Here is a 52,226-nt window from a genome sequence, read left to right on the forward strand (position 1 = left end):
TCCCGGCAGGGGCCTGAGGCTGCATGGCAAGACTCAGTGAAGGGGCAACCCTGGGTAGTTTGGAAAGGAAAGACTAAGGAAGGGGGCAGAAGAGAGGAACGCGTGACACGCGCGGGACAGAGTGGGATCACACCTGAGGACAGAGTGGGATCACACCTGAGGACAGAGTGGGATCACACCTGAGGTGGAGGGTGTGGGGCAGGGATGAATTACAATGGGGTACTTCTGAGGTGGAAGGGGCATTGTGAGGAGCCATGGGGGCACAGTGGGAGCATAGGAGGGGTTGATATAGGATGTTTTGGGGGTGCGTATGGTTAAGCGACATTTTTGATGAGACAGGGAACAGTGGGAGGAGGGCATCTGAAGTAGGAGGAGAGAGCATGGGACAACTTAGGGGTGGGTACAATGAGCAAATGTCTCAGAGGAAGGGGACAGTGGAGGAGGGAAACATCAGTGGGGACAGGAACTGAAGAGGACCCAGGGAAGGGGAGTCTCTGGACTCTTCTGTGAGGTCAGAGCGCCCAGGCCCTGCCCCTGATGGAACGGACACTGTTGGAATGCTGCAGGAAACCCTCCCGAGGAAAGGACGTGAGCCAGGCTGAGGCAACAGGAGCATTTAATAATTGTTAAGCACCTTGCAGAGTGAAGGTAACGTGCTTCTGCTATAAATTATAAATAATGAAAAAATAAGTATTTAGAAAAAGAAGTGCTGGCCACACAGTAGCGGCCAGGGGAGTCTTTGGTTGAGCAGTGGGCAAGGCCTGGGGTCTGGGTCCATCAGAGCCCCCCGAAGTCATCTGCTAGGAAAGCCAGCAGGTAGCGACTGACGTGTCTGTCGATGATGACGGGCGAGAAACCGAGGATGCGCCGGGCCCCCGGCAGCACTTTGGGGTCTGCAAGACGAGAGAGAGATGCGCCAACCCAAGGACCGACAGCCAGGGGGAGCGAGGCTGTGGGAAGCTGAAGGAGCTTGTGGGGGGGTGCATCTCCCCACTTACACATGATTTCAGGGTTTGGATCGAAAGACAAGAACTAGGGCCGAGCCCGGAGTCCATGCACTGCCTGAATGACCCTTAGGACTTCAGCACACAGGACTGTGTGATCACGTGGCCACCCTCATAGGCCTTCCAGATGACAAACTCAGGTGTCACGGGATTGCGGGGGGGGGGGGGGGGGAGGGGCAGGTCATGGAGTGGGCGCGATTGACTGCAAGATGCAGGCCTTCCTGGGTTTGGGCTTGGGCTTGGGACACCACAGGTGGAGAGACCCACACTCAGGGAAGGTGACCCAAGGTGATAAGGGTGGAGGGCTCTCTACCTCAAGCCCCTCAGCAGCCACCCCCCACCAGCTGTCCCCCTCCCCTGAAAGTTGTCACTGTCTAATTCCAATTGCAAGGGACAATGGGATTCTACATTATTCCCACAAGCCCTATATCACTACCCCGTGGGATAGGTGAGGAAACTGAGGCACAGAGAGCCCAAGGATCCTGAGGTGTACAGGACTGGCCCCTCTCTCTGGGTAGAAACCCAATCTGCCTGGGGAGTGTTGGGGTAAAGCCTGCACCTACCTGGGGGGCAGCAGTAGAGGAGGAGGGCCAGGCCCGCTGCCAGACCTAGACCCGCCAGGAAGCCCATGGGTCCTGAGGAGAGAGAAAGGGAGTGGCTGGTGTCAGCCACTGGTCACCACGGGGGCGGGGGGGGGGGGGCAGTCCCCCAGAAGAAAGCCAGGAGTGGAACCCAATGTGGAATGGAAAAGCCCCTGGGACAGAGATAGAGCCCTGAGGGAGGGAGAGAGGGAGAGAAAGAGAGAGAGAGAGAGAGGGAGGGAGGGAGGAGGCAGCGAGGGCTTTACCCCTGTCTCTCAGCTCGCGGCTCTGGCTGCTCCAGTCAAGCTCTGTACAATCTGAGTTCTCTGGAAACAAAATCACAGTGCAGGATTAGTCGAGTGCCAAGCCAAGAGCAGGGGTCGTCCCCACAGGAAACCCAAGGCCACTTCCACCTCCTGAGGCCGCACACGTCCGTGCACACAGTTTGAGGTCAGCCCTTCGGGAACCTTGCGCAGTTTCACATCTCCTTAGTCCGGCGCCTATGATGTCACGGATATGGGAAGAGGCCACCAGGTCCCGTTGGCCACAAGACATCAGACGCAGCACGTATACTTGCTGCCGAGCGCCCAGCTGCTGTCGTTGTGATAGCTGTCTTGCCAAGTACAGTAAGCTAGGGACTTTCTCCCCGTGGGGCCTCTGCAGGCAGCTGACCTGCTGGACAGGCCCTGGGGCAACTGAGAGCCACACAAAGTGCTTTATCTCCAGCAGGGATGGTGACCCAAGGTGACAAGTATGCGGGGCTCTTTACCTCAAGCCACAACTGGGTTCTGGAGGACCTGAGGAAGCACTTTTAGCTGGGGTCTGGGGAGGCCTGCCTGTGTTGGGATCAAACACTTCAGCCCAGAGTCTCAGCTGAGGGCTGGGGCTGGGTCACTTCACCCATCTGACTGGAGGCAGCAGCACCTTCTCCCAGGACCCTAGGCACAGAGCCTTGGAACAGAACCACAGAAAGCCCGTGGGTGCAAACTGGCCATGGCGAAAGGGTCCTTGGGATCCACTGTGCTGCTATGGCCTAGGATCACCACATAGCAGCGAGGGCAAGGTCACAACGAGCTCAGGAATAGGGGTAGGAAAGAAGGAAGACTGGATGTGTGGACACTGGCTTCTGAAAACAGAGAGAGAGAGAGAGAGACAGAATGGAAGAGAGACAGAGGGAGCATCTGCTGGGGAGAAACAGACATAGGGAGAGAGGACAAATAGAGACTGACAGGGATCCTGTGGTGTTTTGATTCAGGTGTTCCCCAAAAACTTAGGTGTTCTGAATGCTAGGTTCCCAGGTGATGGAGATTTGGGAATTAATGCCTCCTGGAGGCAGTGTTTTATTGGGGGTGGGCTTATGGGTGTTATAGCCAGTTTCCCCTTGCCAGTGTTTGGCACACTCTGCTGTTGCTGTTGTCCACCTTATATGGGTCAGAGGGTGATGTCCACCCTCTGCTCATGCCTTCGTTTTCCCCTGCCATTGTGGAGCTTCCCCTCGAGCCTGTAAGCCAAAATAAGTCTCATTTTCCCAGAAGCTGCTCGTGGTTGGGTGATTTCTACCAGCAATGTGAACCTGACTGCAACAGATCCCCACTCAGGACCTTGGGCTTCACCTAGTGAACCACGTCCCCAACCCCAAACAGGTCCCTCTTACTCCCAAGTCTGAGTGGCCGAGGCTCTGAGCAGCCATGACGTCCACAGCTCAAGAGATCCTCTAGCCTGGGGTGCCGTTGGCTGGCTGGGCAGTGCTCATGACTTTCTTCTTTTTCAGGGCCTCGAGTGACACAGCTCAGAGAGAGAGAGGGAGTGTGTGTGTGTGAGAGAGAGAGAGCTCGATTGATCTCGATAACGAGAGATGGAAAGACAGGCAGAGAAAGGGAGGGAGAAGCTGATGGAGAGAGATGGAAAGAGAAACAGGGATAGAGATGCAGGCGGGGAGGGAGGGAGGATGCGGGGAAAAGAGGGACAGGGAGAGAGGAGAGAGACAGATGTGCCTAGCTTGCACTGTTCTTCCATGGATGGTCTCTGGGAGAGGACCAGGGGATGTCTGTGCTGTGTTGATGCAGAGGACGGACGTCCACACCGTCACGGCTGGCCAGGTGCCCCCCGGCCCGGCGTGGAATGCTGCAGCGGGGCACGGCGCTTACGCAGGGTGTGGCGGCTGGGCAGGCAGCTGTGCAGGGGCTGCGCGTGGATGTACAGGGCGCGGTAGAACTCCTGGCAGTGTCGCTCGCCGCTCCGCTGCAGGTGGCTCAGGAGGTCACAGAGCCGCACGCGCAGGGAGGCCTTGGGGTTCCGGAACTGGGGGGCAGAAGGGAGAGCAGGCTAGAGGAGACAGCCGTGAGTCAGGGCAGGCACTGGGCTCGGCGTCACAGCCCCAGTGCCACGGGGTTCGGAGGCCCTGGACATCTCGCCCCACCCACGTGACCCCCCAACACTGCTGCAGTCACAGGCGCCCCACCTAATCCTCCCTCCCTTGAAGCGGGGGGGAAGTGGGAAACAGGCTGAGAGAGGTCATGGAGGGAGGCATGCCCTCCTGACGACTCAGTGGGCATTCCGTGTGACCTCACAAAGTCACTCCAGCCCTCTAGGTATTGGTTTCTTCGCTAGCAAAAGGGAAATAAACCCTCATTTGTAGGTTCCCTCCAAAGAATTAATGAAATGATAGCATTTATGCTACTATGTCGTAACCTCTATTTAAAAAGTCAGTGGAAAGCTGGGCGTGGTGGCGCACGCCTTTAATCCCAGCACTTGGGAAGCAGAGGTAGGAGGATCGCCATGAGTTCAAGGCCACCCTGAGACTACAGAGTTAATTCCAGGTCAGCCTGGACCAGAGTGAGACCCTACCTCAAAATAAATAAATAAATAAATAAATAAAAAGTCAGTGGAGCTGGGCGTGGTGGCGCACGCCTTTAATCCCAGTACTTGGGAGGCAGAGGTAGGAGAATCACTGTGAGTTCGAGGTCACCCTTAGACTACATAATGAATTCCAGGTCAGCCTGGGCTAGAGTGAAACCCTGCCTTGAAAAAACAAACAAACGAACGAACAAACAAAAGTCAGCTGAGGGGGGTGGAAAGATGGTTCAGTGGTTAAGGTATTTGCCTATAAAATCTAAGGACCTGAGTTTGATTCCCTAGTACCCACATAAAGCAAGATGCACAAGGTGGTGCATGCATCTGGAGTTTGTTCGCAGTGGCCAGAGGTCCTGGCACACCCATTCTCTCTCTATCTGCCTCTTTGTCATTCTCTCTCAAATAAATGAATGAAGAAATACATTTTTTTAAGTTGAGAGGCTGGGGAGATGACTCAGCTGGTAAGAGCTCTTGTCGTGTAAGCATAAAGACCTGAGTTCAAGTCCCAGCACCCATGAAAGAACTAAATGTCAAGGAAATAACACAGAATGATAGACAAGGACGCCCCTCTGGTCACTGCATCTGTGTGAATGAGGCACACGCATCTGCACACACTTGTACACATATACACACGACACACGTAACAAACATTTGAAAATTTTAGTTTTTTTTTAAATTTTTTGCTTGTGTGTTTGTGCACTGCATGCATGTATGTGCGCTTTTGTGGCACCCCATAATGCTCATCTGCAGCGGTGGTCGCTTGCCTGGAGTGGTGGGAGTGGAACGTACTGGTCTTTTTCTTTTGAGGTAGGGTCTTGCTCTAGCCCAGGCTGACCTGGAATGCGCTACGTACTGTCAGGGTGGCCTCAAACTCACGACGATTCTCCTACCTCTGCCTCCCAAGTGTGGGGATTAAAGGCGCGCGCCACCAAGCCCAGCTATGCTGCTCTTTTTTGAGGTGCAGTCCCTGCTCCATCAATTCTGATCCCCTGCAGACTGGGGTTACAAGCACATGGGGCCACACTCAGCTGTTTTACATGAGATCTGGAGATTTGGACTCAGACACTCTTAGGCTCCCTTAGGCCCTCATGCGGGAAGTAATCCTAACCTCTAATCATCTCTCCAGTCCAAAAAAAAATGTTTTTTAAAAATATTTTATTTTCATGTATTTATTAGAGACAGAGAGAGGGAGAGAGAGAAAGAGAGAGAGCAAGGGAGAATGAAAGCACCAGGGCCTCTAGCCACTGCAAACGAACTCCAGACACATGCGCTACCTTGTGTATCTGGCTTACATGGGACCTGGAGAATCAAACCTGGGTCCTTAGGCTTCACAGGCATGAGCCTTAACTGCTAGGTCATCTCTCCAGCCCCCCAAAAATGGTTTTTTAGTCAGTCAAGAGTTAGGCATGGTGGCTCACACCTGTAATCCTAGTACTTGGGAAGCTGAGGTAAGAGGATTGCCGTGGGTTTGAACCCAGCCTACAGGCTACACAGTAAGTTTCAGGTCAGCCTAGATTCAAGTGAGAATTAGAAAAAAAAAAAAAGTCAGGAAATAACTGATTCTTGTGATACACTTGTGTGGTTGTATAGGTTAGTGGACAGGGCACTTGGTGTTGATCCCAGGACCGTGAAGCTATGGTGTGGTGCTTCCCTCTAGTGGCCGTACACAACACTACATCTGGAAACATTGGGCTCCAGGATCTTGAGGAAGTATGTGTGGAGTAGTTTCTTGTTTTTGTGTAAACACCCAAAACCTTTATGCATTGGACTTATAGTTACAATAGTGAGATGAATTTGAGTCTGGCTGTTCAAATTACCGTGAGATTCAGTGTAAGCAGTGTCTGAGTCAGTAGTAGACCTGAGTTAATTTTTGTTCTGTCCTGACCAACTTTGCCTATTCCAAGACAGGACCTCTAAAACCTGCAAGCCTGTAGCAACCCCCCCCCCCCCCGCCACCACCACCAAAGTGAGGAAACTGAAGTTGCAAGAGGAGGGGTGGAGAGTTAGCTCAATCGCTGTGGTGGCTTGAATGAGATGTCTCCCATAACCTCATGTGTTTTGAATATTTAGTCTCCAGCTGGTGACAATTTGAGAGACGGAGGCTTACAGAAGGAGGTGCACTGCTGGGTGCTGGCCTTGGGTTTACTAACCCAGCTCCAAGCTCAGCTCTCTGAAACCGCTGCCACCCAAATATGTAACAGGACCCTGCTCTGCATGGTTTCCGGAAGCACTGGCGCTTCCCCCTGAGCCTGTACGCCTGAAATAAACGCCTCCTATAAACTACTTCTTGTTTGGTGTTTTGACCCAGCAATAAAAAGGTAGCTACAATAGTCAGTTAAATATTTGTCTTACAAAAGCACAAGGACCTGAGTTTGACCCAAGAATTCATATTTAAAAAGTCAGGCATGGGCTGGAGTGATGGCCTAACAGTTAAGGCCTAAAAAGCCTAAGGACCCAGGTTCAATTCCCCAGGACCCATGAAAGCCAGAAGCATAAGATGGTGCGTGCGTCTAGAGGTTGTTTGCAGTGGCTGGAGGCCCTGGGGTGCCCATTCTCATTCTCTCTCTCTCTCTCTCTGCCTCTTTCTTAAATAAAATAAATTAAAATTTAAAATTTAAAAAAGCCAAGCATGGTGATGTGTGCTAACATCAGTGCTGGAGAAGCAGAGACAGGAGGATCCCTAGAGCTCAGTGGCCAGCCAGCATAGGCTGCCTGGCAAGTTTCAGGCCATTAAGAAATCCTGTCTCAAAATGGACAGTGCCCGAGGAACTGCAATACCCAAGGTTATCTTCTGGCCTCCACAGACACATGTATACACATGCAAATGGAGCCACCCCCACACACAGATGTTCCCGCACACTCAAACATCAGGTACACGTGCACACATACACACCACACACACACACACACACACACACACACACACACACACAAAGAGGAAGGGACTCCCCCAGCAGGATGACTCTAAAGGCTCAGTGGGTCTCTGGCACCCACTGCCTGGCCCTTCCAGCCTCAGTGACCCCTGCCAGAGAGCAGCTGACTCAGGTAGAGCCTAGTGTCCCTGAACCTGAACCTGGGACTTCTCAGGGTCCCTTCCTCAGCTCTGGAAGGACTGGGAAAGATCAGACTTCTGTACACAAGAACTGCACCTTGAAGGCCATCTCCGGCAGGGCTAGCATGGCCCACCCACAGCTCGAAGAGGCCAAGGCTGGCCTGACCTGCCGAGGTTGTGACTACCCTCCACGCCTCAGCAGTCACCTCTATAAGATAGGGTAATGACCACGGCTACTTGCAAGGCTGTAATGAGAACCAGGATAATCCGAAGAGGAGCATCCTCGTCAGCTGTGGGTCAGCCCACACTCCGGCCTGTGAGCCATTTTGCAGAGGGGAAAGCTGAGGCTCCCGCAGGCTGCGAAGCAAGGCAGGGTGAGAGCTCCCTCCTGCTTGGAGCCCCCACTGCCCCTGCGTGTATCATGGTCTGGGCCTTTCCACCTCACATGCACAAGGAAGAGAACAATGCGGTGTGAAGCACAGCACTGTGGCACCAGGGTCCAGAATCCGGATCCCTCCCCCTCAGCCCGCCCTTGGCTCTTGTGCTGCTTTGTGATGTCACGTGTCTTGTAACATCACCCCCCTGACACACACAAACACACACACACACACACACTCTCTCTCTCTCTCTCTCTCTCTCTCTCTCTCTCTCTCTTCTGGAAGGGAGACTGAGTCACAGGTAGCAGGCCACCTGGTACCACTCAGGGGTCACCGCAAAGACAGTTTTGAGCTCAGGCAGTTCTACTGGCCAAACCTGGGTGTGTCACCTGGGAGCTATCCTGAAATGCCTGACATATCCCCCCCGCCCCCTCCCCCAGAAGACAAGGCAGGGCCAGCGCCAGCTTCCCGGAGCGGCAGAAAGGAAGGAAGACTGAGAGGCACCTTGGGCCCCCCACCCTCACCTCCTCAGCACCTTTTCGGCCTCCTTGTTGGTGAGGATCTGCGGGTAGTAGCGGTTCAGCTGCAGGATGATCCTGTCCACCTGCTGCTCGCTGAGGCGGCCCTGGCCCGTCAGGAAAGGCGTATCCTGCACCAGGCGGTCACAGTAGGTCTGATCTGGAACACATGCGGGGGGCACGGTGGGTGAGTGGGCACACTTCCAAGCAGACTAAAGAAGACGCCATTAGTGCTGACTGCGGGAGGCCCACACCTGCTGGCAAAGCAACGCTCTCCCTGATTTGTTAGAGGGTGCTCCTGTGAGATCACGACATCCCAGCCCATGTGGCAGTCCCTTACAAAAGAGCTGCCTGCCTGCTGACCCTCACGTGGAAGCGGGAAGATGGAGTTCAAGCCAAGAAAGGGCCGCATTCCCTGGTCTCTCTTCTATACCCAAGAGCTTGTCACAGAAAACAAAACCCAGGTGAAGAATGCACTGTCCACAGGAGCACCTGGAAATAGCTGGGGCCCGGGAAAGCCACCAGGAGCTCAGAGATGGCCCCGACAGGCCACGCAGATGCCGGAACTCAGGGCTCAGGGTAGCCGGTACTGGCTTCACTGTATGTTAATTTCAGAATTACCATTAAAGGCCGGGCTTGCTTGGTGGCGCAAGCTTTTAATCCCAGCACTTGGGAGACAGAGGTAGGGGAATCATCATGAGTTTGAGGCCACCCTGAGACTACATAGCGAATTCCAGATAAACCTGGCCTAGAGTAAGACCCTGCTTCCAGAAAAAAAAAATGGGGGGAAAGGAGCCAAACGGATATTTCTCTGAAGAAATTGGCCAACAAGTACATGAGAATATGTTCCTTACCATCATGGGGGAAATGCAGATCAAACCATAATGAGACTCTGCACCCTCATCAGAGTGATTACCTACTGAATCAGGTGTTCAGGAGGCTGTGGAGAACTCTGAACTCTTGTGCACTGCTGGAAGAACTGGGGGAAAAAGCATGGCAGTTTCTCAAAAGCCGACATGATCCTGAGGCAGCTGCCTGGGAGGGAACAAGCCTGGAGAAGCTCAGCTATGAGCAGGGCAGGACATCACTGCGAAAAGGGGCTGAGTGTCAGGGTTAAGAGCCAGGGCTAGGCGCCATTCTACAGTGGCTGCCTGGGAGCAAACCAAGTGGGAGAAGATCAACAGAGGCAGAGAAAACAGAGGGGGAACCACGGGCCATTGATACAGCAAAAAGATAGCCGACTGCCCACCACGAGATGTACCACCTTGACCACATCTGCTGGGGCCCAGGAGAACCTGCAGAGGACACTGTGACACGAACACTGCTCTTACTACTAGCCTGACAACCAGCTCTACGGCGATGGTGACAGACTCAGTCATCAATCAAAACCCATCAAAGCAGAAATCCAGAGGCTACAGAGAACTCAACACTAAGACTGCCAACAGGCCTGCTGTGGCCCAGGGAACATTGCAGAAGAAGAGGCAGAAAGATTGTCAAAGTCACAGTGTGGGTGGAAATACCCTGAGGCATGGTGTCCCCAGTATTCTACGGGGACAGACAGAGGCCTTCATGACCCCACAGTGAATACCATAACCCCACTGAGGAGGGCCTCAGGGAAACGGAAGCAGAGGTGAGCGGATAAAAAAGTATAACCTTTTATAATATATATAAAATAAAATGTATTAAAAACCACATGCTGGAGAGATGGCTTAGCACTTAAGGCACATGCCTGTGAAGCCTAAGGACCCAGGTTCAATTCTCCAGGTCCTACGTAAGACAGATGCACATGGTGGCACATGCATCTGGAGTTCATCTGCAGTGGCTAGAAGCCTTGGTGTGCCCATTATCTCTCTCTCTCTCCCTCTCCGTCTCAAATAAATAAATAAGTAAAAATAAAATATTAAAAAGCAAGCAAACACTGACTTCCTAGGTGATACAGCAATTCTACTTATAACTGTGTTGTTGTCAGATTTGCATTGATGGTAGAAATCACCCAACCAAGAGAAGTTTGTGGGAAAAAAAAGAGGTTTATTTTGGCTTACAGGCTCGAGGGGGAAGCTCCATGATGGCAGGGAAAGCAATGGCATGAGCAGAGGGTAGACATAACCCCCTGGCCAACATCAGGTGGACAACAGGAACAGGAGAGTGTGCCAAACACTGGCAAGGGGACACTGGCTATGACACCCATAAGACCACTCCCAATAATACACTGCCTTCAGGAGGCATTAATTCCCAAATCTCCATCAGCTGGGAACCTAACATTCAGAACACCTAAGTTTATGGGGGACACCTGAATCAAACCAACATTCTGTCCCTGGCCACCATAAACTGATAATTATCCATAATTTAAAATGCAGTGCATTCATCCAACTTTAAAAGTCCCCATGGTTTTTTTTTTAATATTTTTTGTTCATTTTTTATTTATTTATTTGAGAGCTACAGACACAGAGAGAAAGACAGATAGAGGGAGAGAGAGAGAATGGGCGTGCCAGGGCTTCCAGCCACTGCAAACGAACTCCAGACACGTGCGCCCCCTTGTGCATCTGGCTAACATGGGACCTGGGGAACCAAGCCTCGAACCGGGGTCCTTAGGCTTCACAGGCAAGTGCTTAACCGCTAAGCCATCTCTCCAGCCCAAAAGTCCCCATAGTTTTTATCAATCCCAATGATATTCAAACATTCCCACAGTCCAAGGTCTTTTAACTGAACCATAATACCAAAAATATCCCCTCAAACCCCCATAATGGCACAGAATTAATACGCTGCAAAAGATTGCACTGGGCATAGCAAAGAAATATTCAACCAATATAAGATTTAAACAGGGCAAACATCAAACTCTGTAGCTCCAAGTCCAACAACTTTAGTCAGTGACAAATCTCCAAGTCTGATAATTCTAACCAGCAACAAGTCTCTGGAATTCCAATTCCGCCCCTCCAGCTAGGCTACTCACAGTCCTGGAAAACTTCATCCAGGGCCATGAGCTCTCCTTGGCAGCCATCTCGTGGTCCTGGCATCTCCACTGGTTCTTCACTGCAACCCACAGTCCATCTCACGGCTCAATGGGGGCTCCATGCAGGCATCCAGCAAACCTGCTTCACGCTGCCCATGGCCGTTTCCAAAACACAAGACCATGAAGCAAATTCAATGACCTTCTCTTTCCTGCATTTCTTGTACTCCACAATACCAGGTAAGATGCCAACTTGTTAATCCAGGGGGAAATAAAGCAGGCTTTGAAGAACAGGACACTCTTTGAGTACTCAGGCCCCTTCAAAAGAGTCTACATTCTTTCAGTTGCCCAAGTGCTGGTCAGCTGGCCCAATCTCAATGGTTGTAATCTCTCATCTAAGTGTAGATGAACAAGCAGAAGTTTTGGCCCAACAATTTCTTTCTGTGCCATATCCCTCTGCTCACAACAGTCCATTTCTACACAAAGCAACCCTGGCACACGGTCTCAGGACACAGGCATAACAGCAAGCCTCTCACACAAACTATTTTAAGCCCAGTCCAGGCAAAGCTCTTTTTCACCCTCATAAGCCAAACCTCACAGTCCACAGTTCCTACTGCATTCAGGTCTTTCAACTCTGACCAGAATAGTCCATCAAGCTGTACTCACAGAACTGCAAGGCATCTCTTAGGCCAAGGTTTCAAATCCTTCCACAATCCTCTTAAAAATTAGCTCCAAAAGGCCAAAGCCACATAGTCAGATGTCTAGCAGCAAATGACCCCACTCTAGGTACCAACATTACTGTTGTAGTCAGGTTTGCATTGTTGGCAGAAATCACCCAACCAAGATAGCTTGTGGGGGAAAAAAAGAGGTTTATTTTGGCTTACAGGCTCGAGGGGGAAGCTCCATGATGGCAGGGAAAATGATGATGTCATCCCCTGGCCAACATCAGGTGGTCAACAGGATAGTATGCCACACACTGGCAAAGGGACACTGGCAATAAAACCCATAAACCCACTCCCAACAATACACTGCCTCCAGGAGGCATTAATCCCCAAATCTCCATCAGCTGGGAACCTAGCATTCAGAACACTGAACTTATGGGGGACACCTGAATCAAACCACCATAAACGGAAAGCAGAGACTCAATCAGTTGCTTGCACACCATTGTTCATCACAACATATTTAAACAGCCCAAGAGAGAAAAGTCCAAGTGTTTCCCCAATGGATGAATGGATTATCGAATGTGGTATGTGCCTACATACAACGGAATGTCACTCAGCTAGAGAAAGGGGTGAAATTCTGATACATGCGTGTTATGACGTGGATGGACCTTGAAAACATGCTAAGCATGATAAGTCAGACATACAAGGACAAGTAGTAAATGATCCCATTTATATGGGGTGCAGAGAGAAACCAAATCCACAGAGAGAAAGGAAAATAGAGGTCACAAGAAGCTGTGCTGAGGGGGAAAGGAAAGTTATTATTTAGTGAATACAAAATTTCTGTTTGGGATGGAAATATTCTGCAAATATTTAGGGGTGACAGTTGATATGTTTAATATCCCTGAAATAGTTAAAATTCTATTTTATCATAAAAAGGGTAATTAAACCGGTTCATCTATACAAATGAGTATTATTCAGCATAAAAAGAAATGAGCTAGAGTGAGGCAGGAGGATCACAAGTTCAAGGCCTGCCTGGACTACAAAGTGAGTTCAAAGGCAGCCTGGGTAACTTCATGAGACCCTATCTCAAAACAAAAAGTAAAGAGACAGCTGGGGATATAGCTCAGTGGCAAAGTGTTTCCCTAGTATTCATGAGGCCCTGGGTTCCATCTCCAACGCTGCAAAAAAAAAAAAATAATAATAATAAAAGAGCTATAATACCACAAAAAGACATGAAGGAGCCTTAAATGCACATCAGTAAGTGAAGCAGCCTGTCTGGAAAGGCTCCATGTCCTGTGATCCTAATTACATGCCATCGCAGAGAAGGCAATCAGAGGAGACAATAAAATCAGTGGTTGCCAGGCATTGGGAGAGGGAAGGGGTGAGTAAGCAGGGCACAGGGGAATTTTAGACCAAGAAAATTCTTCTGTATGGTGTGGTGACGGCAGACCCGGGCATTGTGCATTTGTCAGATCCCGTAGAACGTAGACCACACAGAGCAAACCCTATAGGAAATTCTGAACTTCAGCTAACAATGCACGAAGACAAAATGCTAATACTGAGGGGAAAGGGAATATATGGGGCCCTCTGCGCTATTCACTTAGTTTTCTATAACTAAAATTGCTCCAAACATAGTCTAGAGCCAATAACAATGGTGTACACCTTGCATCCCCAGCTACTCGGGAGGCTGAGGCAGTCTGGACAATATGGTGAGACAGTGACTCAATAAAAATAAGTAAATAAATAAAATAGGATGGTAGGTAGTTCAGTGGTTAAAAGTGCTTGTTGAGCAAGCCTGACAACTAGAGTTCAGACTTCCAGAACCTACGCAAAGCAGGATGCAAGTAACACAGGTCTGCAATCCCCACACACCATGGCAATGGGAGGCAAGTCAGGAGAGTCCTGAAGCTTAAAGGTTACCTAGTCTGGCATTTGCAGAGGCAAAAGGAAAACAAGGGAGACCCTGTCTCAAACAGGGTAGAAGGCGAGGATCAACATCCCTCTGATCTCCACACCATGGCATGAACATGCTTGCAGACACACATATCACACACAATTAAATAAGAAAGTAAAGTACCCACATAAAACAGATGCACAACGTGGTGCTTGCATCTGGAGTTTGTTTGAAAGGCAAGATGCCCTGGGGTGTCTATTCTCTTTCTTTCTCTCCCCAACTCTCTCTCAAGTAAATAATTTAAAAAAAAAATGCTGGGCATGCTGGAGCACACCTATAATCCCAGCACTCGGGAGGCAGAGGTAGGAGGCTTGCCATGAGTGAGGCCACCCTGAGACTACACAGTGAATTCCAGGTCAGTTTGTGCTAGAATGAGACCATATCTCAAACCCCCCACAAATAATAATAAATGCATAAACAAAAAGAAGAAAGCCAGTTTGAAAATTTCCATTGTTGAACTTTAAAGTAAAAGCAGAAGACAGGCGTGGTAGTTCACGCATTTAATCCCAGCACTTGGGAGGCAGAAGTAGGAGGATCGCCATGAGTTTGAGGCCACCCTGAGACTACATAGTAAATTCCAGGTCAGCCTGAACTACAGTGAGACCCTACCTCAGAAGACCAAAAAATAAAAAAAAAAAAATTAAAAATAAATAAAAACCCAGAAGGCAGAACTTGGGACAGGTTATCTGAGAAGGACCTCTCTAAGAGACAGAAATGTTCTGTCTTGATTGTGCAATAGTCACACAGGTGTAAACCCTTGTCAAAACTTATCAAGCCGTTCACTGAAGACACGTGTATTTGCTTGTAACTGAATTATACCTCTGTAGGACCGACTTGTTAACCAGATCACCATATTGAGACAGATGCGCTGTGGTCCTGATCCTGGGACACAGACTCAAAAGGTTGCTGTCCTTACACGTCTGCTCAGTTGGTCCTTCCGTCGGCTGTTTGCATTCTGCCATCCCTGAAGGTGGGCGTGCTCTGTGGGTCCCTGCCCTGCCCAGTAGGCTACCCTGCCAGCACACTAGCCTTGTGCCAGGACATCATATTGTGACGGTGGGGACTGTGTATCCTTTCCTGGGGCACCTGCCTCCCCCCACCTAGAGAATAGAGGCTAGGGGAGAGATCTGTCCTGATTCCCCTCGGGTAAACACTTTGGAGTATCAGCTACCCCACTTCTGTCTGAGGCCATTTCCATGGCCATACAAGAGACAAGTGTGGACCAGGAACCCTGGCTGAGTCTCCAACAACCTATGTGGAAGATAAACTTACCAGCATCCCAGGGACATTTAGTAGCCTGCCACACAGCCAGGGACATCAGAGAGTCTGGCTCCAGTGCTTGCAGCCTCTCCAGATGAAGAGTTCAACTAAATCCTATCAAACTCATGGAACTGGGCTAGGGAGATGGCTCATCAGGTAAGAGCACTTGCTGTGCAACGTGAGACCTGAGTCTGAACTCTAGGACCTATGTAAAAAGCCAGACATGGCCATGCATGCCTATAACCCCAGTGGCGAGGACAGCAGAGACGGGATATTTGTTGGGGCTACTGGTCAGCCAGTTTAATCAAGAATGGTGAGCTGTGGGTGCTGTGAGAAACTCCATCTTAAGGAAATAAGGTGGAAGATAAAGGAGGACATTTGATGCTCTCCCTCTGACCTCTTCATGTATGTACATAGGACACATGATCTGCACCTTACCCCCCCCACACACACACACACTCAAACAACCTTATGAGCAATCCCATATGCTGGGCATTCTGTGGGCTCTATGCCTACCTATAACCACCATCCTTCCACCAGCTTAGCAACAGCCTTCTCTAAGATATAGAAACTAAGGCACAGCAAGAGACACACCTATTCAAGACCGCCTCTAGCATGGAGGTGACAGACCTGAGGTCAGGGCCCAGGTATAGGCATGCTGGAGAAGCTGCCTCTTGACATCTTTCTTTACCACATCGATCAACTGTGGAAACAGCTACATGGGTCTGGTCCCTGGCAGAGAGGAGCCAGCGGCTCAGGCTACCTGTCCACGTGTTGTCTCCCAGTGAGCCGATGCACACACTGACAAACACAATATAGGCACTTACTAAAAAAAGAGTTCTAGACTGGGGCTGGAGAGATGGCTCGGTCAGTGGTTAAAGGTGCTTGCTTACAAAACCTGACAGCCTGGATCCCTGTAAAGCCAGATGCACTGAGTGGCACATGCATCTGGAGTTAGTTTGCAATGGCAAGAGGCCACTGGTGTGCTCATTCTTATTCTCTCTCCTCTCGTTGCAAATAAATAAAAATATTTTCAGGGCTGGAGAGATGGCTCAGAATTTGCCTGCAAAGCCTAATGGCCCAAGTTCAATTCTCTAGTACCCACATAAAGCCAGATGCACAACATGGCACATGTAACAGGAGTTTGTTTGCAGTGGCTAGATGCCCTGGCACACCCATTTATTCATTCATTCTCTCTCTCTGCTTTATTTATAAGCATTTATATTTAAAAATTTAGCAGGGCGTGGTGGCTCATGCCTTTAATCCCAGCACTTGGGAGGCAGAGGTAGGAGGATTGCCATGAGTTCAAGGCCACCCTGAGATGACAGAGTTAATTCCAGGTCAGCCTGGACCAGAGTGAGACCCTACCTCAAAAAACCAAAATAGGGCTGGAGAGATGGCTTAGAGGTTAAGTGCTTGCCTGTGAAGCCTAAGGACCCCGGTTCGAGGCTCGGTTCCCCAGGTCCCATGTGAGCCAGATGCACAAGGGGGCACACACGTCTGGAATTCGTTTTCAGAGGCTGGAAGCCCTGGCGTGTCCATTCTCTCTCTCTCCCTCTGTCTGTCTTTCTCTCTGTGTCTGTCACTCGCAAATAAATAAATAAATAATAAATTAAAATTAAAAAAAAAAATAAATAAATAAAAATTTAAGTTTAGGGCTGGAGAGATGGCTTAGTGGTTAAGGTGTATGCCCACAAAGCCTAAGGACCCAAGTTTGATTCTCCAGGTCCCACATAATCCCGATGCACATGGTGAAACATGCATCTGGAGTTCATTTGCAGTGGCTAGAGGCCCTGGCATGCCCATTCTCTCCCTCCCTCTCTCTCTCTCTGTCTCAAGTAAATAAATAAAATAGATAGGAAAAATGTTTTTAAAAAGTTAAGTTTAATTTATATTTAACATTTTTTGAAAATTAAAAACAAAGAGTTCTGGAGTGGGTCCCTTGCTCTGCCTGCAGGCCCCAGAGCTGGAAGGCATCCACACCACGTCAAAGAAGAAAGGCCTGAGTGCAGAAGGTAAGTGAACCCGCATGATGGCCATACTGTTTGCACACAGCTACGTTAGTAAAAAGTCATCCTTCAAAGTTAGTTGATGATGACGTGGTTGGCGGAGAGGACCAGAACTTCTAATCATTATTGGGCTTTTCCTAACACAACGCTCTTCACGTGGGAAATGCAGGTGAAATTCTATGTTCTCAATTGTCTGGGGGAAGCCAAAAGTATGCAAACTTACAGAAGAGCCTCAGGAAAGCTAAAATTGGTCAGCAAGAGACAGAAGAGCAAGCCGCGATAGCAAAAGAACTTTCTTGGGCTGGAGAGATGGCTTGGTGGTTAAGGCCCTTGCTTGCCAAGCCAAAGGGCCCAGGACCTGCACAAGGAGGTGCGTACATTTGGAGTTTTTTTTTTTTTTAATTTTTATTTATTTATTTATTTATTTGAGAGCGACAGACACAGAGAGAAAGACAGATAGAGAGAGAGAATGGGCGCGCCAGGGCTTCCAGCCTCTGAAAACGAACTCCAGACGCGTGCGCCCCCTTGTGCATCTGGCTAATGTGGGACCTGGGGAACCGAGCCTCGAACCGGGGTCCTTAGGCTTCACAGGCAAGCGCTTAACCGCTAAGCCATTTCTCCAGCCCGTACATTTGGAGTTTGTTTGCAGTGGCTGGAGGCCCTGGCGCACCTAATCTCTATCTGCCTCTTTCTCCCTCTCAAATAAATAAATAATATTAAATATTAGAAGAAGACCTTTCTTAATTTTGGGACCAAAGGGAAATACTTAAGGTAAAGGAGAAAAACTTAAAGAGGGAGAGACATGTGAAGCAAACAAAATGGCCAAGGAAGCTGCTGACAGACAGACTGAATGCTCTGGCAAACCAGGAAAAAGTAAACCACTATTTTGTATAATAGATTTTCAATATGATCCTGGGCCAGAAGAAAATTTGGGTTTGAAGAGATTCAAATTGATTAAAAAAAATGGAATTTCAAAAGCTTGATGACATAGACTCAAATGAATGATGGTGGTAAAGGATCTATGAGCCTATGAACATACCATTTTTTTTCATGTGAGAGAGAGAATAGAGAATTGGTGTGCCAGGGCCTCTAGCCACCATAATTACACTCCAGATGTATGTTTCACCTTGTGGGCATGTGTGACTTTGGTTTTTTTTTTAATTTTTTAATTTTTATTTATTTATTTGAGAGCAACAGAGAGAGAGAGAGAGAGAACAGGCACACCAGGGCCTCCAGCCACTGTAAACAAACTCCAGACACGTGCACCCCCTTGTGCATCTGGCTAACATAGGTCCTGGGGAATGCAGCCTTGAACCACGGTCCTTAGGCTTCACAGGTAAGCGCTTAACCGCTAAACCATCTCTCCAGCCCTCATGTGTGACTTTGTGCACGCAGTGTCACCTTGTGTGTTTGGCTTATGTGGGTTCTGGGGAAGTTGAACCTGGGTCCTCGGGCTTTGCAGGCAAGCGCCTTAACCACTAAGTCATCTCTCCAGCCCTCAATTTAAAAATATTATCCTACTCATGGTTCTGGCTGAATTTTCATTTATCTATTAAATATTTATCATTTTAAATAAATGAGAAATTAAAAAGAGTTCTGGAATGGATGGGCGCCAGTCCAAGGGAGAGATCTGTTGGACTGTGGCCAGCACCCTATAGCGGCCTCCTCCACCCTTTTAGCCACTAGCCTGGACAGACCTCTGCTGCCCACAAGCCATGAGTCACAGGAGCCCTGAGTCACCTGGCATGAGTAGCGGCACAGTCCAGGGGCTGGGGCCAGCTGTGCCTCTTTGGGGCACAGCACTTCCTGTGTTTCTGGGGTTGTGGTGAGCTATGCATGCAAACCACACACAGGCAACCTAGGATACATAGAAAAGAAACAAGCACAGCTCTGCCTGGTGCCAAGCGCCAGTGAATGAGGCCACGACGCTCTGCACAGGACAAAGGAAGATGGATCACTCTACACAAAACCCACAGGCCTTTGCCCACATCTTCCTGCTCAGTCATGGTCAGGACCATACACCCCCCGCCCCCGCAGTCCCCGCATCACCAGTCCTTTAGCCTAGCATGTGGGGCCGGGGGTCAGCTGGTTCCACCTGTCCTCAGTCTCCTTACCCCCAGGCGCTGGAGCATTCCTGCCTGGAAGTTGCTAGCTGTACTACAGAGACCCAGATCATGGGATGAGAATAGCTGGTTAATTTGTACTCAGCTCCTTACCTGCCTCGCAAGAGTCCCCCAACTCCACACTCCTGGAGTCCAGACATTCAGGCATCAACCTCCCCTCTGACTCTCTCCCTCTTGTCCCATACTTGGTTTGGCTAAGCTTACCCACTCCACAAGACCCAGCAAGGACCCCACCTGCCCTGTGCACGTACTGCCCCCGGTGTTCCGTGGACACGGCTCTCTCACACTAGCTGACAGCAAAGTCCACCAGGCGGGACACTCCCAGTCCGTGCAAGAGTGCAGCAAGCACAGCGCAATGGATCTCGGTCCCCACATCGCCTCCCATCTGACCCTCACAGGCGTCTGCTCTCCAGGTCTCCATCTCCCATGGAAGGGTAGTGACAAGACTCTGGAGACCTGCCAGCCAGCGGACCGCAGGGAGAAAGATGGGTTGTTACCCGCGGTGATAACTCTCGCCTGGCTCTCTCTTTGCAGCTTTAAAGTCCTCCAACCTCCTGCTCCCCTGGAGGTGGGGCTGCCTCGGTCTCCACTGACAGTGTTTCCCTAGGTTTGGCCCCCTGGAGACCAACCCAGCTCTGAAGGTATCTCATCCATCCTAATGCGCTTGCTAAAGGAACTGGGAAGTCAGGGGTTGGGCAAGGCCCGAGACATGAAGCCTCATGCTGCTCCTGCCACTGACCACCAGACTAGCCTGGGGCACCTTCCCAGTCTGAGATTTTGTTTCCCTGTCCTGACACAAATATTTCAGATGTCCCCAAACAGCCATTCTAAACAGGAAGTGCATACTGGGGGGAGAGGGGGGGCTCAAGCAGAGCCCCTTGCATAGCAAGTGGAGAGAAATGTCAGCCCCAACCAAGCATGTGGAGGTATGAAAAATGGGAGAAAGTGGCAGCTGGAGTTCCCAAAGTCCTGGGAGTCACCAGGTTCCAGCCCATGAGACCTCCCTTTTCATATACTATCCACAGGACCCCAGGGAGCACAGACAGGCCTGGGAACTTTTGGGGACACTCACAACCCCCCACCCAGGCCAGCCCAGGCAACTTTTGCCACAAGAGGAAGAAATGTGAGACTCAGGAGGAATGAAATGTGGCATCTGGGAGCCCCCACAATCGCGGGGCACCCTGCCAACGAAGTCCCTCACTGACTGACTCATCCTCATGGGCGGCTCTCGCGGAGCAAACTCCACAAAGCAATGTCACTCTGCTTGGCAGGAGCAGAAAAAGGTGGTCAAGTCCCGAGACCAAAGGGGGACGAGGGTTGGCGCTGCAGCCACCAAGCATAGAGCACGACAGCTTTGGGAGGGGGGAAGGAGGGTTCCAGCCGCTGGCTCTGAGTTCCCCAGGCCCATCTAAGAGAAGGGGGTGCGGTTAGAGTCCCACGGGAGCCCCCCGAGGGGGGGAGGAAGCACTGGAGTCCCACAGGTAGGTACCACACGCTGCTCAGGAACGGAGCGCCCGTCCCGCCTCTTCGTTCGTGCCACAGTCACTCCCGGGAGTTCAGTACCGCTTCCTAACTCTCGATCCAGTGCCGCGCCGGGACGCTTCCCCATCCCGCAGATGCAGCAGCCCGAGCCCCGATCGTGCTCCCTCTGGCACGGCGGGCGAGCTCACCTCCGCCTCCTCGTCCACCCTCCACCCCCGGGCGCCACGGTCCCGCCGTGCCCAGCCCAGGAGACCCCCCGCCCACCGCGCGCGCCCGCGCCCGCGTCACCGCCGCCAGCTGACCGCCAAGGTCACCCGGTGCCCGGCGCCCGCCTGGCCCTGCGCCCACCTGTCATGGCGGCGGGCACGGCACCGCCCCGCCGTCCCCGGCTGTCCGCCGCCAGGCCCCACGGCTCCGGTGACCGCCGCCCGCAGGCAGGGCTCGAAGCCCCGCCTTTCCCCCCTAGGCCCCGCCCACCCGCGGCGGCGACGTCGCCCTGGAGCCCTAAGCCCCGCCCCTCCACCGAAGCCCGTCCCCTTCTGTCCTAGGCGGCGGCTCGGCAAGGAGGTCAAGGCCCCGCCCACCGTAAGCCCCGCCCCTTGACGAGGCCACGCCCCCAGCGCCTCGCCAATAGCCAACAGGTGCCTCTCTCGCGGCGCGCCTAAGTCCCGCCCCTGCTGCTCCTAGAGCGTGGCCTGGGCGCTTCCGGGCTCAGTCCTGTTTTCTCTGCCCGTCCGATCACCGTACCCTACCTCCAGCATGAGGATACTGAGACTCGGAGGGGACGTCGCCCTCAGTCCAGGGGACAGTTTAGACAGCGTGAGATGGACGAGACAGCCTTTTGTCCAGTCCCCCATCTGCAAAAGGGGGAACAATGCCTGCTATTGTGATCCTAACTAGGGAAATCAGTCAACCTGGACGTATAAAATCAGGCACATCTGGCCTGAAGAGATGGTTTAGCTATTAAGGTGCTTGCCTGCAAAGCCAAAGGACTCAAGTTCTGTTCCCCAGAACCCACGTAAGCCAGATGCACAAGGTGGCCCATGTGTCTGGAGCTCCTTTGCAGCTGCTGGATGCCCTGGCACGCCCATTCTCTCTCTCTCCCCCCCCCCTTCCTCTTTCCCTCGCTCATAAATAAATAAATAAACAAATAAATAAAATCAGGCACATTACGGCTGGGGATGTAGATGCTAGATGCGCAAAGCTCTGGGTTGGATTCCCAGCACCACATAGACCTGATGGCACTGTAATATATCACTCTGGCGGTAGAGGCAGGAGAATCAGGTTCAAGACCATCCTTGGCTAAATACTGAGTTCAAGACCAGCCTGAGCTAGAAGAGATCCTGTCTCAGAAAAAAAATAAAAGAAGAATAAAGTCAGGCAAATCTTTCCAAAGTCTGGCCCTTCCAGTCCTGATGCTCACCATGGGAAGCCCAGACCCTCACAGGACAAATGTGCCCTCTAGGCTATGGCATAAACATCTATGCCCATGGAGGAGGCAGGGCCCTTTCAGCCAGCAATGATGCCAGGTGTCTGATTTTTACCATCCTCTCTGTGCTTTAGCCCACTGTAACTTGAGACATTGGAGCCAGATCTGGAATAGAGCCCCAACTCAGGGTTCACTTCTGGGACTGCAAGGAGTCCTCATGGTCCTTGTGCCCTCCATCTCTGCCTTAGTTCTCTCTGGTTCCGTGACTGTGTCTCGCGTGGGGCACACCAGGGTATCTGGAGAATGGCTTGCAGTGCTCACTTGGAAACTCCAAACTGTTGGACCTCTTGGGGGTGGTACACATCCCCTCTTGTCAAACACTAGGGAAGTGTGAGCCTCACTCAGATTCCCCACAGGCAGGGCAGATGGTAGACCAATGCCCCACATGCCAGTGTAGGCAGGAGAAGAACATGGACAGCCCCTGCCCTAGGGCAGGGGACAGATGTGCACTTGCCTATGAGTGTGCCTGGGTGAGTCCAAGCTAGATTCAGACTTTCCATCCTCTAGAAGCCTTGACAGACCCTATGGGGCCCATTCTGGTGCCACATTGGGGCACAGTCTGACCCCAACTATTCCATAGTCATTACACTGTCATGACATCTGGGTGAGGCAGTGGGGACTCCACAGACTGCCCACCTTCAGACAGCCCTAACCCAGGCTCCTCCCGGTAAAGCCAACTTTATACCCACTGCTGTATCTGAGTCCAGTAATTGGCCCTGTGAGGGGTAATGAAATGGGCCCAGGGCAGCATTTATCACCCTAGGTCTAAGCCAGATGCTGCCGCCCAAGTTCAAGCCACCGCTCCTTGGCAGTCCAGGGTTTGCACAGGGTCTGGAGACATGGTTTAGGAGTTAAGGTGCTTGCCTGCTAAGCCTAAGGACCCAGGTTCATTATCTAGTTCCCACGTAAGCCAAATGTACAAGGTGGTACATACATCTGGAGTTTGTTTGCAATGGCTGAAGGCCCTGGCATGCCTAGCCCCCCCCCCATCCAATAAAATATTTAAACTACAAGAGTTTGTATAGCATTTGGTTCAAGGACCCCACCCTAATTTATATCCTAGATCATGTGGACAGACTTTGCAAGCCTACAGGGATAGATGGCCTTGGGTGTGCAAGGGGGTTACAAGCCCCAATGGTCCACACCAGATTATGCAAGAGGCACAGGCATCCTCAGGGTCAAGGGACAGGTCCTGCGTACTCATTCCCCTTCCCTAGGGTGGGGAGGTAGAGGTGGGCACAAGCTGGCTTCCTCCCTGCTGGCTGGCTCCTGATAACTGCAGCTGTTAACTCCTACGGACAGTGAGCATAAGGGTCTTCTGTTCCCACTGACTCCTGGGGCACTGAGTCTCACATAGTGAGTGAGACCCCGGATGACCCTTTGAAGATTTCTCTTTTTTAATTTTTTTAAGTTTATTTATTTATTTAGGAGAGACAGAGAGAGAAAGAGGAAGGGAGAGAGAGAATGGGTGCACTAGGGCCTCCAGCCACTGATATGAACTCCAGAAGCTTGCACCACCTTGTGTATCTGGCTTACATGGGTCCTGGGGAATTGAACCTGGGTCCTTAGGTTTCACAGGCAAGTGCCTTAACTGCTAAGCCATTTCTCCAGCTCAGATTTCTTTTTTTTTCCCCCCTAATATTTATTTATTTATTTGAGAGAGATGGTGAGAGAGAGAATGGACACATCAGGGCCTTCAGCCCTGCAAAGGAACTCCAAATGCGTACACTACCTTGTGCATCTGGTTTACGTAGGTACTGGGAAGTAGAGCCTGGGTCCTCAAACACACACACACACACACACACAAAACAATAATCAGGGCTGGAGAGAGGGTTCAGCAGTGAAGGCACTTGCCTAAAAAGTCTAATGACCCAGGTCCAATTCCCCAGTACCCACATAAAGCTAGATACACAAGGTAGTGTATGCATCTGGAGTTCCACTGCAGTGGCTGGAGGCCCTGGCATGCCTATTCTCTCCTTCTATTTGCCTCTTCCTCTCCCTCCTCTCTTTCTCTCTCTCAAATAATAAAATATTTAAAAATATGTTTGTTTATTTGAGAGAGACTATGAAGATTTCAAAGGTACCAAATGAGGTTGCACTCCAATGCCTGGAGAACTAGAAGCCCTTTCTTTGGATATGGCCAAAGACAAGCCAGAGCTGGGTAATGATCACAGCCTGTGTGGGGGACCAGATGTACTCAGGACCTTTGCCATAGAGCTAGGCTCAGTACACAACTAGGCTCAATTCTGAACACAGAAAGGACATGGGATTTATAGCCAAGAGTTACTGGATTGAAAATTACTAAGAGACACCAAGAGGGCTGGGATGCAACTTGGTAAAAGTGTTGGCCTGCTGTGTATGAGGCCCTGGGTTTGATCCCCAGCACTAACTAAACTGGGTGTGGTGGTGGGTGCCTGTAATCTTAGCACTCAGGAGGTGAAGACAGGGGCATCAGAAGTTTAAGGTCATTCTTGGCTACATAGCAAGTTTGAGGGCAGCCTGGGCTACATGAAAGTTTGTGTCAAGAGAAAGGTGGTGCTGGGTGTGGTGGCACCCACCTTTAATCCCAGCAATCGGGAGGTAGAGGTCAGAGGATAGAAGTGAGTTCGAGGGCACCCTTAGACCACATAGTGAATTCCAGGTCAGCCTGGGCTCGAGCGAGACCCTACCTCAAAAAAAAAAAAAAAAAAAAAAAAAGGAAAAAGGGAAAAGAAAAGTGGTAAAGTGGTAGGGGAGAGATCAAGGAGGATTCTGGCTAAATCAACTGCTAGAGTTTGAATTTCACCACCAATACGCATACTGAAATTTAATCTTCATTGTGAGGTATTCAAAGGTGTGGCCATACATCTGTGAGGTGACTAGAGCTCTGCTGAATCCCATGGATTAATCCATCTGTGAATTAATAGATTAGTGGATTAACAAATTATCAGGAAATGGCTTTGTTATTAAAAAAAAAAAAAGTTTACTCTTTCTTACCAAGTGATGTCCTCCCTTGAGCAGGACCCAGCAGGGAGAACTTTGCCAGATTCCCAGGAGACGCTATCACCGAACTACACAAATCTCTATCTTCCAGTCTATGGCATACAATTACACCAACAGAGTGCTCGCCAGCATGTAGGAAACCTTGGGTGTCCCATTCCCAGCACCACATAAACTGGGAGTGGTGGTATGTACTTACAATCTCAGCACTCAAATGATGGAGGCAGGGGGATCAGGAGTTCCAGGCCAGCCTGGGTTTACATTTGACCCTACCTCAAAAAAAAAGGCGGGGGGGGGGCGTTGGAGAGATGGTTTAGTGGCTAAGGCACTTGCCCGTAAAGCCCAAGGACCCACGTTAGACTAGATGCACAAGGTGATACATACATCTGAAGTTTGTTTGCAGTGGCTAGAGGCCCTGATGCTCTTTCTCTCCCAAATAAATAAATAAGTACAGTATTAAAAAATAATAATTTAATAATTATTTGATTATATATTAATAACAATACTTCTTAAAGCTGATCAGGGTGTGATGTGGTGGTACAGAGGTATAGATGGTCCCAACTACTTGAAAGCTCAAGTAGGAGGTTCACTTGGGCATAGAGGCCGCCTGGGGACCTTAGTGAGCTACCTAGCTCAAAACAAATGACTCGGGACTGTAAGTTCAACTATTTGGAGGCTGGGTGTGGTGGCGCACGCCTTTAATCCCAGCACTCGGGAGACTGAGGTAGGAGGATCACTGTGAGTCCAGGCCAGCCTGAGACTAATTCTAGGACAGCCTGGGCTAGAGCAAGACCCTACCTTGATTAAAAAAAAAAAAGGTACAACTACTTGGAAGGCTGAGGGAGGATTGTGATATTAAGACCAATCAGGACAACTTCATGAGACTCTCAAAAAAAAAAAAAAGTAAAAAGAAGGTTGGGACAATGGCTGGGTCAGTATATTACTTGTCTTGCTTTCCTGAAGACATGAGTTTGATCCCCAGCACACACACAAAAAGAAAATGGCCAGGCATGGTGGCACATATTTCTAATCCCAGCACTGGCAAAGTGGAGATGGTTCCTGGGGCTTGCTGGTCAAGCTAGTCCAGCCTAATGGACGAGTTCCAGACCAGTGAAAGACCTTGTCTCAAAAGTGGACGGTACCTGTGTGACACTTAAGGATGTCCTCTGGCCTCCACATGCAATGGACACACAAGCACACATATAAAAAAAAAAAAAAGGCTGGAGAGTTGTCTTAGCAGTTAAGCGCTTGCCTGTGAAGCCTAAGGACCCCAGTTCGAGGCTCGGTTCCCCAGGACCCACGTTTGTCAGATGCACAAGGGGGCGCACGCGTCTGGAGTTCGTTTGCAGTGGCTGGAGGCCCTGGCACGCCCATTCTCTCTATGTGCCTCTTTCTCTCTCTATCTGCCGCTCTCAAATAAATAAAATAAAATAAATTTAAAAAAAGGAAATAAATTTTGACTCATGATATGTGGAAGACCTCTTGCAGTCACTGTGCTAAGTGAAATAGTAACAAGGACAAAAGCTCTGCCGTTGATTCCATTTATGTCATGTCTTCAGTACAGTTGAACTCATAAAAACAGAAAAGTAGAATGGTAGTGGCAAGAGTTGGATTATTGTTTAACAGGAGATGAAAAGCTTTGGTGGTGGATGGTGATCATGGCTACACTTGATGCCACTGAATTACATACTTCAAAATGATTAAAATGGGCTGGGGAGATGGCTCAATGGATGAAACACTTGCCCCACAAGTGCCTAAATTTGGATCCCCAGAACCCACATTAAAAAAAACAAACAGAAGCCCCATACATACACACACACACACACACACACACATAAATAAAAGTATTTTGAAGAAGCCGGATGCTGTAATACCAGAATGCCTATGGACAAACGAGAGGCAGAAGCAGGAGAATCTACTATACAAGCTTTCAGGCCAGCTAGCCTAGTAAACACAGTTGGTGAGAAGCAGGTCTTCCCTCCAGCAAGGAGAAGATGAGGACTGGCCTGTGACCTCCACACATGCGCCGTAGTTCTCATGCTGTGGCATATGGACTCACACACAACACAAAAATGGTTAAAAGGATAGCTGGTTTTGCTTTGAAACAGGGTCTTGCTATGTTGCCCAGTCTGGCCTCAAACTCTCAGTCCTTCTTCCCCTGCTTCTCAAGTGCTACCATGTCCGGCTGCAATGGCACATTTTATGTTATGTATATTTTCATATATATATTGCAGCTGGCTGTGGTGGCACACACCCTTAATCCTAGCATTCAGGAGGCTGAGTGAGAAGGATCACTGTGAGTTCCAAGTCTGCCTGGGCTAGATGAGACCCTACTTCAAAAATCCAAACAAAAAGGGCCAGAGAGATGACCCAACAATTAAGGTGCTTGTCTACAAAGCTTGATGACCCAGGCTCAATTCCCTAGTACCCATGTAAGCCAGATACACAAAGTGGCGCATGTACCTGGAGTTAGTTTACAGTGGCTGAAGGCCCTGGTGCACACATTCTCTGTCTCTCTATCTCTCTCTGCTTGCAAATAAATAAATATATTTAAAACAAACAAACAAAAAAAACCCTCAGGCCATAGTATGAAAATAACTCCTGGGCAGGCTTAAGAGTTGAGTAGGGCCACCTGAAGGGAGCCTTGGGCTGGTAACCATTGGAGTCTAGAAGGTTCTAGAATGCTTACCACTATACTACCACATGCTGTACTGGATGGGCCTGGAGGCTGAGCCTTTCTCAGGACCTACTAAGGACTAGTTGAGGGGTCTGAGGAAGGGAAGAGTCCTTCATTTGGACCTGTGGATGGGAGGGAGGAAGACTCAGGGTCCTCTGGCTGCGCTGAGCTTGTGGAATCTGAGGACATCCATATCTGAGTCGTGTGACAGCGTGGCTCGGACCTGGGCTGAAGGAAAGACCACTCAAGTTCCTGTTACTTGGGATGCTTCCTCCTGAAGCCAGCTAGGGAGAAGTTCAGGTCACCCTGTGTGTTAACAGAGAGCCCCAGATAAAAAGCTTAGTATCAACTGCCAGGTGTGAGTGAAAGCACTTCTGGATGATTCCACCTCGGCACTGCCCAGCTGTAACTGCAGTGTAGAGCAGAGTTGCTCTTAATACTGAGAAAGCAGCAGGAGAGGGAGGGAGGAGGGAGATGGTTCTGCGGATAAAGCTCCCAGCAGGCATGCATGAGGGCTTCAGTTCGGATCCCCGTAAGTGCTGGGCAGGGGTGGTGACCAGCTTGTCATCCTACTGCTTGAAAGGCACAGACAGGTGATTCCTGGTACAAGCTGGCTAGCTCCAGTAGCCAAGTCTGCGAGCTCTGAGCTCAAGTAAGAGACCCTGCCTCCCCAAGAAAGAGAGACAGCAATCAAGGAACAACCCAATGTCACCCTCTGGCTTCCACGTGTGTCCCCACACATAGGAACATGCATAGGCACACGTACAAAAAAGAGCAGGTCATGGTGGCCACTGACGCTAAGCCATGATGTTTTGGTGAGATTTTGTATGGGGCAATAGAAAACCAAACTGGCAAGGAATTAGCTCAGGAGGCATGATTTTCCCCCAACGATTGTTCCCCTTCTGGGGGGACACTCTGAATGACTCCTTTGTGCCCAATTCTATAACCTTACAGGTCCCCTGACGGTTCACATAGCACCATTCCAGGACCAGGGGCCAACTCAAGTGCTTTTTTTTGTTGTTGCGTATTTTTATTTTTTAATTTATTTGAGAGTGACAGAGAGGAAGAGGCAGATATAGATTGAGAATGGGCACACCAGGGCCTCCAGCCCCTGCAAACAAACTACAGACGCATGTGCCCCCTTGTGCATCTGGCTAACGTGGGTCCTAGGGAACTGAGCCTTGAATCAGGGTCCTTAGGCTTCACAGGCAAGTGCTTAACTGCTAAGCCATCACTCCAGCCCTCAAGTTTCTTTAGTAAGTTAGGGTATGGCCATGCCACCCTGAATGCACCTGGTCTTGTCTTTAGTGAGTTTGCTTTCAGAGCCACTGAAATGGTGAGTCTCACCATTATGAAATTCAACCCAGGTGAACCTGGCCAGAGAGGATGGGAAACAGTGAAAAGCCGTGTGACATGCCACCCTGAGGTGGCTAGTTCTGGCTCTTCTCCCTTGTCTCACCTGGAGGAGAGCCCTGATGCTATAGTAGCTTAGGTGAGATCACACTGTTCAGCTCATGAGCAGAACTTACGTGACTTCCCTCTAGACCAGAGCAACATGGAGCTGGTATAAGACCCCTCCCTGCTTCTGGTATTCCCTTCCTCTGCTGTAAGAATTGGGGACACTTGCATTAGGATAGGGCCCTGGGGAGATCCCACGGAGCAGAGGCCTATGAGATAGTCCCATACTGTGAGAAGGAAATAAACGGGTGGTCTGAATCCAAGACTTCAAGGTTGGTTGTTTCAAAAGCTGAGCCTCATTGACCCAGAGAGATGTAATAGAACTTACTGGTCTTTTCAGCCCAGGCAGCACATCTATGATAGGCCCAGGAAATGCCGAGTTGCTGAAAAGTGCCTTATTACCATTTACTTTTATTTTACTATGCAACATCGTACTTGTTTAAAATGTCTTGCAGTCTCTTCAAAAGAACGCTGGTTGAAGGGTGGCTACTGAACCACGTTTGTCCAGCAGCCGTCCAGTGAGCGGATGCAGACAGACCACCTTCAGGGCAAGCTTGATCCCCATGGGCTCCCTACACCTGGAGATGACCAGACCCGTCTCCAGCTGGACATGCGTTGTGATGCAGGCCACCAGCTGGTGAGGTCATCCTGGGAGGTATACCGAAGGCCTTGTGGGCATTCCTGGTGGTCCCATTGAGTTCACCGTGTGGACCACCATGCAGGTGCACGGGGAGCTAGAGGGGTCACTGGAGCCCGGAGCACCCGGCCTAGAAGTCCAGGGGTCTTTGTCCACACCATGGGTCACACTGGCCAGCTCTCTGATGCCGTCACTGAGGTCTCTGTGGGGACAGGAAGCAATGAGTTGGGGGAAGAGAAGAAATGGGATTTAGCCTGACCCACAGGGGACCCAGTCCTGAGCCTTCAGTGGACTTGATATAGATGGCTTTCCCCAAGGAAGGGCTATGGTTCTACTTCCTCCTTCCAGGAGCCATCTACCCCATGCCCTGGCATACAGGCCATAGCAGGTTCCTCCTCAACTTCCTCGCCCACACCACCGAGGGAGGTTCTGGTCACCTTCGGAAGGGGTAGGAGGACCTTTATAGGGCTGACCCAGAATACGAATAAACCACAGGAGTCAAGCAGATAAAGGATGTGGAGAACCAGGAGTATCCAGGGGAGGGTACCTCCTCCTTGTCCAAGTCTGTCCCCTTTGATGAATACCCTTCCACATCCTCAAAGCCCCTAAGCTACTCTATGCTCCACACACAAGCCAATCACTCTCCAGGCTGACCAGACCTTTGTCCCACCCACCTGACTGGCCCCACTCCATCCACGGCTTCTACAGGTGGGGCCTCTGCTCTGTCCCATCGCACCCCCCACCCCCAGCCTTCCCACACCTGGGAGCCTTCTCCGATCACCATTCCCACCCACACCTCATTCCCAGGACAACTCCAGGAAGTAGAGGAATTAAGCAAAAGTAGCCACATGAATAAGTGAATGGATCAATTCATTAATTAGTAAGGTAGTTTAGGAGACAAGGACAGACTTTCTTGTTGTTGTTGGGGGGTTCGAGACAGAGTCTCACTTTAGTTTAGGCTGAACTGGAACTTACTCTGTAGCTCCAGGCCGGCCTCAAACTCATGAAGAGCCTCCCGCCTCAGTGTCCTGAGTGCCGGGATTAAAGGCATGCTCCACCATGCTCAGCTAAGTTCAGACTTTGCAACTGAACTAGATGCTTGAGCCAAGTGAGTGAAACCCAGCTTGCAACACACTACCTGTGTGCGACTGCATGCCGCTCCACCTAGGAACCCAAGGACAGGGGACTCAGGGCTCTCCCTCCACCATGCAGGGCAGACTTGGCTGAAAGCTTCCAGGAGCAGCTCTGCTTCCTTTCTGGGCCCCTTCTCACTTCATTTCCTACTTCCTGTCTCTTGTGTGTGTACAGGATTGCATGTATATGTGCAAAGGCCAAAGGACAACCATGAATGTTATTTCCCATGGACTGCCTGCCTTTTTTGCTTAATAATTTTTATTTTCAAGGTAATGTTTCACCCTAGTCCAGGCTGACCTGGAATTCACTATGTAGTCTCAGGGTGGCCTCGAACTCACAGTGATCCTCCTACCTCTGCCTCCCGAGTGCTGGGATTAAAGACATGTGCCACCATGCCTGGCCATCTACCTTTTTTTTTTTTTTTTTTGACAAAGAGCCTTTTCTCTTACTGGCCTTGGAACTCACCAATTAGGTTAGATTGGTTGGTCAAGGATCTCCATGTCACATCTATTTTTGTGTTTGTTTGTTTGTTTTTCGAGGTAGGGTCACAGTCTAGCCCAAGGCTGACCTGGGATTCACTATGTAGTCTCTCAGGGTGGCCTTGAACTCACAGCGATCCTCCTACTTCTGCCTCCCAAGTGCTGGGATTAAAGGTGTGCACCACCATGCCCGGCTCTGTTTTTTTTTTTTTTTTTTAAAGATTTTATTTTTATTTATTTATTTACTAGAGACAGAGAGAGGGAGGGAGGGAGAGAGAGAGAGAGAGAAAGTGTGAAGGATGTGCCAGGGGCCTCTAGCCACTGCAAATGAACTCCAGATACATGTACCACCATGTGCATCTGGCTTACGTGGGACCTGGAAAATCGAACCTGGGTCCTTAGGCTTTGCAGGCAAGTGCCTTAACCACTAAGCCATCTCGCTAGCCTTTTTTTTTTTTTCAATGTGGATTTCAGGGATCAAACTGGTTCCTCACGCTAGCACCCTAGCCCAACTTCCTACATCTTGAGCTACACCAACTAGAACTGACTCTCAAGAGTGGACCCCAGCCAGTTCCCCCCATCCTGTCACAGCCCTTTCAAGGCATCCCTCCCAAACAAAGCTCTCTCCCTCTCCCCAGGGGAAGTGATCAGCTTCCCCACTACCATGCAGCTCTCTGACCACTCTTGCAAGAAGTCGTGCGTTGACCATCTATAGCAGTAGTCTCCAAGGTCAATAGCTGGACAGGGACAGAGAAAATGTGGCCCCCGACAGTACCCCCAGGCTTTCTTAAGCCTTACACTTCAGCCGGTGAAGCCATGTTGCCCTTGCCCACAACACCAGGTTGCTTTAAGAGGTGGCAACTAGTGCCAGCCGTGGTAGTGCACGCCTTTAATCCCAGCGCTCGGGAGGTAGAGGTAGGAGGACCACTGTGAGTTCGAGGCCACCCTGAGACTACATAGTGAGTTCCAGGTCAGCCTGTGCTAGAGTGAGACCCTCCCTGGAAACCCCCACCCCCCAAAAAAAGAAAGAAAAAGAAAAAAAAGAGGTAGCATAGCAATTAGGCCTCCCCATCCTATTGCCTTTTTCCTAATTAGGACACAGGAGGCGCTGTAACATAGAAAGATTATCACAGGATGGAAAGCAATGGAAGCTTGAAACCTACCTAAGAAACCTGACCATAAAGATAGAAATGCAGGGCTGGGGAGATGGCTTAGCAGTTAAGGTGCTTGCTTGCAAAGCCTACGGACCCAGGTCCAGTTCCCCAGATCTTACATAAGCCAGATGCACAAGGTGGCACATGCGTCTGGAGTTTATCTGCAGTGGCTAGCGGCCCTGGTAAACCCATTCTCTCTCTCTCTCTCTCTCTCTCTCTCTCTATCTCTCTCACACACACACACACACACAATAAATAAGTAAAATAAAAGAAAAAGCAATAAAAAATAGAGATGCATTAGCCAAAACATTCCCAGCCAGATTAAAATAAGCAAGGAAAGTGCCTGTTAGAAACACCTGCAGCCAGCTTGCAAGGCAACCCATCTCCTGTATCCTGAGCTCCCACGCCCATAGGAAAAGCACTAACAGTCACTGCAGGGAGCCAAAAGAACTCACACGGCAATGCCATGGGGAGGAAGTCTGGAGTAAGTATTCCTTCTCACTGGTAAGTAAGGATGCCAAGGAAATGTACACCTGCAAAATAAGCAAGTGCAAGCCAGGCGTGGTGGTGCATGCCTTTAACCTCAGTACTCGGGAGGCAGAGGTAGGAGGATCACTGTGAGTTCAAGGCCACCCTGAGTGAGACTATACAGTGAGTTTCAGGCTGGCCTAGAGTAAGACCCTACCTCGAAAAAAAAAAAAAAAAAGCAAATAAACTATTAACTCTCTGAGGTCATGGTCCTTATAAGATATGGTGGACCTAACTTGAATACCGCATGGAAGAAAGAATTAAAATATTCAGATTCTTGAGACAGATGTGTTGACATATGGCTTTAATCCAAGTACTTGGGAGGCAGAGGTAGGAGGATTGCTATGAGTTCAAGGCCAGCCTGGGACTACAGAGTAAATTCTAGGTCAGCATGGGCTAGAGAGAGACCCTACCTTAAAAAACAAAAATATTCAGACTCTTTGGTCTAAACAATCCACTCTTTAAGAGCAGCTCAAAAATGATGCCTCAAGAAAAAGAAACAGGGCTGGAGGGATGGCGTGGTGGTTAAGGCATTTGCCTGCAAAGCCAAAGGATATCTGTTCAATTCTCCAGGACCCACGTAAGCAGATGCACAAGGGGGTGCAAGCATCTGGAGTTCGTTTGCAGTGGCTGGAGGCCCTGGTGCACCCATTCTCTCTCTTTCAAATAAATAAATAAAATATATTAAAAAAAAAATAAAAAGAGACAGAGTCAGGGGCATGTGTCTGAAGTCCCAGTAACTCGGAAGGCTGAGGCAGGGGAATCATGTCAGCCTAGGAGTTTAGTGACAGCTTAGGTAACACAGTAAGACTCCATGGCAACAAAATAAGATTTAGGGTTGCTCATGCCTGTAATTCCAGCACTTGGAAGGTGGTAGTAAGATCATTGTGAGTTTGAGGTCAGCTTGAATCCCAGGTCATCCTGAGATAGAGTGAGACCCTAACAAACAAACAAACAAACAACAACAACAAAAAAAAAAGAAAACAGAAGAGGAAAGAAAGAAAAAGGAAGGAAGGGAGGAAGGTAGAGGAAGAAAAAAATTATTCAGAAGTTCTTGATTCACCATTGTCATCAGGAATGTGTCATTACTAACTGGAAAAGTCTCAAAGAGGTTCTGACATCCTATACTTAAGGAGATAAGAAAATGGATTCTTGGGCTGGAGAGATGGCTGACTAGTTAAGACCTTTGCCTGCAAAGCCAAAGGATCCTGGTTCAATTCTCCAGGACCCATGTAAGCCAGATGCACAAGGGGGCACATGTGTCTGGAGTTTGTTTGCAGTGGCTGGAGGCTCAGGCATGCCCACTTTCTCTCTCTCAAATAAGTAAATAAATAAAATGTATTAAAAAAAAATAAAAAGCCAGGCGTGGTGGCGCACGCCTTTAATCCCAGCACTCGGGAGGCAGAGGTAGGAGGATCGCCGAGAGTTCGAGGCCACCCTGAGACTACATAGTGAATTCCAGGTCAGCCTGAGCCAGAGTGAGACCCTACCTCGAAAAACCAAAAAAAAAAAAAAAAAAAAGGATTCTTTCCATGCAATCAAACTTGGTGCACTATGTATGACAGACAGCCACACAGGCCACCATCATCCCGCTTCATTTTCCTCCTCTGTGCCAGAAAGATAAGGGTGGGACTGGAGAAACAGCCCAGTGGGTACAGCGCTTGCTGAAGGAAGCCTGATGACACAAGTTCAGATCCCCAGAACCTACGTGAAGCCCCCCACACAACATGAGCACCTGCAGTCCCAGAAATTCTATAGAAAAAAGAGGAGGTGGAGCCGAGAGGAGCTTGAAGCCAACTTGTCGGGTGATCACAGCTGTGAATGAGAGACCCTACCTCAAAACAAGGTGAGAGGCAAGGACCCCCACATCTACACATGGACCATGACACACACATGCCTGCACACATGTCATTGCATACACAATAGAAAAAGAAAGGCAGGGGCTGGAGAGATGGCTTAGCAGTTAAGCGCTTGCCTGTGAAGCCTAAGGACCCCGGTTCGAGGCTCGATTCCCCACGACCCACGTTAGCCAGATGCACAAGGAGGCGCACGCATCTGGAGTTCTCTTGCAGTGGCCGGAAGCCCTGGCGCGCCCATTCTCTCTCTCTCTCTCCCTCTATCTGTCTTTCGCTCTGTAGCAGTCACTCTCAAATAAATAAATAAATAATGGACAAAAAAAATATAAAAAGAAAAAGAAAGGCAGGAATGGTAATAACAGTGATAGCCACTATTCGCTGAGCTCTCATTCAGGCCAAGGACACCTGAACCCAGGTAACCTGTATGGTGCCGTGAAACAGGACACACAAGATGGCTGGCAGTGTGGCATGGCCGTAACCTCACAGGGAGGCCGTGCGGCCAACAGCACATGGGGATCCAGTATGGGGGTTTGAAAACACGCCAGGCCTCGACAGATCCCTGAAGGAGACTTCCACCCAGAGCCCTTAGGAGGCCACAGCACAAAGGACGAAAGTTCAGGCAAAGAGCTCAGACACCTGGCAGGCGTATGCACAAAGCAGATGTGCCAATGCTAGCAGGGTTCCTGGTGTCGCTCTCCACGCATCAGGAGCCACGCGCTATTAGGGTAGTCAGACTTGAGGGTCAGAAAAGCAGTGTCAAGCTAGGGATGCAGTCACCTAGCATGGAAGAAGCCCTGAGCGCAATCCCCAGCACCAAACTGGGGCCAGTGGTCTTGCCTGCAAGCCAGCCCTTGGAAGGTGGAGGAAAGAAGATCAGAAATTCAAAGTCAAGGCCAGGGAGAGGACTCAGCAGGGGAAGTGCTGACTGTGCATGTGTGAGGCTGTAAGTCTGGATGCCCAGAATCCACACAAAGCTGGACACAGTAATGCATGTCTATAATCCCATTGTTCCTATGGCAAAATGGGACATGGAGACAGGAGAATCTCTAGAAGCTTGGGAGTCAGCTAGCCTGGCGTTGGCTACGGTGAACGAGACCCTGCCTCAAACTAGATGGACTGTGTTGGGCACATATGAGCACGTGTGTGTGTGCATGTGCGTACACACATACACACACTTAAAAAAAATAGGAGCTGTAAAGATGGCAGAGCAGTTAAAGGCACTTGATTGCAAACCCTGCTGGCCTGATTTTAAAACCCCAGCCACCCATGTAAGTCAGATGCCACAGGTGGCACAAGCCATCTGGTGCTTGTTTGCCATGGCAAGAGGCCCTAGCACACACATGTGAATGAACACACACACACACACACACACACACACACACACACACACACAAGTTTTAAAAATTATCAAAGCTATCCTCAGCTACATGGCAAGTTTGAGGCCAGCCTGAGCTATACAAGACTTTTTCTAGGTAAGGTCTTATTCTAGCCCCGGCTAACCTGGAATTCACTATGTAGTCTCAAAGTGGCCTCAAACTCACAGTGATTCTCCTTCCTCTGCCTCCCAAGTGCTGGGATTAAAGGTGTGTGCCACCACACTGGGCCAAGACTCTTATCTCAAAAAAAAAAAAAAAAAGGCTGGAGAGATAGCTTAGCAGTTAAGGCACTTGCCTGCGAAGCCTAAGGACCCACATCCAGTACCCACCTAACCCAGATGCACAAGATGGCACGTGTGTCTGGCGTTCATTTGCAGTGGCTGGAGGCCCTGGCATGACCATTCTCTCTATCTTCCTCTTCCTCTTTTTCTCTCTCTTCTCACTTCTCTCTCAAATAAATAAATACTTTTTTTAAGTGAATGTGGGGTGGGGAGGGGGACAGGCGTAATGGCACATGCCTTTAATCCCAGCACTTAGGAGGCAGAGGTAGGAGGATCTCCATGAGTTCAAGACCACCCTGAGAAGACAGAGTGAATTCCAGGTCAGCCTGAGCTAGAGTGAGACCCTGTCTCAAAAACAAAAAAAAAAAAAAAAAGGGGGGGGAATGCACTTATTATTCAGGGGAGAAAAAAGTATGTGTGTATTAAGAAAGAAAGAAAGAAAGAAAGAGAAAGGGTAGGAAAGCCAAGACCTAGACAGGGAGAGAATGGGAAAGAGGCTGGGTAACTTAGCACACAGCACCAGGCTCAGCAACTTGGCACAGTAGCAAGCACCAGCGTAGGTCCCTGCAGTGTCGGCTGGCTCCAGAAGATCACACTGGGCAGGACAGCTGACACGCCCCACGGCCCCTTGCTCTAGGACTGCGAGCTGAGTTCCCAGGAAGACAAGAGTGCCAGGGACCTCAGGACCTGACACAACTGGGGAAAGTTCCGCAGCCCCCCACGTCCCGGCCTGTGACCCTGGCAACCCACACGGCAAAGCTGCGGTTGTCGTGGGCCTGGCTGTGCTGCTGCCGCCCTGGCTTGCTGCCTCCGCCACTGCTGCTGGGGTGGTGGTTGTGTCCCTTGACGCCCAGGTAGGCGGCCTGCACGGTCTCCAGGTCCTCGCCTCTCAGCTGGTACCACAGCTGTGCCGTCCTGGGGGGAAAGAGCTCAGGATGAGGGGGGGAGCCACGGGCGCCTGTCCTCCAGATGCAGAAAAGCACTCCGCACAGCCTCGGGGTGGCGGCGGCAGCAGCCAGGCAGGGGGCCATCTGGGTACAGGCTCCGCATACACAGTTCCGTCCCTGCCACTGTTGACCAGCAGGAGTGTGGCTGGGATCCAATGACAGGCGTTGAGGAAACAGGAGGCGGAAAGTTCTAGCACTGGGAAGTGTTGGCCGCAGGACACTGTGAGTGACGTCAGTGCCACAGGACAAAAGGCTAAAGTGGAGAGTTTAAGGCAGCGTGTGCCTTGCGCAAAATGACAGTGATAACAAGAAGTTACCATTGTGTGGTGGAATACACCTGTAATCCACACCTGCCAGGAGACAGTGACACCTGCCTGAAGTTGGAGGGGGGGGGCACCCACAGCAGCCCCAAATGCCGCGAACGCCTCAGAGCGTGTTGTAGGCAGGCTCAGTAAGACGTCCCCTGTGGCCCCCTCAACCTGGAGGTGGCCCCACTGGGCCATGTACCCCAGCCTCCATCACGAGGGTGAGTGGAGGACTCTCCTACCCATCAGGGCACCCCGTGTGTCCCCCCATGCGCTGTCCTAGTACTGTGGCAGGAGGCGTGACCTACACTATGTACGGTGCAAATCCCCCTTTCGGGGGAGGACCCAAGGCCACCAGGCCACCATACCTGTTGGCTCGCCGCTGCTCGCTCTTCTTCACGCACTTGAGGAGGCAGCAGCTAAGGAACGCCATGGACATGAGCAAGATGATGGCGCAGCTCACGATGGACGCGATCACCGCCACCCTGAAGCCGAACGTCTCGTGTGGTGGCACGGCTGACAGGGAGACAGACACCAAGCGGCTCCTGGCAGTTTGTCCAGACCTTCCAGGCTCAGGATGGGGGGGGGGGTGGAGGGGGAGTGGGCTGGGAGAGGGGGCCAGGTGCTGACACCTCAGTGAGTTCCATGTGGAGAGGTGGGGAGCAGAGAGGCACTGGTAACCGAGGCAACGGTCTGGAGGGTTCTCCATCGGGAACGGTTTTCTCCACAAAGGGGGCATCTGAGCTGGGGGGTGTCAGGGTGCTTGACAAGGAGTAGTGTGGTAGCTGCCTTGACTCCTTCCTACCTACCACCACCTGAGCAAATTTAAGGGAAACAGCAACCCTTGGCAGTAGAAGGGCATTTGTGCAGACCAGCCGGGTGACAGACGTGGTGCCCTCGGAGCCCTTTCCATCAGGTACTAAGAGTAATTTAGGAATGTTCCATCAGAATATTTTAGGAATATTCTGGGGGAGGAGACCCCAGCGTCCTAATATGCATGGCTCACGTGTTCCCCAGCCCCCTCTCCCCTGCTTTCAGCCAGACGCTGGCCCTCCAGAATCAAGGCTCCAGTTTCCTGTGATGACACGCCTGTGTTCTCACCACTGGTAGATAAAGACAGTGACAAGGGACCGAGACACCATCTCAGCACAGGATCGGAAGCCAGGGCCAGGCCTGGAGTGGGCACTCAGGAGCCCAGAGGGCTCGTCAGTCACGGTAGGCAGCAAGCCATCAGCTGAGGAGATGGCACCTTAAATGCCAGCCTAGTTTAATACTAATAAGTAATATTAATAATAATAAATATAATAGATAATAAGTCAATGAATAATAAATAGCCGATAGGCAGGATCTAGGACTCCCACTTCCCCGTTTGGCAGCTCAGGAGAGGGGGGCCTTACCTTTGCACAACGGGATCCCTGAAGACCAATCAGCGAGGCTTCCCGTCCAGGCGCAGGTGAGGAGTCCGGACCCTATCATCTGGTGGCCAGAGGGACAGTGGAACACAAGCACAGTCCCCACAGAAGTGCCATTTCCACGGAGGATTTGCAAGGTGCCCCGTGGGGGCGGCTGCAGGAGAGTGCATGTGCCTGAGGAGAGAGGAGGGTATGAGGCTGGGCACTGGGCAGGAGGCAGAGACTGGGCTGCCAACCCAGGGGTGGGTGCAGGGAGGCCCTCCAGGCACAGAAACCAAGCCGAGGTCGATGGTTGAGTAAAATCTAGATGTTCTGAGGACTGTGGTGCTGAAAAAGCAGTAAGCATAATCACCTAAGCTCTTAAGGCTTAGGGCAAGAGGGAGAGGGAAGGAGAAGAGGGTACAGGCCAAGGGAGAGGGGAGAAAGACTTGACGGGGGACATGACTCAGTGGTCAAAGTGTCTGCTGCATGAGGAACTGTGTTTCATAAATCACTGAGCTCTAGGTTCAGCAAGAGACACTGTTTCAAAAAGTAAGGTGGGAGCCCGGTGTGGTGGGGCACGCCTTTAATCCTAGCACTCGGGAGGCAGAGGTAGGAGGGTCACCGTGAGTTTGAGGTTACCCTAAGACTACATAGTAAATTCCCGGTCAGCCTGAGCTACAGTGAGACCCTACCTCAAAAAACAAAAACAAAAAAAAAAACAACAAAAAGAAAAGAAAGTAAGGTGGGGCTAGAGAGATGGCTTAGCAGTTAGGGTGCTTGCCTGAAAAGCCTAAGGACTCAGGTTCAACTCCTAAGAACCCATGTAAGCCAGATGCACAAGGTGACACATATGTACAAGGTTGCACATGCTCAAAAGGTAGCAAATGCATCTGGAGTTCGATTTGCAGTAGCTTGAGGCCCTGGTGTTCCAGTTCTCTCTCTCTCTCTCTCTCTCTCTCTCTCTCTCTCTCTCTCTCTCTCTCTCTCTCACTGTCATAAAATAAAAATTTAAAAAGGTGAACAGTGACTAAGGAAACACCTGATATTGACCTACATTGATCTCTGGCACCCATACAGGCACCCCCAACACACACACACAAGAAAACAAAAAAAGGTATTTGGATGAGCCAGGCACGGTGGTGCATGCCTTTAATCCCAGCACTCGGGAGGCAGAAGTAGGAGGATCGCTGTGAGTCTGAGGCCACCCTGAGATTACATAGTGAATTCCAGGTCAGCCTGGGCTAGAGTGAGACCCTACCTCGAAAAACAAACAAACAAAAAAAGTATTTGGAAAGCAAAACAAAGGTCCAATACGTTGACTTTTCAAGGAGCTACTGTACATCAGCAAGTTAAACACTTAACTTTCTTTTAAAATTGAACTAACATGAGCAGCAATTCACAGGAGATACAGGCACAAAAACATGCTTACCCACACAGTAAGTCAAGAAACCCATTCCAATGTCAGTTCATCTTTCCCTCACTGAGGTGGCTAAGAGAAACAGAAAAAGGGGACTGAGGCTATAGTTTAGTGTTAGGGCACTTGCCTAGCATGGTCAAAGCCCTGGCTGGGTTCAGTCCTCAACATCAGAGTAATGGTAATAATACTGTAGAACCCAATAACCTACAGGGAAGGCAGTGACTCCCTGGGTGGGAATGAAAGCCAAATCTTCCCAGGTGGCGCTGAGTGAATGTCCTAAGGGGGCTTGTGTCTGACATGCGCACAAGAATTTAGCCAATGGGAAGAATCTGCTGCCTTCTGGGCACCAGGATGTTCTCCTCACAGATGTACAAGGGCAGGAAGTTGGAAAGCACCTCAGTTTCCTGGCACTAATGTGCCAATCTCAGAACCAATAAGTACCACAAACGACAACAAAATGCAGTGGTGATCATGCTGTCTTTAAATAAGGACCCAGAAAATCTGGTGCTGGGACACTCAACCTGGAGTCCCAGCTACTCAGAGGCTGAAGCTGGACGACCGAGGGAACCCAGAAGCTGAAGGCTGGCCTCAGCAACCAAGTGAGACCTCAGTCTCAATCAAAACAAAAACAAACAAGGAAACAGGGTTGGGGAGACGGCTCAATGGATCCAGTGCTTGCCGTGCAAGCCTTAGTCTGTGAGTTCAGATCCCACATAAAGTCAGATGCTGTAACACAAGTGTCTATAATTATAACCCCAGCGCATACATCCGGGCACGTAGGGAGGGAGAGGCAGGAGAATCATCCAGAGTCTCGTGGGCGAGGAGACACTGGGAAACAAGGTGGCAGGTGAAGCCTAACGCCCGAGCCTGTTCTCTGACTTCCACAGGTACATCATGGCACGTGCATGCCCACGTTCACCCACGCAAAAAAAAAAAAGAAAAAGAAAACAGGCTAGGAAGATGTCGCAGTGGGTAAAGCGTTTGCCTCACAAGCATGGGTTTGACACCCAGAGCCCACACAAAATGCTGGGCATGGAAGCATGGGCTTACAATTCCAAGGCTGGGAAGGCAGAGGCAGGTGGGGCCCTCGGGCGCATTGGCCAATCAGTCAAGCCGACTTGGTGAGCTCCCGGCCAAAGAGGGATCCACTATCAAAAAAAGGTAGACAGGGCTGGAGAGATGGCTTAGTGGTTAAGCGCTGGCCTGTGAAGCCTAAGAACCCTAGTTGGAGGCTCGATTCTCTAGGACCATGTTAGCCAGATACGCAAGGGGGCGCACGTGTCCGGAATTTGTTTGCAGTGGCTGGAGGCCCTGGTGTGCCCATTTGCTCTCTCTCTACCTGCCTCTTTCTCTCTCTGTCACTCTCAAATAAATAAAAAAATGAAGGAAAAAAAAAAAAAGTAGAGAGTGCCTGAGGAATGACTCCCAGGGCTGTCCTCTAGTCTCCACACATGTGCCTCTGAACACTCCTGTATGAGAAAAATCCATGTACACAGAAAGATGCTCAGGATAAAATGACTATCACAAGATCTTTTATGAAAGGATAGTGGCAACAGTCATCATGTATATGGAATTACTATGTGCTGGACACTAATGTGCAGGCCTTACACATTAATTCATCAGCCACAACCGTGACACACCCATAAAATCATCATAAACCCATCTGATCAGTGCACACACTGAGGAGTGAAGTCACTTCCTGAGGCCACACAGCGCCACTGTCACATGACCGATGCAGTGCCCGGCGAGAAGAAGTCCACTCACACACAGAGACACAGCGTGTGCTCCCATGTCCGGCTTCTCTGGGTGGGCACACCTGGAAGTCACCGGGCTATGCACACAAGGGTGGGTGGCTTCCTGCCTTGCGCTGCTTGCTAGTGCCATAGCCCTTAGTGTTTCATTGCTCCTTGCTGGTGGGCACCGCAATTTTCTATGTGAAAGAACGTCTAGGGGCTGGAGAGATGGCTCAGCAGTTAAGGTGCTTGCCTGCAAAGCTGAAGGACCCACATTTCATCTTTCTCCAGATCAAACATAAAGCCAGATGCACAAAGGTGAGGCAAGCACAAGGTTGCACATGCCCACTAGGTGGCACAAGCGTCTGGCATTCGATTGCAGTGCTGAGGCCCTGGTGTGCCAATTCTCTCTCTCTCTCACTCTCTCTTTGAAAAAAAAAAAAGTGGGCTGGAGAGATGGCTTAGCGGTTAAGCGCTTGCCTGTGAAGCCTAAGGACCCTAGTTCTAGGCTCGATTCCCCAGGACCCACGTTAGCCAGATGCACAAGGGGGTACATGCATCTGGAGTTCGTTTGCAGTGGCTGGAACCCCTGGTGCGCCCATTCTCCCTCTCTGCCTCTTTTTCTCTGTCTGTGGTTCTCAAATAAATACATAAAAATAAACCAAAAAAAATTTTTTTTAAAAAAAAAGTATGTTTAGGACATCATTGAGATGTCACAAGCCCATGTGCAAGAGCTTCTTCCTTCTGCTCTCCTGGGGATGGACCCTGAGTTGTGGAGCACCAACCCAGGAGCACCATTGCTCTGTGTGTGGATTAAGTGTGGCTGCATTGAAGAGCACATGCCTGGCAAAGGCAGGCCACCAGGTACCTGCAGAAGCAACTGCCTAGGCATCTCTCTGTGCCTGCCTGTCTGCCTCCGCAGAGGGACAGAGACCCAGAGACAATGATGGAGAAAGGCAGGGGAGTGTGGTATCTGACGGACCTCATTATCTTTTTTGTAAAAAAAAAATTTTCAGAATACTTAGTAGCAGAGGTCAGTAAGTTAAAAAGGAGACATAAAGGGAAGAGAAAGGAAGGGAGGAGGGTACTTAATAGGTTGATATTGTATATATGTAAGTACAATGATTGAGATGGGGAGGTAATATGATGGAGAATGGAATTTCAAAGGGGAAAGTGTCAGGGGGGAAGGAGGGAGGGCATTACCATGGGATATTTTTTTATAATCATGGAAAATGTTAATAAAAATTAAAAATAAAATTTTAAAAATTAAAGTAAACATAAAGATAGGGAAAAAATATTTTCAGGCTGGAAAGATGGCTTAGAAGTTAAGGCGCTTGCCTTGGAAGCCTAAGGACCCAGGTTTCAACTCCCCAGATCCTACGTAAGCCAGACGCACAAGGTGATGCATAAAGTGGTACACACGTCTGGAGTTCAATTACAGTGGCTACAGGCTCTGGAATGCCAATTCTGTCTTGCGTGGGCTCTTGTTCTCACCCTCTTTCATAAAAAAAAAAAAAACAAAGGCCAGTCTGCTGGGCTTGCCTCAAAAAATATTTATTTGCAAGCAGAGAGAGACTGAGTGAGAGAGAGAAATGATGACAATGAGAATGGTTGCAACGGGGCCTCTTGTGACTGCAAACGAATTCCAGATACATGTGCCACTTTGTGCATCTGACCGAATGTGGGTAGTGGGGAATCGAACATGAGTCCACTGAGCTATCTTTCCAGCCCCCATTATCTATTTTTTTTTCTGGCATGTGTGTGTGTGTGTGTGTGTGTGTGCGCGCGCGCGCACTTGCACGTGCATATGCACGTGCCCTGTGCACACACTGCGGAAGACAAAGAAAGACAGCTGATGTCCTCTATTTCCTTTCCATCTTATTTCCCTAAGACAGTCTTTCATTGAACCTGGAGCTCCCCATTTTTGCTTAGGCTAGCTGACCAAGGAACCCCAGTGATGCTCCTGTTTCCACCCCTCTCAGCGCCAAGGTTACAGGCATGCATGACCATGTTCAACTATTTAAAAAATTTGTTTTTAGAGAGAGAGAAAGAATTGGTGTGCCAGAGCCTCAGCCACAGCAATGGAATTCCAGACGCTTGAGCCACCTAGTGGGCATGTTTGACCTTATTTGCCTCACCATTGTGTCTGGCTTATGTGGGATCTGGAGAGTTGAACATAGGTCCTTAGGCCTTACAAGCAAGTGCCTTAATCACTAAGACATCTCTCCAGCCCCATGCCCAGCTTTTTACGTGGGTGCTGGGGATTGAACTTGGCAGTCTCAAGCCTGAGAGATCCTCATGCTTAGGTAGCAAATACTCTCAACTGCTGAGCCATCTACATAGCCCTAGGGTCTTCTGAGGGAATGACAACAGTCTACAACTTACTGAGGTGTGGCTGTACCTCTGAAAGCTCCTGGGTAGCATTCTTTCAGAGGGTGACTTGTTAATGTTATGTATATTACAGCTCAATGATGCTATCAAAAGTATAGAGGAAGGGGCAGAAGAGATGGTTCAGCAGTTAAAGGCACTTGTAGGCTAGAGAGATTCCTTGCAAAGCCTAAGGACTTGGGTTTGATTCCCCAGTAGCCTCATAAAGCACAAGGTGGTGCATGTGTCTGGAGTTTATTTGCAGTAGCTAGAGAACCTGGTGTGTCCATTCTTTTCTCTCTCTCTCTCTCTCTCATAAATAAAAATAAAATATCTTTTTAAAAGGCCAGCCAGGGCTGGAGATATGGCTTAGCAATTAAGGCACTTGCCTGCAAAGCCAAAGGACCTCGGTTCAATTCCCCAGTACCCATGTAAGCCAGATGCAGAAGGTGGCATATGCATCTGGAGTTCGTTTGCAGTGGCTGGAAGGCCTGGCGTGCCCATTCTCTCTCTCAAATAAATAAATATTAAAGAAAAAAAAAAGGCCAGCCAACCAGGTTGATGAGGGTGTGGGGATAGGCAGGACAGCAGCAGGTTTACAGAGCACCCCCTGTACCGGGTACAGTTCTAAACGCCTAACCTGAGCCATTATCCTGTAACCCTGGGTTAGTCCTCACTGGCCTTGGGTCACCCGGACCCCAGGATTTGACCTCATGAAGTACCAGCTAGGTATCCAAAGACACCAGAACACGAAAGAAAGACCACACAGATTAACAAGTGTGCCCCGCTCGGCCAGGTTCTGGGCTATGGCTCCTGTACTATCCCTCCAACCAGGCTGGTAGGTGAACATAAGATTTTGGAGTTGTGGTAGACACAGCTGGGCAGCTAAGGAGCCCTTGCCCAGGACGTCGGGCAGCCAATACTTCCCAGTGCTCAATTTAGAGCTGTAACTTCTGCATTCTTCTGCAGCTGGGCCAGGGGCGAAGCAGTTCACACTCCCCACCCTGCCATCAGCCAGAGAGGCCAGGGAGCAGCAACGGCAGGGCAGGGTGGGTGAGCGTGCCCACAGCCGCCCACCCGCAGGGTCTGTGCCACAGATAGCCATGAGTTGTTCACCCTTTACAACTTCCTCCAAAAAGGCCCTGGCATGGACTGGAGAGATGGCTTAGCGGTTAAGGCACTTGCCTGCAGAGCCTAAGGACCCATGTTCAACTCTCCAGGTCCCACATAAGCCGGACGTACAGTGATGCAAGCACACAAGGTTGCACGTGCGCAAAGTGGCGCGCAGGTGTCTGGAGTTCGACTGCAGTGGCTGGAACACCAATTCTCTCTGTGTCTTATTTAAAAAAGGTAAGTCTGGAGCCGGGCGTGGGGGCGCACGCCTTTAATCCCAGCACTTGGGAGGCAGAGGTAGGAGGATCGCAGTGAGTTCAAGGCCACCCTGAGAATGCAGAGTGAATTCCAGCTCAGCCTGCACTAGAGCGAGACCCTACCTCGAAGAAAAAATAAAATAAAATAAAATAAAATAAATGAAAAAGTCAGTCTGTTGGGCTTGCCTCAAAAAAAAAAAAAAAAAGGGTCCTGGAAGGTGAGGGTGGCCACGAACAGAAGACAAAAGTCACCACACAAGAACGCGACAGGCTGTGGCCTTCGGTGCACGCAGGGCAGCAGAGGAGACAGGATGGTTGGTGGGGTCCTTATCCACTGGGGCATCCCTGTCGCTTCCTGCTCTGTATCTGTGTCTCCCTCCACCGCGGACAGTGGAGGGAGGCCTGGGTGAAATGTCTGTGGCCCAACAAGGAAACCACCACCATCCACTTCCGCTTAGTGCGTCTTGGTAGCAGCAGCATGGACGACATGGTGGGGACTGGGTGGGGCACAGAGATGTCCCCACTAAGTTCACACTTCTGTCAACAGCCACATCCTGTGCTGTGTGTGAAGGGTTCTGCTGGGGGAGGGGGAACGACGCTTGTCTTCAGCTGACAAGCGCAAGCCTTGGCACAGCAGCTCAACCCAGGCGGCTGTGCGTCTTAAAGGACAGATTTCCTGCCCTGGTCACCGCGCGCTCCGCGAACATGGGAGATGAAGGGTTAAGTCAGTCGCCACCCACAACTGAAGAAGGGTTGTACTAAAGCCCTTAGCCACACTGGCCTATGAAGCCCAGGATGTGTTGTCCTGTTAAAGACCTATAAAGCCCAGGATGCACTGTCATATTGAAGAGCGAGATATAAGCACAAAGCCATTTGCAGTGTGAGCCCAGCAAAAAGGACAGTGGCTCAGAGCTGCACACGGAGAGAAGGGACCTGGTAGGGTTTGGTGTCAGCCTCTCAGAGCCTCTGCATAGTGAGAGGGCATCCAGTACAGTCCTGGTCCTGAAAATGGCACCTGCACTTCTAGCCAGCCAACCAGGGGACTCAAGGGGCAGAGAGTCGTATTAGTTACTGAATATCATTCTTCCATTGACAGCAAAATGGAGGGATGGAGAGGGAGCTCCGTGGACAAGAGCACTTGCTGCCCAAGCACAAGGACCGCAGTTCGAGCCCCAGTACCCACATAAAAGGCTAGGCATGGCAGTACATGTAACCTCAGTGCTGAGTGGAGTGGAAACGGGAGAACCCAAGGCAGGGGATCACTAGTCAGCCAGCTTAACAAAAACAAACAAACCAATAAACCGCAGGGAGCCAGGCGTGGTGGCGCACGCCTTTAATCCCAGCACTCATGAGGCAGAGGTAGGAGGATCGCTGTGAGTTCGAGGCCACCCTGAGGCTACAGAGTGAATTCCAGGTCTGAGTGAAACCCTACCTCAGAAAACAAAATAAAACAACAACAACAAAAAAAAAAACCCACAGGGAGCTCCAAGTAAGAGACTCTGTCTCCGGGGAAATAAGGTGAAAGAGTGACACAGGACATCCAATGTACTGCTCTGGCTTCTACACACATGTGCATATGTGTATACACACACCCCCCCCCACAGGAACAAAAATGAAAGAATTTGGGGAAAGGGACTGTGGTGAGCAGCTGGGGTAAGCTTTCCCTCCCGCTGGACCTGGCCCCGACCCCTGCTTCCCTGTGTGGTTCTGGCCAGGCGTACTGTAAGTAAACAAAAAGGATGGGGTTAACAGGACACAGCCAGATGCTGCACCGAGCCTAAAATTGTCTGAGTGTGGCGATCCCAGCGCTCAGCAGTAAGATAGGAAGAGAGAGGGGTAGAGAGAGGGTTCAAGGGCAGGATGTTCCAAGAAATCACCAGGGCCTGGCAGATGGGTGCTGGGAGCTCTGACAACCATGCCCTTAGCTATCAACAACAGGCACCCACTCCTAGAGAGAGCTCCCCACAACTCGGCCTGCAGATCCATGGTTCTTCCTGCATACTCTGCAGGCCCTCCCCTTACAAGTTCCACCTTCCCCTCCTCTTCTCGGAATGCCCATATACCCAAGGATGCCCCTCCCAGTCCCTACAGGCAAGTTCCCATGCCCCTGTTGAATTCGAAGGCACCCCCACATTCCTATACAAGGCACTGGCTGCAGGAAACCTCAAGCCAAGCTAGAGGCAGGTGTCTTCCTGTCCTCCCCAGGCCCCCCATCCCAAGATGGGTCCCAACCCTTCTCTGCGCCCATGCCTCTGGGCCCTCACCATCTGGGCTCAGTCCTAATACACGTTTTACTCAGGTACACCCGTGGGATAGCTTTTCCATGTTTACTATGTGGAAGTTAATCTTCAAAGAGAGAAGAGAAAGCACCACGGGGTGGGGGAGGGGAAGGGTTTAACCACAAACAAGGCCCAGTCTGGTCTTCATGGCTCAGGGGACAGAATGAGGACGACAGGGCGCAGACAGTCTCTAGCCTGTGCTCCCATCCTGAGGGAGGCAAGGCCTGACCTTGGGTGAGGGGCTCTTCCATTCTCTCAGCCTGCTCCTCCCTCAGTTGCTGAAGCCAGCCCAAGAAGGTTCCTTGCTTGTTAATCTTTTATCTGGAACCTTGGATCACAGGCCAGCACCTTCTGTCCTTCCTGGGGCCCACAGCCCACTGACCCTGACCTTCTTCATAAGTTCCCTTTTATGCTGGCAGAGACTGTGAGACCACAGGGAAAGGAGGAGGCAAGCCCCTGGGCTCAGCCTCAGCAGGCGTGTCAGTGGGTGGGCCTGGATCTCCTTCTGCCAGTGAGTCTCTTGCACTGGGCCTCAGTTTCACCAAATGCAAAATGGGAATCCCCTGGAGGGATTTCTCACCCATCTCCTCACAGAGGGCAAGGACACCCCTCAAACCTTGGCTCCCCCAGGCTGAGCTCCACACCCAAGACTATACACTCTCTTCCCAGAACAGAACTGGGATAATTCCAAGTGAGGAAAAGTACCCGAATCACTAGGAGTGGGGTGGTGGACGAGGTGCAGGAAGCCATGCCTCTTATCTAGCTGCTCTTCCAGCAAGCATCCTGGCAGCAGACCTGAGCCAGGTCTCCAGGGGAGAAGCCCCTCGCTGACTTACACTGGTTCCTTATGGGCCTCAGTTTCTCGTCTGTCAAATGGACACAGCCTCTGGCTGCCTGGGTGTACCCACGTTCACCTTCCCACACCCTTCAAGGTCCCTCTCTAAGGGTGCCAGAGGGTGGCCTCCAGCCCTTGGAACTATGTGTTCCTGGAAAACCTAGATTAGGATGTGCAGGAGCAGGTCCTGGGAGCGGGGCCAGGGCCAAACACTCAACATTCTTGATATGGGACCCTAGCTGGGATGAAGCGGGGGCACACCACATATAAAGTCTAGTCCTGAGCCAATCTCCCACCCCTAGGAAGACCACAGACCCTGAGGATAGCTCTGGTCTACTGTGTAATTACCCCATTCCACAGATTGAATAACAAATCCCAATTGCTATTTCACTTTTTTGTTGTTGTTGTTTTTTGGCTGCACTGGGGCCATGCACATGCTGTGTAAGTAAGTGCTCTATCTGTGAGCTTTATCACCAACCTCCAATTGCTGTTTTAGATAATGCCAGTGTGGGGGCTGGAGAAATGGCTCAGCGATGCCAAGCGCTTGTTTGCAGCCCTGACAGCCTGGGGCACCGTTCTCCAGTACCCACATAAAGCCAGATATATACAAAGTGGCACATGTATCTGGAGTTAGTAGTGGCAAGTAACCCATTCTCTCTCTCTCTCTCTCCCCCTCTCTCTGCTTGCAAATAAATAAAAATACATTTTGAAAAGATTTTTTAAAAGACAATACCAAACTGTCTCCAAATGGCCAGGGCGTCATCACTTCCCTCCACAACCCATTTCACAGAGCAAGAGACTGAGGTGCCACATGATGACATTAACCAAAGCAAGACAAAGATCCTCCCTGGACTCCACCTGACATGTCCACAGCCCTGGGAAAGGAATACAGTGCTAATAATCATTTAGCACAAGGGGAATCAGGAACAACAGCAGGGAGACTCTCTTCAGGTCACAGAGGGGACTAGACAAGGTCTTGTGTCTGGAAGTGCTCAGAACCTGGGGCCTGCTGGTGACACCCTGAGAGAAGACTTTGCTGTTAGTGGTCACAAGCAAAGATCCCTTGAGCCAGACAGGACAGGAAGAGCCAAGTCCCTGGACTTTGAGACCCCCCTAACTGAGATTCCTATGCAAATAGCCATTTGTATGCAAAAACCCAGCCAGAAGAACCACCCTAAGGCCTTAAACTGGCCTTAGTCAAGGCTATGGACCTCACCTAGCCTGTGGCACTTGCTCCTCCGGTCTGATGCACAGAAGTAGGGTTCACTGGGGTGATCTCCCTTCCTCCCGTCCCAACAGTACCTGTCGTCCTCAAAGACAGGACAAAAGCACTTCTGATCCCAGGCTGGAATTAGGAAGTGGGAACTAGCTTCACCTGCTGGGGCTGGCGACTGGCCGAGGTAGGATGGTGCCAAACCAACCACATTCACCAGCGTGCGGTGAGCCCAGACCTTCCTCACCACCACCTCCAGACCTCAGCTTCCTCCTGCACGAACGGGCTAAACCCAGAACCTCTGGAGTGGCCAAAGAAATAAATGAGCTCTTGGCATATAGATGATGGAGCTTTGCGGTTCAGTCGTGTTTAGAAGCATTTACGGAACAAAGTTGGCGTTCGAACCCCAACCCAACACATTAATGAAATTACGTGTTTATAAAAAAAAAAATCACTCTCTCTCCTTCCGGAGACCTTTGACCTTAGAGAACATAGGTCCATCCCAGGCCCTGCGCCCGGGTGATCGGAGAAAACTGCGCGTCCCGCAGCCTCACTGTGCCCATCTGTAAAGGGAGGCCGGGTTGCCCACCAGGAGCTCCCGGGACGACACCATCCTCGGGCGTGGAGAGGGTGCCCCAGCTCTCACTTTCCATCCCTGGGCAGCGCACCTCGCCAGATGAAGCCGGGTCCCACTTCCGCGCTGTCCCACGTACTACGTGCCCTCCCCCCACCACCACCCCCGCCGCCCGCTTTCAGATCGCTCGCTGCCGGGTTTCGGGCACGTCAGGGCACCGTCCGGGCGTGCGGAAGACCGGGAGAGTTCGTCCACGCGCAGCCCCTCAGCTGGATGACCACCCTCCCCCTGGGGGTGGGCACACCCCCTGGCTGTGCGTCCCCGCAGCTCCCCGGCTTTCCCGACGGTGAAAGGAGCGCACGGGCCCCTCCCCCGCCTCGGGGCCCTGCGCCCCCAGCCCTCACCTGGACGGTTCCCCGGGGCAAGCGTGGTGCTCCCGGCCCGTCCCCGGGGCTTCGCCCGGCCGCGGAGGGTCGCGGCCAGCCCGCGCATCTTGGGCGCACGGCGACGGTCGGCGGAGCCCGCGGCGGGGGCGTGGCCAGTGAGGGGCGTGGCTGGAGTTAGCCCCGCCCCAAACTCGCAACCCATCAGGCCCCGCCTACGCCTCGGGGTGGGGTCGGGACTGGGGCCCGAGGTGGGATAGCAGAAGTCGAGGAGCCTGAGCCCCCAGTCTCCGAAGTCAGTCTAGTGGGGAGGTGTCCCTGCGCGGCTTTTGCTCCCGCGCTTTTCCTCTGTGTTAGAACCCCCCAAAGCTGTCCCTTCCTCTCTCCCACCTGGCCGTGCTCAGGGTCTGGGGTCACCTAGGTTGAGACGAGGAAATGCCACCTCCTCACTGCCGCCGCACGGCATGCAAAGGCCCCTCACCTCGTAGCGCAGCGCAGTTCCCCTCCTCCTCCTCCTTCTTGGGCATTTTGCCCTCTCT

The 52,226-nt window shown here is 50.8% G+C and overlaps 2 protein-coding genes across 6 annotated transcripts; both read right to left on the reverse strand.

Annotated features, from left to right (window-relative positions):
• Nucleotides 1-599: 599 nt before the first annotated feature.
• On the reverse strand, nt 600-21,240 carry Card19 (caspase recruitment domain family member 19). 4 transcript variants are annotated; one of them, XM_045161825.1, is made up of 6 exons: nt 21,171-21,240; nt 8,403-8,545; nt 3,733-3,910; nt 1,852-1,911; nt 1,568-1,639; nt 600-893 (listed from the first exon to the last, which is right to left on the reverse strand). In XM_045161825.1, the coding sequence occupies exons 1-6, from the start codon at nt 21,175-21,177 to the stop codon at nt 778-780; spliced, it is 576 nt and encodes a 191-aa protein (XP_045017760.1). In that variant the 5' UTR covers nt 21,178-21,240; the 3' UTR covers nt 600-777. The 4 variants fall into 4 exon arrangements, with proteins under 4 accessions (XP_045017760.1, XP_045017758.1, XP_045017761.1 ...); XM_045161823.1 differs by lacking the exon at nt 21,171-21,240 and adding an exon at nt 20,904-20,991; XM_045161826.1 differs by lacking the exon at nt 21,171-21,240 and adding an exon at nt 18,958-19,058.
• Nucleotides 21,241-29,677: 8,437 nt separating this feature from the next.
• Susd3 (sushi domain containing 3) lies at nt 29,678-51,799 on the reverse strand. 2 transcript variants are annotated; one of them, XM_004652305.2, is made up of 5 exons: nt 51,709-51,799; nt 39,520-39,708; nt 38,491-38,638; nt 37,621-37,785; nt 29,678-30,264 (listed from the first exon to the last, which is right to left on the reverse strand). In XM_004652305.2, exons 1-5 carry the CDS (start codon nt 51,794-51,796, stop codon nt 30,069-30,071), a joined length of 786 nt encoding a protein of 261 aa, XP_004652362.2. In that variant the 5' UTR covers nt 51,797-51,799; the 3' UTR covers nt 29,678-30,068. The 2 variants fall into 2 exon arrangements, with proteins under 2 accessions (XP_004652362.2, XP_044986052.1); XM_045130117.1 differs by lacking the exon at nt 51,709-51,799 and adding an exon at nt 40,946-40,992.
• Nucleotides 51,800-52,226: the final 427 nt, after the last annotated feature.

This window comes from Jaculus jaculus, chromosome 11, assembly GCF_020740685.1.
Source record: "Jaculus jaculus isolate mJacJac1 chromosome 11, mJacJac1.mat.Y.cur, whole genome shotgun sequence".
NCBI lineage: Eukaryota > Metazoa > Chordata > Mammalia > Rodentia > Dipodidae > Jaculus > Jaculus jaculus.

What these genes read in the sequence shown, in the direction of transcription:
- Card19 (XM_045161823.1), bottom strand. Translation starts at nt 20,949, where the DNA reads ATGGGGAAGCGTCCCGGCGCGGCACTGGATCGAGAGTTAGGAAGCG. An exon ending in GGATCGAGAGTTAGGAAGCG is followed by an intron (nt 8,546 to 20,903) that starts GTACTGAACTCC and finishes CATGTGTTCCAG; the next exon opens with ATCAGACCTACTGTGACCGC. An exon ending in CCGCGAGCTGAGAGACAGGG is followed by an intron (nt 1,640 to 1,851) that starts GTAAAGCCCTCG and finishes CTCTCTCCTCAG; the next exon opens with GACCCATGGGCTTCCTGGCG.
- Susd3 (XM_004652305.2), bottom strand. Translation starts at nt 51,796, where the DNA reads ATGCGCGGGCTGGCCGCGACCCTCCGCGGCCGGGCGAAGCCCCGGGGA. An exon ending in GAGCAGCGGCGAGCCAACAG is followed by an intron (nt 37,786 to 38,490) that starts GTATGGTGGCCT and finishes CTTTCCCCCCAG; the next exon opens with GACGGCACAGCTGTGGTACC. An exon ending in GACAACCGCAGCTTTGCCGT is followed by an intron (nt 30,265 to 37,620) that starts GTGGGTTGCCAG and finishes CTGTCCCCACAG; the next exon opens with AGACCTCAGTGACGGCATCA.